This window comes from Muscardinus avellanarius, assembly GCF_963383645.1.
Source record: "Muscardinus avellanarius genome assembly, chromosome: 10".
Lineage (NCBI taxonomy): Eukaryota > Metazoa > Chordata > Mammalia > Rodentia > Gliridae > Muscardinus > Muscardinus avellanarius.
The window spans coordinates 97526169-97597501 of NC_137796.1; the positions used below are offsets into that span (position 1 = coordinate 97526169).

Consider the following 71333-nt stretch of genomic DNA (forward strand, 5'->3'; position numbering starts at 1 on the left):
AATAAACAATAAAAAATAGGGCAAGGGGTGTAGCTCAGAGGTAGAATGCCCCTGGGTTCCATCCCAGACCCGCAAAAAACAAAAACAAAAAAGATAGGGCTGGGGGTATAGGTCTGGAGGTAGAATATCCCTGGGTTCCATCCCCAATACTGAGGGAAAAAAAGGAAATAAAAAAAACTACCCTGAGAAGATTTCACCTGACTCCAACTAGAATGGCCATCATTCAAATCACAAACAACAACAAATGCTGGTGAGGATGTGGAAAAGTAGAAACTCTAATACATTGTTGGTGGGATTGCAGATTAGTGCAACCATTTTGGAAAACAGTATGGAGGATCCTCAGAAGAATGGGAATAAACTTACCATATGATCCAGCAATACCACTTCTGGGTATCTACCCAAAAGAAAAGAAACCAAACTACCAAACTAATGTATGTGTGTCTATGTTCATAGCTGCACAGTTCACCATAGCCAAACTATGGAACCAGCCAAGATGTCCATCCACAGATGAATGGATTACAAAACTGTGGGATATGGACACAATTTACATTTACAGGGAAACGGATGGAACTGGAGGACATTATGCTAAGTGAGATTAGTCAGTCATGAAAAATAAGAAATAGGATGCTTTCCCTAATATGCGAAAGCTAAGGAGAAAGGGGTCATAGGAGGAACTCTAGACAAAGTAGATACTACAGATGAGCACATAAGGCACCTAACTGAGGGAATGGGAGGGGAAGAGGGAAACTTTCTAATGCACATGATCTACTTTAACAAACATATCAGTGTCAACCACTAAGCCAAACTTGAGAAGGAGGGAGGGCGAGGGAGGGGGTGGGAATTGGGGAAGGGCTAACTGGGTGATGTGTGCGTGTACGCCTCCACCATCTTCTACCCCATTAAGATGTGTGACTACAATGCACTAATAAAATTTTTTAAAAATAAATAATAAATAAAAACAGTTGTGATCTTGCAGACACCCCAGGAGGTTCCCTAGGCCACACTTTGAGAACCGCCTGGTATACCGAGGAAAGGGGGAGAGTGGAGTCAAAGAGGCATCTTTTCGTGTTTTTACCCAATTCATTTTACGTTCAATCAAAGGAATAATGAGGAAATCCTTTCGAGTCAAAGCAGCAGCAAAGGCTCTGCTCAGGCCCTCAGCCCTTGCCGTATGGCCCCACCCTTACCTGCTCTTCAGGAGCCGCTGCTCTGAGGTCAGGTGGCCATCGGGTCGGATCCTACAACTGCTGCCGTCTCTCCCACTCAGCTCAGCAACCGTCTGAGACAGATTCCCCCTGATTCTACATTAACTGGTTCAGAAAAAAACAGATGAACACACTGCACACACACACACACACACACACACACTTTTTTTACTTTGTACTGGAGATTGAACCCAGGAGCATTCTACCTACGAGCTACACCCCCAGCCCTTTTTGTTTTTTGTTTTGAAGCAGTATCTTACTAGATCACTGAGAGTCTTGCTAAGTTGAGGCTGGCCTCAAACCTGCACTCCTTCTACCTCAGCCTCCAATTCTTGGGATTACAAGACACAGGGCACCAGGCCAGGAACACACCCTTCTGTAAAATGATTTCTGGGTTTTGTTTGGTTGGTTGGTTGGTTGGTTGGTTGGTTGGTTTTGTTTTTTCTGCAGCAGCCACAATTAAGAACAACTAGTCTTCTACCTTGCTAGTAAAAGTAGAGGCCCCGGGACCAGCAACCACCTGGAAGCTCAAATAAATGCAGAAATCTCCCTACCACCCCCCACCATCCCTCTGCACCAGAATCTGCATTTTGGCCTGAGCTCCAGGTGACCGGAATGCAGACCACGGGGAAGACACCTGTACTAAAGATAAAGAATGTTTCTGCTAATAATAGGATTTCAGCCCTGGGTCTGATGGCAGGGTGGGGCAGTGGTGAGCACCTGGGCTCAACCTCCAGCTTCTCCCTTGGCCTCAGAGCCCACACCACTCTGAGCTTGATAACCAAGTACATACAGGTGACCCGAGGTCCCTGCTATCTCCACTGGGAAGGTTCTTAGAGGCCTGGAAATAAGCTAGGACTGCAACAGTTCAGCAGTCTTGTTTATACAGAGGTGGAGACTTGACGTTGCCCTTTCTGGATCGGCACCTTGTGACCATGAGGTGCCGATCCAGAAAGGCAAAGCAGAAAGCCAGCAAGCCGCTGGGCCCCTGTTGACCTTGTTGAACAACAAACCAATTGGAAGATCATCTATGTCCAAATTTGTGGTGTGATAACAAAAATCCCTATTGTTCAGGCCATCACAATTGTCCTGTTATCTGACTGATTCCTAGTGACTGATTTGTGGACATCTCTGGAGGTGTCCTGCTGGGGACTCCCAAAGATAACTGCAAGAAGAACAGCCCTGTGCGAGAGTGACTAAAGTTTCAAGCATATAATGTAGTCACAGCCGACTGAGCACATTGAAAGCAATAAGAAAATGGAGCAATCGATTGGTGATGTCTGTCTTGGGCACACAAACAAAAAAAATAGTGGAGTGGTAGCAATGATGGGTCCCACATTTTTTACTGTGTTCCTGGATGCTCACCCCAGAGATGCACCCGGAGATGGAACAGCTTGGAGAGTGTCCAGTTCCCACTCCAGAGGGAGAATTGAATGCTGGAGTCACTGGGGAACCTGCATTCCCCTGCGCCTCAGTGAGCAAGCAAGGGCTCCCAGGACTGCAGCCGGGGGGACTGCCACAAGTCAGCCTCCCCACCGACCTAGAGCAGGACCTCATCCCCCACCAGGGAGCCTCCCACAGGACGCAGCACAGACGTTGGCCCTTAGCAGACAACCCCGGGGCCCATGTTCAGGGGATCACCTCCCGAGACAATCGATGGCACTGTAAAGATCCCACCAGGTATCTGAATCCCCTCCTTCAAGCTAGACATTTCCAGAAATGTTACCTGCGAGGCGGTGGAGGGATAATGAAAGATGTAAATAGCTCAGAGTCCTGCCTCTATCACCTAACCAGCCCAGAGACCTCCTTTCCAAGTCTGTTTTGTTTTGTCACAAGCAAGATTGAGACTCATACAGCTATGCACACACACACACACACACACACACACACACACACACACACACACACGTCAGTCATGTCCCCAACCCTGGCCTTTATCTATGAATATCAAAGTTAGCTGGGTGGAGACTGAGACAGGAGGATTGCAGTTTCGGGGACAGCCTCAGCAAATAGTGAGGCTCTCAGCAAGAGACCTACCAAGACACTGTCTCAAAATAAAAATAAAAATGGGGCTCAGGATGTAGCTCAGAGGAAAAATGTCCTGGGTTCAATCCCCAGTACCACAAAAATAAGTTGATAATTAAGTCAACCCACAGCCTTGCTGTCAGTCCCTTGATGGAAGATCTTGAGTCCCTGTACCCCTCTGTCTGTCTGTCTGTCTGTCTGTCCCTGCATGGCCATGAGGATTAAATAAGGCTCCATTCCTGTCTGCCACTGCTTGTCTCTGGTGTGTGTGTGTGTGTGTGTGTGTGTGTGTGTGTGTGTGTGTGTATGTGTGTTACTGAACCCATGGGTGTTCTACCTTTGAGCTCTACCCCCAGCCTTATGTTATTTTTTTTTTTGAAATGAGGTCTTGCTAAATTGCGGAGGACCTCACTAAGCGGCTGAAGCAGGCCTCCTGGGATCCTCCTGTCTCAGCCTTCAAGTACTGGGATTACAGGTGCACACCAGCCATGTGTCTCTTTGATTGGCATATCGGGACAGGTAGTCAAGACTGGGCTCTTGGGACCCTGGAGCTGAGGCCTTTTCCCTAGGACTTGGGTAATGCACACACGAACCAGAGATGAGTTTTATCCTCACTGCACTTAGAGAGGTGTTATGCATACGGTAGCCAAGTGTAGCCATTTAAATCCCAATTAGCTAAATGGAAATCAAACGGGAAGTTCAATTCTACAGTCATACTGATCACATGCGGTATGCTCAGGGCCCACATGTGGTGATCAGCTACCATATTGAACACAGGAGATTGCTAGAATGAAGTCTGGTGGGGGAGAGAGACCCCACCCCGAGGCCTCATAGATACCGGATTACAAACCACGGCAGCCGTCAGGAGAAGGGCACCATTTTTCAGGTGAGGAGTAGAGCCCAAGAAGCCATGAATTTTCATTTAGCCCAAAGTGGACTGAGTATCTGAGAGCCCAGCACTGCTCTCAGTACCCTCTAGAGCCATTCTCCCAAGTAGAGACCCAACAGGCCGTCCAGGGACATGAGGCCTGGACCATGTCTGACCTGGCGGCAAGTGACACCTGTTTAGCCACCAAAGCAGGTGCCTGGGCAGAATTCTGACTCTGCCAGCTAATGATCCCTAGGCCAGTCCTGAACCCCTCCCTCGGGCTTCAATGTCTTTATCTGTTGAAATGGTTAGATATGGAGTCCCCTGCAGAGCTCGTGTATTAATGTTCAGGGTTGGTGTGATTAAGTCATGGGGGGTGTAATCTCATCAGTAGATAACCACTATAATGGATTCACTGGGCGGTGACCTAGGCAGGTGGCCCCTGGAGAAGGTGGGTGCCAGGGGTGTGGCCTTAGGAACAATGCTTTTGTCTTTGAGTTCTCTCTCTTCTCTCTCTCTCTCTCTCTCTCTCTCTCTCTCTCTCTCTCTCTCTCGTTTCCCACCTCCATAAGCTCTTTCCCTTTCTCTGCTTCCAGTCACCATGCCCTGAGCGTCACAGACTGACCTGACACAGACTAAACACTGTGAGCAAATAGACCTTCCTCTAGGTGCCGTGTTCAGGTTTACTGAGACACAGCAGTGAGACGCGGATGAGCTATCTTGTAACAGGGGCAAATAATAGGATCTGACCAAAAGGATGGGGTCGATTAAATAAGTTAAGGAATATAAAATACTTAGAACAGCCGGATGTGGTGGCGCATGCTTGTAATCCCCGCGCTTGGGAGGCTGAGACAGGAGGATTGCACAGGTTCGAAGCCAGCCTCAGCTACTTAGTGAGGCTCTCAGTAACTTAGTGAGACCCTGTTTCCAAATAAAATATTTTTTTAAAAAATAGGCCTGGGAGTATAGCCCAGAGGTAAAAAGCCTCTGGGTTCCACCCCCAGTACCACACAAAAAAAGTACTTAGAACAGCTCCTTGCACAAGCATGCCCTCTGTATATGTCGGCTGCCCTCAGCATCAGCATCACCATCCATGAGTCTGTGAGCTTGTTTGGGGGAGGGGAGGGATGCACCTGCCACTCAGTATACTCCTTTATTACCCTCCCCAGCATCACCACCCAAAGCTATACTGACCATCACGGTTAGGATCCCTCTGTAAAATAAGCCAGAAAAAAATATATAACCAAAACTGTGCCAGTATGGGGAATGACCTAGGAAGATTTGGGAAAGCTCTGATTATTAATATATTTCAAAAGAAAATAATTGGTATTTTTCAAAATAGTTGTGTCAAAATGGAGGCAGACATGGATAAAGAAAGGACTTGGTTTCGGCCTAACAACAGGCAGCTATTCAAGTGTAAATCAACCTAGCTCAAAGTACTTAACAAGTCAATAGAGGAGAGCTAGGGCTTCCTCTTTCTAAAGACAGATCTACATGATCTAGGGGGGATGGGGCAGGGTTTGACCTTCCCTTTATGAAAGGAGATACCTTACCACACCTTGCTAGGGGAGGTACCTTACTGGGACTTCATGTCAGAGTCACGCAAACAAGATGGAGGTCATGGATATAAAAAGGCCAAGTCCACGTGTAAGCCCTTTGGTGTACTCATTCGAGCCATCCCCTCATGCCATCTCGGCATGGGGCTGTATTTCTATTTTCTGTATTTCTATCTTTCTAATAAACTTCTTTAAATCTTCAGCAGCTGTCCAAGGATGAATACTTATTCTTAGCTTAGGACAAGAATCCACGGTTTTTCTGTTTGTCTGTGTGTGTGGTGGTGGGGGGGGAATTACTTCTCCACACACACGCACACACCACGCACCTTTCTCCCCCCGCAACAAAAACTATAACATTTATCAACTTTTTAAAATCCCAGCCCTATTTTTTTTTTTTTTTTTTTTTTTTGGTGGTACTAGGGTGGAACCCAGAGGCTTTCTACCCCCGGGGCTATGCTCCCAGACCTATTTTTTATATTTTATTTGGAAACAGGGTGTCACTAAGTTGCTGAGAGCCTCACTAAGTAGCTGAGGCTGGCTTCGAACCCGTGCGATCCTCCTGTCTCAGCCTCCCAAATGCTGGGATTACAAGCGTGTACCACCACGCCCAGCTCATTTATCAACTTTTGCTAAGAGCTTTCCATATGCTAGAACATAAACAAAGCACTTTACATGTATCATGCGTTTACCCCAATAGGCCTGAACTATTAAACTAATATGGTTTGGTTGGTTGGTAATGGGATTTGAACCCAGGGGCATTCCACCCCTCTGAGCTACATCTATTTTATTTTTAATTTTGAAACAAGGTCTCACTAAGTTGCTGGGACTGGTCTCAAACCTGAGATCCTCTGTCTCAGCCTCCCAAGACTTACAGGCCACTGGGTCCGCCCTCTATCTTATTTGTTCGTTTGCTTTTTCGATTTCGTTTTTGTTTTTAACAGAGGGAGAGAGGAGGCTCAAATCTCGATGCCAGTTACACCGAATATCACCAGGGGGCAGTGTGCACCCACTTTCCAATCCTGCAGTCTGGCGGGAGCGCATAGGCAAAACTGCGGTCCTGTGTGTGTTTAATGAGCGCCGACTGTGTGCGGGGAGCCGTTCCCGCCGCCTACCTCCACAAATTGGCCGGCGGGGGAGGTTCCGCCCTGCGAATTCTTCCCCTCTGTCTTTTAAAATAAAACGTATGCATAGAGCTGCGTGCTCAGAAGGGAACTAATTGACCTAACCAGAGAAAAACATTTTGGCGAGAGGTTTATGTGGCTGGAACCTAGGGATGGTCTCATGCTGAGAAATCAGAGTGGGGGGAAGGGTGGCCCCCACAGGGTCGTTTTCTATCCCCAGGAGGCATGTCCTGAGATGGGCCCCCAGCTTGCTGATTTGAAGGTCACCCAATGAACCAGCCTGGAGTGCTAGGGCGCAACCCTTCGACCCCAAAGCCTGGTCGGGACACTGCGACTTTGGACATCCGGGTGGACTCGGGGCACTAAGCGTGGAGGTTGGGGACTGCTCTGAACCCCCCTTCACGCAGGTCCCGCAGTCCCGTGGGCAGGAGTCCTGGCCGTGACTGCGACCTCGGCTCTGTGTGCCCGCGCGCGGCGGACGTGTGCGAAGGCGGGATGTGTGCGGCGGTGCCCTTGGTGACCATCCCGGGTCCTGACCCAGGCGAGGGCTGCACCGTGTGGACGTGCGAGGGTTTGGGGTGGCCAAGAATACAGCTGTTGGGCTCGGTGTGCCCAAAGGGGCCGGGCCTGCGGGAGGCGGCCAGCGGGGAGCGGGCTCCGTAGGAACCGTCTGGAGGAGCCTCGGTGGACGGCGGGGACTTGGGATGCACGCGGCAAGGTCCCCTCGGCTCCTGGACCCGGTGCCAGTGTGTGCAGCGGGGAACCCACGCCGGAATGTGTCCTGGGCTGGAGGAGGCCCCTGCCCCAAAGTCTCCACGGGAGCCTTCCTCAGGGCGTGTGAGCGCGTGTGCACGGGCGCGCGTGTGCACGAGTCCCGGCTAAGGGATGTTTGTGCAAATGAACCAACCTGAGGAATTGTGGGCTTGTGCTGGTAATGGGCGCACTGTGGGTGTAGGGAAACGTCTTCCTATCGGGTACACCGGAGGTTTGGGGAATTCGTCCCAGCGCTCGGGGGAAGGAGCGAAGGGCCGGCCGTCTGGGGTGCTCGCTGACCGCTCCAGGCCCTCCCGGGGCTGGGGGCGGGGCCTGGCCTGGAGGGCGGGGCCTGGCTCGCGGGGCGGGGCCTGGCGCTGCAGCAGCGAGGGCCTGGCCAGGGGGCGCCCAGCGCGGCGGCGGCTCGGAGGGCGGCGCAGTGAGGCTGCACCGGCGGGCGGGCGGGCGGCGCGGAGCGGTGGCCGCGGCGGCGCTGCAGAGATGTGACTGGGGCCGAGGGCCAGCAGGAGCGTCGGCGCTGCGGGGCCGCGGGGGTCGGTGAGTGCCGAGGAGGGCGCCGCGGGGACCCCGGAAACTTTTCCCGCCGTAGGCTTGGGGGTCTGCTTCTTGGGCTTTTCTAACTCCGTCCCGGGGTTAGTCTGGGGGGGGGGGCGGTGATGCGGGGTTGGGAGGGGAGCCACGGTGCCGCGGGAGAGGAGCCGCAGAGGGCGGGGCGGGGAGGGGCGCTGGGGACCGTTCTTGGCGGGACGGGGGCACTGTGTCCCCCGACCAAGTGGAGATCCAACTCCCTGCGGAGGGCCTGGGGGTGGCCACAGGTGAAGGGCAGCTGGGAGCATAAGGGCGTCCAGCCCAACCCGAGTGACCCGTGTGAGCGGAGCCGCGGGCGTCCGGGACTCGGGGCCGTGGGGGCGAGTGGGGTTGACCGTGGAGCGGGGTGCTCTGGGGCTGGACTTCGGGGTCCAGCCGCGGCACCTGCCGCAGGGCCTGGGGCCAAGCTCGCAGCCAGAGGTGACCGCACATTGCTGGACAAGGGCGGAGGGGCGAGGGAGAAGGGCAGAACTGAGATTTGAGGCTGGGGGACAAATGGGGGCGGGAAGTGGGGTCGACCGCATAATATGGGGAGAGGGGTAGTTTCTGTGCCAGACGTGGAGCACTTGGGCCTCAGAGAGAGGCGGCCAGGCTGCGGTAAGGACTGACGCTGTGCTCTTGTGGGGTGCACGGCTTCCAGCCTTTGGAGAACCCCACGCATGCCAGGGTCCCGGGCTTGGGTGGGTGGGCGAGCGCACAGGAGGAACCCGCAGCCGCGCCCGGGGGGAGTAGCTCCTGCCGCCCGGGAGCGGCGCACCGACCTTGCCCGGAGGACATCCCCTGCCCGGGCTGTCACACCCAGGCCTGGCCAAACCCCCTCCTCGTCCCCGGATCGCAAAGGAGGCGGCTCCTTGGAGCGCGGACAAAGGCCCCCGGAGTGTGGCGGGCGCGTCGTCCCCGCCTGGGGCCCCAGCACACGCGCCACTCTGGCTGCCTCCCTGCGCCAGGATGGGGGGCACCTGAGCAGAGCCCGGGAGCTCCGGGGGTCCCTGCAGAGACAGGGGAGGCGGAGGAGGGGCCTGGCACGCGATCCCCGGCGCTTCAGCCAAGGAACGCTATTGCAGAAGTTTCTTCGGTGGGTCCAACTAGGGGGCTTTTCAGAGTAGCCAGGCTTGGAGTTAAACTGCATGCAAATGTATGTAAATAGGATGCAAATAGGCATCTGCGGTTTGGGAGCCCTCCCAGCTTTCTATCTAGACAGGAGTGAACATTGTTTCCCTATGGGACGGTGCTCTAAGTAAAAAGGGGTCAGCCCAGTCGGAGGGGAGGAGGAGGAAGGAGTCGCCATTTGGGGCCCGAGCAGCAAGAATGGGAGTGGGGGAGGGAGGTGGATGGTTGGAAAGATAAATTCAAAATTGCTATTGGTTATTTTTTTTTTTCTTCCAATAAATGTGCCAGCCACGGAACTGATTGCACTGCTTTGCATAGAAGCTCCCCCCTACACACACACACACACACACACACACACACACACACACACACACACCACTCGCCACTTTGGGAGGGGGCAGAGAGGTGGGTAGACAACAGCAAAGCAAATAAACAGCAAATAGATACCGACATCTGATTGCAATGGAACTGGGAACTGCAGGGAAAATAAGACCGGGTGATGGAAAAGAAAGTGACATGGGTGTATGTAAGAAGATGTGAGCCCGCAAGATGGGGGCCGCTGGGGAGGTCTGGGGGGAGGGGAGACAGCCTGGCCCAGGGCACTGCAAAGGCTTGGCGTCCGGCGGGCTTAGAGGAACTGAACAAAGGCCATTGTGGCCCGAGCTGGTAGGCAGATTTGGAGGTGGGGGTGGGGGTGGCAGGCTCCAGCTGGATCACTATCTTTGGGGCCTTGGAAGGGAGTTTAGGACTTACTCTGTTTGGGCCGGTGACCCCTTGGAGGGTTTTGGGCAGGAAGCCACGGGATCTTGTTTTGCAAAGCTCCCTTGACCTCCACAAGAAGACAACAGCCAGCCAACAGCCCCCTCTCGGCTCCATCCAGCCCGCGGGGACTGCTCTGAGCCTGGCCGGCCCCGTGAGCCAACTGGGGGAGCGACTTGGCTTTTAAGACCCACTCCCCACTTTCAAACGGTTCCTATCCACCCAGCCAGAGCTCCGCGGCCCCATCGTGCCTCCTGCACAGAGATTCCCCGGGGTCGAGTCAGTCACATTTTCTTCCCTGAATTACAGCCCAAGAGGAGCCATCCACCCTGGAACGGGCAGGCAGAGATGCAATTTGCATTTAAATGATTGCTTTTATTTACAGGATTGGAGCTGCTTTGCATATTCATGGTCCCTAGAGCCCCGCCGTTCCTGCAACTCTGTTTACTAACCTATGAGGGGGTTAGTGTGAGAACCCACCACCACCCCCAAAATCCAAATAGGCCCATGTCTAGTCAGCACTGGGAAATTAAGATGATGATATCCTGTAACTTGGAAAAGATATCAGAGACGAGGAGGCTCGGGTCTGGGAAAGAGCTTAAAGTCAGGGAACCTCGTGACAGATTAATCTCGGCGAGCAGGAAATGCACCGGGCTGGGATGCCTGGGGAGACCGGCTGCCCTGCAGCTCCTTCCTGGGCATCCGCCAGATGTGAAGGGGTCAGGACCGAGCAGAACAGTGCAGTAGAAAGGCCCTGGGTGGCCTGTAATTCCAGAAGAATCTGACCAGATCGCTCTCCCTCTCTGCAGACAGTGGGACTCATGAGTCTTTTGAGCTTCATGAAGGCCTCACAGATGAAGAGACCGTCACATAGTTCTTCTCCCTCCCCACCCCACCCCCTTGCCCCACTGACTCCGCTCCCGGGGAGTCAGACGGGAGTGGAAACTGTGCCGGTACAGAGCTAATAAGCAAGCCCAGGGCTAGGAAAGCTCGCCCCACACACACCTGCTCACTGCTTCTCCCCTCCCTCTTCAGCGCCTCCCCCATCTCTAGAGAGGGTGGGGTTTAGACGGCTCAGACCTGCAGACTACTGGGATGGGACCCTGGATGGGGGAATAAAGGTCCTTGGAGCCCCCCTGGTAGCGGCTGGCCGAGGGCACGCCAGTCAGAATGGAGTGTTCTAGAGCAGCTTTGTACATTTTGTTTCTCCTTTCCCATGGGAAGCGGGAAGGAGGGGATCCTGGTTCCCAGGGGAAGGCTGGTAGCTGGTCTCCGGGAGGCCTGGCTCTGGCTCCATGAAAGAGGCGCTCAGTTTCAGGCACCCCGGCTGCCTCAGGTCCTTCGTGGCCTGGGGTCTGCCACTGCAGCAAAGCTCCCTCCCGAGGCATCGGCTGGGGGCAGCAGAAGCACTAGGGTGCCCAGGGTGGACCCTCAGAGGTGTCTCCCCTGCACACCACCTTGGGGACCTCTTGGCTTAGTGTGCAGAGGGGAGGGTGGGAACCAGCGGTGGACCAACACCTGGGTGAGCCCCCTTCCAACCGTATCTCCATGGCAACTGTCCCTCCTAGGAAATGGAATTCAGAAGGCTTCAGTGCTTCTGACAAGGAAGCGTTCTCGGTCTTTCATTTACGTAGCAGGCACTTTATACATAAGTGCTTACCCCGGGTCCCAAATCCCAGTTAATTCTCTTAAACCGTACCACAGCCCCCATGAGGGTGGGCACTACTATCATCTCCATTTTGTAGGTGAGGAAACTGAGGCAGGAAACGCGATATAAGTGGACTAGCGTCACAGGGTGCTTAGCAAGCAACCCGGGGCCGGCGTGTGTGCGGGTGCAGGTACTGGGTACCGTGGGTCGGTGCATGTAGGCGAGTGCCCCCACTGAGGGACACCCCCCAGCCCCTGGGGCAGGATTTGAAGCTGGGAGGTCCAGCAGAGGTTGACACAGCCTGGGCAAGCAGTGCCAAGGACCCCAGTGGCCTCCAGTGACTTTCGCTGTACGCTGTACGCAACAACTCACAGGAGGATACCTGCCCTCCTTCTTTTCAGCTTCTCCAGGGCCCCAGTGCGTGCAGAAACGGAGGAAGCTATTCCTCCACCTGCCCGCGGCTCTGGCCCCTCTGCAGATGTGCACACGTGTGTGTGCATGTGACTGTGTGTGTGCAGGGTATTTAAGAACCTCTGGATGAGTCACATTTCTGGAAGCCCAGCTGGCAGCAGAGGTAATTAGTATGTGAGCCGGGCCTTGCGCTTTCCCTTGCTCCTATTCATTACTCCTTTTGAGGAGCCGCCCGCCCCCCCACATCCCATGGGTCTCCTGCCACGCATTCAGCCCGGCCCAGCCAGCCCCCCTGCAGCCCGCCTGGAAACGTCTGATCTGATATTGTTCCGTTCTGGACTTCTGGAGAGCGGCCCAGTTCTTGCAGGTGGGAGACCCAGGCGGCCCATTGAACGGGATGCAGGCTCACCTGGCCGCCAGCACGCTGGTCTATCAGGGAGGCACCACCGCTTAGTCTGGGGCAGGGGGTGGAAGCGGAAGGAGCAGGGCTTCTCCCCCACGTGTGTGCTGGGCCATCAGCCTCAGCATGCCCAGGCATCGCCTGCAGGGCTTGTGGAAACAGGTGGCTGTGCCCTCCCCCTGAGAGCACACTTTCCTAACGAGCTCCAGGCAAAGCTGCAGTTGACAATCAATGATCCAACTTCAAGTTAAGCCGCTCAGGTGCTTGGTGTCCTCTAGGAACAGGGATGAGAACACCGGCCCTCCCAGGGTGGACCGGAGGGTTAGAGACGAGAGACTGTATTTTACTTACTGATGCGCTCACTCAGCCACTGAGTGCCGCGACAATACAGACCCAGAGTCGAGTGGGGAGGAATTGATCAAAAGAGTAGTAAAATAAAGGAAAATCCTCACCAGGGCTACAGAGACAGTGATCAAAAGAACTGGAATAGCCACCCATGGCGGTACACACCTCTGATCTGCTACTTGGGAGGGTGAGACGGGAGGTTCGAGGGCAGCCTCAGCAACTTGGCAAAGCCCTCAGAAATTTAGCGAAAGCCCGTTTCAAAATTAAAAGGCACAAAAACAGTAAGCCAGACATGGTGGTGCATACCCATAATCCTGGGACTTGGGAATCTGAGACAGGAGGATCACAGGTTCACATCCAGCCTCAGCACCTTAGTGAGACCCTCTGCAACTTAGTGAGAGTCTGTTCCAAAATAAAAAATAAAATGGGGCTGGGGTGTGGCTCAGAGGTAAAATGCCCCTGGATTAAGTCCCCAATATGACCCTCCACCCCCAAAAAATGCTGGCATAGATCATAGTGGAGACAAGGACAAACCAGTTGAAATAAACTGGCCAGCAAAAGTCTCACCAAGTAACACTTCCAGGATCCTGGCCCTTGGAAAGAGCCCAGAAACAATAGTACCATTGTTTGCCTCCCCCCTCCTGCCTCCACCTCTGTCCAGAGATGACCTTGGACAAGCCCACTAGCTGACCTCTCCATCCTACAGTGTTACCACCTGCAAAATGGAGACAGGAAGGCCGGGCGGGGTGACGCACGCTTGTCATCCCAGCATTCAGGAGGCTGAGTCAGGAGGATCGCTGTTCATGGACAGCCTCAGCTACTTAGTGAGGCCCTCTGCAACTTAATGGGACCCGTTTCAAAACAAAGAATAAAAAATAGGGCTGGGGGTGTAGCTCGGAGGTAGAATGCCCCTGCGTTCCATCCCCAGTATTGCAAAAAACAACAACTAAAATTGGAGACAGTGACAAGACTCACCACAGAGAACCATTCTGCAGATTCTTAGGTGTTAATAAATATAGAGTGCCCGGACCATCGTAAAGAGCTATTGTAGGTGACACTGTGACAGCCATAGGGGAATGCAGGGCATTCGGAATCCCCGGAAGTCCTCGGTGAGCCAGCGGCCTGGGCTCAGTGTCACGTCGTCCGTACGTTGTTCGATGGAGTGGGGTGGCTGTCACCTTGGGAATGGTAACCATGCACTGGTGACAAATGGACCCCTTCTGCAGTGCTGGCAGCCATGGGCCACGTTGACATGTAATCCCAGCATTCGGGAGGCTGAGACAGGAAGATCACGGTTCACGGACAGCCTCAGCTACTTGGTGAGGTCCTCTGCAACTCAGTGAGGCCCTGTTTCAAAATAAAGAATATTTTAAAAAATAGATCTGGGGGTATAGTTCAGAGGTAGAATGCCCCTGAGTTCCATCCCCACTACCAAAAAAAAAAAAACAAAACTCAAAAGATGGAACAGGACATAGTGCATGCCTGTAATCCCAGTACTTGGGAGGCTGAGACAAGAGAATCACAGGTTTGAATCCAGCCTCAGCAACGGAAGGAGACCCTATTTCAAAATTTAAAAAAAAAAAAAAAATTGGGCTGGGTGTGTAGCTCAGAGTTAAAAAGATAAAACATCCCTGGGGTTAATCCCCAGTGTAAGAGAAAGAAAGCAATCTCTCTTTTGGTTATGCTAACGAAAATCCCAGAGCTGGTTCTTGCAGGTCTGATTCATACCCTGTGCCTGTCCATGAACCAATCGGTGCAACCCAGCGGTAGGCTCAGTGGCCTGATTGGCCAGGCCGTGAGCTCGGGCTGAAGGCAGCTCTCCAGGGGGAAATCGGGAGCCCTTTCCAGAAGGCTGTGCAACAAAACCAACCGCTGTCCCGGGGAGGATAGAGGCTTCGGCCCACAGGGAATGAACACAGAGATCAAGAGCGTTCCCACTTCCTGTGTCAGCGAGGAGGCGGGAACTAGAGTCCTGGCCAGAGCCGTGAGGGCGTTTCAGAAGCTGGGGCACCATCTTGCTGTCCACATCATCTCCTGGATTTCCTGCTGTGGTTGGCAGGTCACGCAGGGTGGGGAAACCAAGTCCCAAACTGCAGCCAGGCCTGGAGAGAAGAGCTCTGCCTAAGAGTGGGGGACACAGATAAAGAAGACCACGTTCTTTTCCCATGGAGGGGACGTGGGGCACGGGTCTCTTGTCTACATTGATTTCCCCAGCCTTGACTCTGCTAACTTACTGTTCTAGATATTTCTGTATATGCAGCCTGTTCTTTGCTTTGTAGGATATGAAGCCTCGTGCCTAGTCTACCCAGCGGAGGCCACTTGCATCCGTCTTCCCAATTATCACAACCAAAAATGTCCCTGAATATTATCAATTCTCCCCATAGGTAGGGAGGGCTGGCCCCAGGTTGAGGACTACTGCTCCAGGGCTGCAGGGGTGGGAGGTGTTGAAAGGGGGTGGAGGTCTAGACTCCACACGCCCTTCCTACCTGGGATGGATGGGAGGGCCTGCCTGGCGTGTTTCTGCCGAGACTGGCCGAGGACTCACTCTTCACGGAGTCTGCCTGTGATGAACCACAAGGGAAATACACTGCAGGGCTCCTTCCCTGTGGCGGGGCTGATGGCATTTTGGTCTGACGCAACCAGTTCTTAAGTTTTTGGCTCCCAGCGTGCGCCCAGGCCCTCATGACAAGCGGTTCTAGGAGGCTGTTTCTGCAGAGGGTGGTCCCTTGGGGTATGCCCAGCCAGTGTGCAGCAGGATGGACATCGCTGGGCAGTTTTGAGACGTCAAGAAAGCAGAATTTTAACGTGTTGGGGTTTTAAGCAGGTCAATTGGTGACTTAGTGAGTGGGTTAAGTCAATAATTGCACGCGCGGTTTGTGGACAAGCATACGTGGCTGTAGTGACCCTCCTGCGACTATTGCAGGCCGATTGTCCACACCTGGGCTGCAACCTCGCCCCTGCGTTTGCCTGGGCGGGACACTGGGGTGCCTGCCTTCAGAGCCCCTCCACCAGCCGCCTTCTCTAGGCTGCACGCAGAGGAGATGGTCCTCGCCAAACAAGGCACTTTCTTCTTCAGCAGCATCTATAATTTATGCCACTCGATGGCCTCACGACCAAGGCAGGATCTGAGACACTCTCGGGATCCCTATAGAGGAGCAGAGAGCGAGGTGGTCGATAGTGCATTTACTTACAGAGGCCCCAGGGGCGCACAGGTGCTGCTGGGAGCTATTCCAGCCCCCCTGCAGCTGAGCTACAGCTTAGGTCCGGCTTGAGATGGCCGGAACCGAGTGTGGGTCACAGTAAGGAGCTGGTGGCAGTGGGCTGGAGGACAGTCCCCATGAACAAGGCTTGTTCCTTCAGGAGTAACTAAGCATCTATTTTTGTGCCAGGCACTGTGCTTGCATCTTTGACAATGATTTTGCCCCCCTCCTCCTCCCCTGGACATTTGGTAGCGTCTAGAGCTCTGGGATGGATGATCACGATGGAGAGAGGTAACGGCTCCTGCCATGGAGTGCATAGAGGTGGGGATGCTGCCAAACACCCCACAGTGCACAGGACAGGCCCACGCCGCAAAGGACGCAGCCCAGGAGCAGCTACTCTCTTGCTCATCCATAGAAAGACAGTACCGGCCTGCCGCGGCTTTCAGTGGGGAAAGATAGGAAGGGAGGAGAGGAGGCAGGGAGGAGAGGAGGAAGGGAAGGAAAAAGAAACAAAGTAAGTAAGGGGGGAGCTGAGAAAGAAGAGAGGCTGGTGTGGAGGGCTGACCTTGGCCAAGGGCTGAGTTGATGGCTCCGGAGCCCCAGCCTGGGGCCGTGGGAGGAGCAGCTTTCAGTGCCAGGATGAAGCAGGCAAGCAGAGGGAGACAGGGGTTGAGCCAGCACCGAGGCTACTGTGAGCCCAGCTGCCCGGGGCCAGAGGCAGCGCTGGGAACCTGCAGCCTCCCAGGGAGAGGCTTGGGGCTAGTGAGGCAGTGGTTCCTCAGAGACGCCTTTGGAGGAGGGAGAGGGGAGCCTGGAACCGAGGCAGCTTTTGGCTGTCCAGTCATCCCTCAGTGCACGCATGAGACCGTCACTGCAGTACCAGAATCCAGAGGAGGCTCAAGTCCTTTGTACAAACTGACACGGTAATTGCGTAGAACCTATGCACATCCTCCTATGTATACTTTATATCACACACATGATATACATATATACATATGTATGTTTATCATATCTGTGTGTTTTGCTGGGGATTAAACCCAGAGGCATTCCATCTCTAAGCAACACCCCTAGCTCTGTGTATGTGTGTGTGTGTGTGTGTATATATATATATATATATATATATATATTTTTTTTTTTTGGTGGTACTGGGGTTCCTGGAAACCCTTCTACCTCCGGGCTACACTCCCAGACCTATTTTTATACTTTTTTTAAAATTTGGAAACAGGGTCTCTTAAGCCAGCGCGGCTGGCTTTGAATCTGCGCGATCCTCCTGTCTCCACTTCCCAAGCGCGGGGATTACAAGCGTGCGCCACCTCGCCGGGCTTAATTTTTTATTTTGAAACGGGGTCTCACTCAGTTACTGAAGGCCTCACTAAGTTGTTAAGGCTAACCTTGAACCTGCGATCCTTCGGTCTCAGCCTCCCAAACACTGGGATTACAGGCATGTGCCACCACATGTCTCTCTATACATTAAATCATCTCTGGATTACGTATAATACCTAATATGATATAAATGAAATGTTAATTGTGGTAGTGTATAGTACTGAGAATAATGACAGACGCAAGTTCAGGACACAGTTGTCCCCCCTTCCCAGGATACTCTATCTGAAGCTGGCAGAACCCTTCGACACAGAGGGGCCGGGTGTACTGTTTGAAATGCTGGGAAATAAGAAGGTCTGCTTCTAGAAGTTGAGTTGTGTGACCGAGGACGGGCACCACCCCCTGGAAACCCTGTTTTGCCTCCTATAAAACGGAGGTCACAATAGGACCTGCCTTGTAGGTCACTCTGAGGACCAAATGGGCCAGTCCTTGTCCTGGAGCGAGTGGTCAGTAGCGGCAGCTGTTGGCGTGAGCCTGTAACGCACGCCGTTCTCCCAGCGTCGCGGCTGGCCCACGGCCATCTCTTCAAAGTGTTGTTCTATTCCCTTATTTTCAAAGAAGTTAGATGTGGCACCGAGTGTCAGATGAAGGAGGGTGTCCCTGGCCCCGGCCCTCGGGGACGCCAGCGACGGTGACTCGTGACTGTCGGATGGAAGTGGGCTTTCTTGAGACCTCAGGAGGAGTCTTACGATGAACTCATCTCTCTCCCCCTCCACCCACTTTTTCTAGACCATTCCTGGCGTGGAGAGAAAGATGAGACCCCACCAGGTGCTCGCCTTCCTCCTGCTCCTAGTGATCGCCTCTGTGGCCTCTGAAAACGCCAGCACGTCCCGGGGCTGCGGGCTGGACCTCCTCCCTCAGTACGTGTCCCTGTGCGACCTGGACGCCATCTGGGGCATCGTGGTGGAGGCGGTGGCCGGGGCGGGCGCCCTGATCACGCTGCTCCTGATGCTCATCCTCCTGGTGCGGCTGCCCTTCATCAAGGACAAGGAGAAGAAGAGGCCCGTGTGCCTCCACTTCCTCTTCCTCCTGGGGACCCTGGGCCTCTTCGGGCTGACGTTTGCCTTCATCATCCGGATGGACGAGACGATCTGCTCGGTCCGCCGCTTCCTCTGGGGCGTCCTCTTCGCCCTCTGCTTCTCTTGCCTCCTGAGCCAGGCGTGGCGCGTGCGGAGGCTGGTGCGCCAGGGCACGAGCCCCGCGGGCTGGCAGCTGGTGGGCCTGGCGCTCTGCCTGATGCTGGTGCAAGCCATCATTGCGACAGAGTGGCTGGTGCTGACGGTGCTGCGGGACACGAAGCCGGCCTGCGCCTACGAGCCCATGGACTTCGTACTGGCCCTCATCTACGACATGGTGCTACTGGTCGTGACCCTGGGCCAGGCCTTCTTCACGCTGTGCGGCAAGTTCAAGAGGTGGAAGCTGAACGGGGCCTTCATCCTGGTCACCGCCTTCCTGTCCCTGCTCATCTGGGTGGCCTGGGTGACCATGTACCTCTTCGGCAACACCATGATGAAGCAGGGGGACGCCTGGAGCGACGCCACCCTGGCCATCACGCTGGCGGCCAGTGGCTGGGTCTTCGTCCTCTTCCACGCCATCCCTGAGATCCACTGCACCCTCCTCCCGCCCCTTCAGGAAAACCCGCCCAACTACTTTGACACCTCGCAGCCCAGGATGCGGGAGACGGCCTTCGAGGAGGACCTGCACCTGCCGCGGACCTACATGGAGAACAAGGCCTTCTCCATGGACGAGCACAACGCAGGTGAGGAGGGGCCGCTCGGCGCAGGAGGACGCCCCCTCCGCTGGGGACGGGTGGTTCCAGTCCTCGCTGTTGGCCCCTGTGCCGAAACCAGCTCGGAGGTGGATTTTTATTTAGTTTGCTTTCCCTGCCAAGTGCCAACTTGTTTTTTTGTAAGCATCCGGTTTTCTGGTTTCTTTTGAAAAACTGGGGCCGTGGGGGCGGGGGTAGCATGCGTGAGGCCCTGGGCTCGATCCCCAGCACAACAAAGAGAGAAGGCCGACCTTCCTGCCCGGCTGTTCACTCGGGTAGGCCCCACCACGCCCTACTGCTCGCTGACCTGGCCGCTGTAACACAATAACACTAATCCCCTGGTACCCACGAGTGGCGCGGTTTGCAACCCCAGGGCTAGGTAGATGCAGGACCCCATGACAGACAGTGCTCCTGTCCCCTCCCCTACCTCAGTCACCGGGGGCAGACCCAATGTCTAGGTTCAAATCCTGCCTCCGATGCTTGCTGTGTGGCTTTGAGTGAGTGTCACCACCTCTCTGAGCCTCCGTTGGTGGAACAGAAATAGCAGGAGTGTTTTCCTCAAGGGGCAGTTGTGGGAAGTCCCGCTGCATCCGAGTCCTCGGTGGCATCTGGTGTGCGGTGTGTGCGCCGTAGTTGGGTTTCTCTGAAAGCAGACTGTGAGGTGCGGGCGGGTTATGTGGGGGGGACCGCGCGAGGGTGGAGTATGGAGACATCAACGCAAGTGTGTTACCGTTGTGGGTGACTGCACCTCCATCTTGTATGGAGTGGGCCCCAGAACTGGCCCCGGGAGGCCAGGAGGCTGGGATATCCGCCACAGCTCAATCCCATCTACTGCCATAATGGTCAGCCACCGTGTCTCTGGTGAATGAGCTGGATGAGTTCAACTGGGTTCCAAGAAAAGATGGATTTGGCAGGGACATGAGGCGACCCTGTCTAGGTCCCCACGTCTCTTCGTCTCTGCTGTGGCCAGATTCAGAGGCGAAGTCATAATAGGACCCGGTCCCCCGGGGACACAGGATGGGCACCCATGGCGCCCGGCTATAGAGGCTGGAGAAACGTCCCTTAGGAGCTTTAATTGAAGGGTGTCAGTTGGGCCCCAGCTTTGGAAATGAAATAAAATATCCTCGGTTATTGCATCAGGGACTATGGCAATAAATAATAATAATAATAATAATAATAATAATAATAATTAATAATGCAATAATAAGGGTCCCAGCATTTGAAATGAAATAAAATGTCCTCATCTCAGTTATTGAAGGTGCACCAGGGGCTATGGCAATAATAATAATAATAATAATACCAGGGGCTATGGCAATAATAATAATAATAACAACAACAACAACAACAACAGTCAGGGCTAGTGGCAGCAATAGTATTATCGGAATAGCGCTCACCTGCTGAGCCCTGACTGCCAGCCACGGCCCTAAGCTGTTGGCCTGCCTGGTCTCCTCAATCCTCAGCCTGACCCCATGAGCCAGGCCGTTATTATCCCCATCAGGAATCAATGGAGGCTCTCAGAAATTAAGTGATTTGTCCAAAGACACGCAGCCAGGAGGCGGCCCGTTCCAGATTGTCCCGAGTCCCTCATTAGTGGCCTCCATCCGAGTGCCTGGTGCGTGGGCCGTGCTCAGAGGCTGCTCGTGCTACACGGTCAGCCAAGGGTTGAACGTCAAAGCCTGGAGCACAGCCTGCGTGTCCAGGGGGAGCACGGTGAGCCAACAGTTACTCCGAGGCCACCCACATCCCTCCTTCCCACCTGGAGGTACCAGCATCCCCCACACGCCTCGCCCCCGGCCAGACCCACAGAAGGGGACACCAGTGGCCCCACCTCTGCGACAGGCTCCAAGCCCCGGTGTGGCCTTCATCCAGACTTCTTATCAGAAAGTTCTAGGCCAAGAAGCCTGTGTCTGTGGAGAGATTTGGCAGGGTGGCAGTGGCAGCCCAAGTCAGGGGCTACTCCCGGGGTGCCAGAAAAGGATACGGGTGATGACCTCCTGGAAGCCCCGAGGGCCCACCAGGGAGTGTGGAGGCTCTGTGTGGGTCCTGGTAGAGCCACCTCTTTGCTGGCTCCTCCTGGAAGGGATCCTCTTTATCTGGGACCCCCGTGGATCTGAAGGCAGCAAGAACTGCCACTTTTCTTGGGGTGCTGGCCTGTCGCCTTATTAGATTCCAAAGCCACCTGTGACCCCCCCCCCATCAATGTTGTCAAATGGGATGATGTGATTTCGTGGCAGCAAAGCTGGGGTGCCAGCACTACCCAAGTGTTTATAACAATAGCTAGCTGGGCCTGGTGGTGCACACCTCTTATCCCAGTACTTGGGAGGCCGAGGCAGGGACGGGGCCACAGGCCAAAGCTAGCCTCAGCAAGTTATCGAGGCTCTTGGCAAGTTAGTGAGACTCTTTCAAAAATAAAAAGGGCTGGTGTTGTAGTTCAGAGGCTGAATACCCCTGGGCTCAACCTCCTGTAACACACACACACACACACACACACACACACACACACACACACACAGAGTTAAGGATAGCTACTCTGTACTGTGTGTATGGATTATACTCTACCAGAGATTGTACACTAGCTAGTGGTTAATCTCGTCTAATTTCTACAGTAACACCATAAGGTCTGTTTTGCAGATAGGAAACGGAGGCACTTCGAGACCTAGTGACTTGTCCAAGAGGCAGAGCCAGGGTTTGAACTCAGGCAGGCTGGCGCCAGAGCCCACACACTTGACCACTCTGCCACAGAAGGACCTTCCTCTTAGAGCACCTCTGCATCCCTCATCTCACTGACATGTTAGGGCAACTCTGTTTATTTGGAAAGATGAGAATTATCAGGGCCATTTTACAGAGTAGGAAACTAAGGCCCAGAAATGTCAGGCAATGTGTTCAAGCTCATGTAGTAAGAATACAGCAGCGTAGGGAGGGCAAAAGTTAAGTTTCTGAATCCCATTGCATGCACCCTTTCTTGTAAAAATGTAGCCAGTACTTCATTATCCACGTAGCACCCTAAGATCCAGGGCTCCTGGGGCCCAGGCTGGTAGCAGCAGCGTCTGGGCTGGCACCCGGGTGACGGAGGGCCTGGGAGGGGCCAGCACACACCCATCTGTTTCACAGTCTGACCTGGTCCAAAGCCAAATAAGTTGTCTTTCCATCCTTCTCTTTTCCAAAACAAAAATGCCCTGATGCTTTTCTGATGCTACATAAAAGGTTAGCAAAGCTCATGAAAACCAGAAAGCAAGGATCCCAGTAGGTTCAGCAAGTAGAAACGAGAAAAGTTGCTAAAATCCCACTGCTTAAAGCACTTCCTTCCGACTGTTCCCATCTTGCCAGACACCTCTCAGTGTGCACACCCCTCCACACACACACTGAGTCTCGCACGTACACGCTCACACGCACAAACAACGTTAACCCAAAGCGATTGTTAAGGCGGTACACGCCAGCAATCCCAGCAACCCTGGAGGCTGACTCAGGGGGATTGCAAGTTTGAGGCCAGCCCTGGCAATTGATCTAGATCCTGTTTCAAAGTAAAAAAAAAAAAAAAAAAAAGGATAGTGATGTAACTCAGTAGTAAAATGCCCCTGGGTTCAATTTCCAACACCAGGAAAAATAAAAGGCAAGAAAGACAAGTGGTTCTTCCCTGGCCATTCCTTAGAATCCCTTGGTCTTCTTACAAAAATTACCAGAGCCTGCACTGGGCTCTAAGTCTGAGTGTGGGATTCGGTGTTTTTTAAGCTCTCCACGTGACTCTCCAGTGGAACGAGGTTGAAAGCGCTGGTCCAAGTGCGGCTCTGCCGTGGACTTGCTTGAGTCCCTGCAGCGGAGGCTTTCCAAGGTCAGTAGCGGCAGAGTCAGACGTCCTTTGGATGCGGCAAACTTTTCCACTGGGCACCGTGATTTATTTTTTCTGATCTTCATCTGGGGACTGTTCTGCTCGTCTGCCGCTTGCCATAGTAAACAATGCTGCGGTGAACACTTTTATCTATTCATCTTTCCTTCCTGCTGTTGATCAATTAACTCCTTGCAAAAAAAAAAAAGCTTAGGTATGAATTAAAGAGATTGCAGTGTGTGTGTGTGTGTGTGTGTGTGTGTGTGTGAGAGAGAGAGAGAGAGAGAGAGAGAGATACTGAGAATTGAATCCAGAAGCACTCTATCTCCGAGCTATACCCCTCAGCCCTATTTTATATTTTTATTTGGAAACAGGGTTTCACTGAGCTGCTGAGAGCCTCACTAAGCTGCCGAGGCTGGCTCTGAACCTGCGATCCTCCTGTCTCAGCCTCCAAAGTGCTGGGATTATAAGCCTGTGCCACCACGCCCAGCTTGAGACTGCGTTATCTTGATATGCAATGCCAAATGGCACCCCAGAAAGAGGGTCTGATTTCCTCCATAGTTGCATGAGAGCTCCCCTTCCCCCCCCCTCCTCAGCAGCCTTAGGTACTGGCATCCTTTTTTTTCAAGGATCCCTCTTGGATCATCCTAAATGCGTATCTACCAAAATTCACAGGAGACCAGGCAGGACAGGCCTCAGATGAAGACAGCTCCCTCAGGAAGCTCACACAGAGAGGCCAAGTTGGAGTCCTGGCTAGAGTGGTCTTCATTCCAGAAACCCTTGCTTCGCTGGCAGGGGACCATCTGGGCACGCGCTCTTGCCACAGTAGGAGCAGCTGCTGGCATCTTCGGTGCTGACTCTGGCCAGTTTGTATTTTAGGAACCAGCTCCATCAGGGCCTTCGCCTGGGCCCTCGGTCCTCATAGAAGAGCCTGGCTCACCAGCTACGGTTCATCCTGTGTCTCCGTTTGGAACTTCCTGCCAGCCTTTCGGGCTCCTTTCCCTTGAGAGTCGGGTCTGGCAAGCCAGGAGATGGGGCAGGGGCATCCTCTGGGCCCTACTGCAAGCCACGGCAGCCCCACCCTCACCTTTCCTCTCCACTGAGACCCCACTGAGTGAGACCCCGGGTATATACAACGTTACCAGCCCATTAGTACGTGTTAACGAGGGATGAGGTATGCGAGAAAGATTAAAATACACCCCAGATCACATCTTAGAAAGTGTTAACAAGGCATATTAAATGTGTGCCTTTCAAAGGAGTATGAAAGAAATAAGTGTTCTTTCTTCTGTGAGAGGACTTTGGGCTGTAGGATCTTATTGGGGCCAAGGGCTACTTAAACTGACCCTTTGGACTGGGGATTTAGCTCAGAGGTTGAGTACTTGGTCTAGCATGTATGAGGCCCTGGGTTTGATCCCAAGAACTGCAAAAGTAAATTAATCAACAAACATACAAACGGACCCTGTTCATCCTTCTGGTAGACCCCGAGTTGACTTTGGAGGCAGGGTCTATACCAAAAGGGCTGGCATCTGGTCTGTGAGCCTTGATTCCCTGGGGGCCCCTGATGGGCGGGCACTGCTTGCCCTTCAGATATGGCCCAGGTTGAGTAGGGGGTTAGTCAGGCCTCTTGAAATTAGTTGCAAATAATAACAATTAGAAATTCAACTTGCATTGCTGGGCGTGGTGGTGCACCCTTGTAATCCCCCCCACCCCGGCACTCTTGGGAGGCTGAGACAGGAGGTTTGCGCAGGTTTGAAGCCAGCTTCAGCTGGCTTAAGAGACCCTCTTTCCAAATAAAATATAAAAAAATAGGTCTGAGAGTGTAGCCCAGAGGTAGAAGGCCCTTGGGTTCCTACCACCAAAAAAAAAAAAAAAAAAAAAAATTCAAATTGCATAGACTAATAAAACATTTAAAAAAAAAAAAAAAAGCAGGCTTCAGGAATGGTTAGAGTGGAAAAGAGGGACATCCACCAGGATCCTTGAGCGAAAATCCCAACGTTGATTCTGATTGGACCTGAATGCATTTCCCAGAACCAATCAGCATGTCCAGGGAGATGGGATGCCGTGATTGGCCAGGCTTAAGTCACATGCCCATCTCAGGCCAAGGAGAAGTCAGTCACTGGGGTCTAACCACAAATAGCCATCACATAAAGGGACACAGGGCCAGAACACCCCACAGATGAGCAGCAGAGGCCAGCCTTTGTTTCTGTGAGGAGGCCGACCTCCCCTCAACTAGTGCTGGGCTCTCTACATTACAAAGAAAATTATATTGGTCTTTCTGTTCCTGGGTAGGTCTAGGCTAGGAATTGACAATAGAAGAGCCCCTGCTGCTCCCCAGAAACCCCTCCCACACTTGGCTAGGAGGACAGCTCAGCACTGTGCATTAGGAGCTGCCCGAAGGCCTGGAGATCCCCAAGCAAGAAAAGTTTTCTCCGGCTTGTCTGGGGCATCTGCCTCTGTTTCTGAAGTCCGGTCTGAGTGCACTCAATTGTTGCTTCTGAGTTCTGATGGTGAACACAGCATCTGGAACCAGCATGGTGTGAGGGTTAAGAACATGGATTCTCTGGGGTTCGAAGGTTGAATCTGCCCCTTACTGACTGTGTGGCCTCAGACAAGTCACTTAACTTCTGCACCCCATGTAATGTGGAAATAATGAAAATGCCTATCATGTTAAGAAAAATGAACGACGAGGTGTGTGTATGACCATGTGGCTCCTGGATAGTCCTCTGTGGTACCTGTCCCAGGTAATTTGTGAAAAACCCAAGATGTCTTGCTAATTTTAACCAGAAAAGTACCTCCACTCAGGGAAAAAAACTTTAAATAAAGTGGGCATTTTTTTTTCTTCTTCGGTGCCTGAGATGGAGCCCAGGAACATGCCGGGCGAGTGCTGCAGCGCTGAGCGGCACCCCAGGCCTAAGCGGGCCTTGTAGCCAAGAAAGATTAGCACTTCAGTGAGAGCGGGGATGATGAAGGCGCCATCTTGAAATTGAGGAGATTGTCTTGATATTTTGTTTATTTACTTATTTTGTAGTACTAGGGGTGGAACCCAGGGACCTTCTGCATCCAGGTTACACCATCAGCCTTACTTTTTTATTTGGAAACAAGGGTCTCCCTAAATTGCTGAAAGCCTCACTGAATTGCTGAGGCTGACTTCAAACCTGTAACCCTCCTGTCTTAGCCCCTCTGGTACTGGGACTGTAGGCATGCGGCTCTACCCTGGCTGCCCCTCGCTGTCTTGACATTTTAAGTACTGTTTTTCTGTTTTGTCTTCTTTGATGGCAGTGCTGATAAACCCAGGGGCTCAGGCATGCTAGGGAAGCGCTCTGTCAATGAACCTCGTCCCTATACTAGAGAAGTTTTACATTTAAAAAATAAATTAACCCCAGCAGTTTGGTAGTGGGTTTGGAACCCAGGGGTATTCTGGCTTCGAGCTCTACCTCCAGCCCTATTTGATGTTTTAAAATTTGAAACAGGGCCTCACTACGTTCCTGAGATTGGCCTCAAACCTACAATCCTCTTGTCTCAGCCTCTAGAGTGCTGGAATTGCAGGCGTGTACCACCACTCCTGGCTGGCTTGCTCTGTTATTAACAGCTTGCACTTCTCATGTATCTATTACAGTCGATGAATCAACATTAACACATTATTAACAACTTTTTTTCCATCCCTGGAGGTGGAACCCAGGGCCTTGCACACGCTAGGCAAGCACCCTAACACTGAGCTGCATCCTCAGCCCTAAAACCCGTGTTTTAATTACAGCTCATGTAGTGGCATACGGAGTGTTTTCACTGCCCAAAGATGCCCCGCGCACCACCCCTACACCCCTCACCCACTGCAACCCGACAGCCTCTAATCTTTCACTGTCTCTCAAGTTTCGCCTTTGCCAGAAGATTATACGGTTAGAATCATGCAGTCTAGTTTCCAGACCGCCTTCTTCCACTTAGCGATAGACATTTAACATGCGCAGGGAGGTCGCTGTCCAGGGATGACGCCCCGTGGTGGACTCGAAGTCCACGTTCTCAGCAGTTCCCACCTCTGCCTGGATCCTGAACTGTGGCCCTGCAGGAGGAGGGCGCAGAGGGACTTGTCACCCACGGCCCGCAGGGCTGTGTGTGGGGAGGGTCAAGGGTCAAGCCGGGGCGCCCCTGCCCCCAGAGCCCGCACCGTGGACTCTACCAACCTCCCAGCCCCACCGCGAGAAGGGTCAGGCTTAGAGAGCCCGAGGACAACACTTCTTTGTGACTTGTTTTGAATCAGGCTTGTGACAAAGGGGAGGAGCCACTGTGGTGGGTAAGGGGTGGGGGGGAGCCAGGGGCCAAAGTGCCTTGTTGATGCAGGGAAGAAAACAAAACTGTGTGTCTTTTTTCTTTCTTTTTGTGGTGTTGTCGGGCTGCCAACGGCGCGCTCCCTCCCTCCCTCAGCCCTCCGCTCTGCAGGGTTCTCCAACGGCAGCCTGGGGAAGCGATCCAGCGGCAGCTTGGGGAAGAAGCCAGGCGGTTTAGGAAGCCGGCCCAGCGCGCCGTTCCGAAGCAACGTGTATCAGCCCACCGAGATGGCCGTCGTGCTCAACGGTGGGACTGTAAGTATCCGGACGTGAGGTCCGGGCAGGAGGCCCCAGAGCGTGCGCCTGCGGAGCGGGCCGCGGCTTGCACCGGGCAGGTGTCTCCAGCTCCAGCCCGCGTCCCTGGCAGCTGAATGCATGCGGTGCTTCTGTCTCTCTTCTCCACCTCGACCCCCTCTCTCCACGTACGGAAAACGCACCTGCTCCTAGTTGAGCAGCTGTAGGTTCTTCTCCAAGAGGACCGATTTCTTGGGGCTCTTGTATTTCACGCATTCTTTGGCTTTCACGAATACCTGGTCCCAACCCTCCCCCTCCCCAGGTAACTTTAAGAAAAAGCTCCCGGCGGCGAGACCCCGCCGCATCTTTTGCCGATGTCCGGCCTAGTTGAAGTCCCCGGCTGCTTCCTCAGTCCTGGTGCCCAGCGAGGTACTGGGTCTCCCCCACCCGGACTCCCTAAGAGACGCCTGCAGAAATGGAAGTGGTCGCTGTGTGTCTCCCACAAACTCAAAAGCAGGTTTAAACTTTCTGAAGCCAAACAGACCCGCAGCAGAATCGTCATTCTCCCCATTTTGCCTCCATGCGATTCCATTATGTTTCTCCCGCAATCCGAAGGCACGCCCTCATTCCCACGTTTTAATTTCCAAGCCCGCCACGCTTCCTCCTAAACAACGCATGAGCCGGTTTCCATGTGCGGATTGGATTGCCATTCTTTATGTCGTGTGCCAATTCCATAACTCAACCCAAACACATTTTGGTCTTTTTGTTGTTGTTGGTTTTTGTTTTTGTTTATTAATGGAAGTCAGGGGTGGTCTTTGATCTCTTGAGGGAACCTGGGCTGTTCTGGCCTTTGGTCTGCTAGGCCTTGGTGTGCATTGGTGCGGAACAGGCTCAAAGACGAGTAGAATCAGATCTGCTTTCTTGAAACTCCCTGCCATCCACTGGACTGTTTCGTTGTCCCATGTGAGGAAAAGCCTGTATAGATATGGTGAGAAAAGTCACTCTTCAGCCGGGCGTGGTGGCGCACGCGTGTAATCCCAGCATTCGGGAGGGAGGCTGAGACAGGAGGATCACGGTTCGTGGTCACCCTCAGCTGCTACTTAGTGAGGCCCTCTGCAACTCAGTGAGACCCCGCTTCAAAATGAAGAATAAAAAATAGGGCTGGGGGTGTAGCTCGGAGGTAGAACGCTCCTGGGTTCCATCCCCAGTACCGCAAATAAATAAATAAATAAATTAATTAATTAATTAATAGAAAGTCACTCTTCTTTTTGTTGTTGTTTTGGGGTTTGTATCCAGGGGCATTCAACCTCCAAGCTACAGTCCAACCCCCCTTTTTCATTTTTACTTTTTTTTTTTTTTTTTTTGAAAAAAGATCTTACCAGGTCATTGAGAGTCTCGCTATGTTGCTGAGGCTGTCCTCAAACCTGCGATCCTCCTGTCTCAGCCTCCCAAGTTTTGGGATTACAGGCATGCACCTCCATGCCTGGCTCCTAGCAGTCATTTAAAGCCCTTCTGGTTCATTCAGAGCCAGTGTGTGTACAAACACTCGGGACTTAGAGAAGTGGGTTTCAGATTAAGGAAACGTGCTTTTAGTAGTGGCCTAGAGCAACAGAAAAAGAGAGAGAGAGAGAGAGAGAGAGAGAGAGAGAGGGAGGGAGAGAGGGCTAGGTGGCTTCCCCAGGACCCGGGAAGCATAGCTCAGAGGTCCCTGCTCTCCTTGGGGATCACCCAGCCCCTCTGGGGAAAGCAAAATGACTTGCCTGTGGTGTTTCTGACGCTGCCTTTGCACAGCACAGCATTCTCAGTGTGTTACCCTTATGTAATTCCAGATCCCAACCGCTCCGCCAACTCACACGGGAAGACACCTCTGGTGAACGGCTTTTAAGTTCCAGAGAATCAGAATCTCTCTTACCAATTTCATTCCCTGGCCGAGTCTTTCTTGAGGGAGAAATCAGTAAGAGTAGCCGCAGCCCGAGGCCGCCTCACAGCCAGGAGATCTGGAAAGCCCGGCCACGGGGGTTCCCGTGTACATGTGAACCCTGACGAACCGAACAGCTAACACCGACTGCCCTGCCCTCCCCCGCCACACACAGACACGTAATGCCAAACCGGCCTCGGTCCCCGCAAACTAAAGCCAAGCTAATTGCAAATAGTATTAGAGGCTCACTTGAAAATGTGGCTGGGAAGACTGTTTCATTCTTTGGGGGTAGAACAGAACTAAACTGTCAGCTGGGGGGGCCGGGCTGATGTTGGTCGAAGGGGGAGGGGGTCTCACCTGATCAACCCTCCCCAGCAAGCGCTGGACTCTGGGTGGCCTTTTGAAGGTGACCGTGTTGTTAAGGGCAACTGACGGAGGCTTTTCGCTGGCCTGCTTGATGGCCCCCACGTTTCAGGAGAGTTAGGGAGGCTGTGGGGCTGATTCCAAGGTGAGGCCTGACCCAGTCGTGGGGGGCGCTTCATGGCCAGTAGTGGTAGAAGGACCCTGGCATGTGCCAAAGAAGGGGATGCTCTCTGGACCTGGAAGTGGCCATCCCATTTGGAAAGGGATCACTAGCCACTTTTCCCTTTATGGACCTCTTGCTCCAGCACCTGTGGTAGAGATCAAAACCCCGCCTCTCCCTGGTAGAGACCCCCAGGTAGCAGTCCCTTCCACCCCAACCATTCCTCCCTCTTCGGGACATCAGCCTAAAGCCCCACCACCCCAGGCATGGAGGGAGGCTGAGGCAGGCCACCAGGGTTTCTGCAGAGATGCCGCACGGCAGGCGGGGCTTCCCTTGAGCTAGACAGGGGCGTCCGGCTGCTGCCGGCCCCGGCAAGACCTGACCTTTGGGTCTTTACTGTTGACGTGGGGAAGGTCCCGGGGTGGAATGACCCCCACGAGGGTTTCTTGCTGCTTTTGCAGTGTGTGGGGGACATTTTTACCTCGGTTTTCAGCAGGTTCTTCGAAGCCCATCGTTTCTGTCATGATTTCCATCTGTCTGAGCAAGTCATTCTTGGTTATTTGGCATTTCCAACATCCCCGGTCATTCAAAGCCCCGTGTTCTCTGCACTGTTTGGCCAGCGTAATTGCTAGCAAGGGTTCTGAGCGAAGAGTTCTAACCTGACGGCATGGAATGGACACCTGAGAGTGGGTCCGCCTCTACTCTAATCACTACATTGCTTTTCCTCTAAAACTACCCATAAGCCTTTAACCTTTTACGAAAACGAAAACAGGTTAGTGTCGGGGGGGGAAGGCAGGGGAACTGACCTCTTTTAAGCCAGCACATCTGAGCGGAGTGTGATCTAATAAACCTGATTTTCCTTGAGGCCCTAGTCTCTGCTGTGTCCCCTCCCCGTCCCCGTCCCCGTCCTTGCAGAGGGCTGGGGAGCTAAGGCCCATGTGGCCATCTCTGTGGCCCTCCTGCGAGTGTTCCGACTGCAATCCCTCGTGTACCGTGCATGGGGCGAGAAAGCATGGTCTGCCACCAGCCCCGCCCGACCCGGGAGCCCCCACCCAGAGCACGCGCTTGCTTCTAGAGAGGCCGATGCCAGACCTCTGTGCTGCAGGACCGCCATTGGGTGGGCTGAAGAAGTCGGGAGTCTTGGGGAAGAGCCGGAGGGAAAGAAGCTAGAGGCTGGGGTGCCGCTGGGGGTGGCTGCATGCAGACCCGCGCCCTGCAGATAAATCTCTTGAACACCTTGGTCCAGCCTGGTGAAAAACGACAGTTGTTCCGCGTTCTCGTGCCAGGAAATGGTTGCTCACCCCCGCTCTCTGGAGTCCTTTGGAGCTTTCTGATACCGTCCATGACTGGGTCTGCAAGAGCCCCCCTTGCAGAAGGGAGGAATTGACACCATGATGTTTTCTAAGCTCTTTACTGTCCACGCGTATAAGGTGAGCACAGTGTAAATGGCTACCAGTAAGACATAGCGCTTCCACACCATCAAAGCACCATCTTGGAGCCACGGGAAACATCACTTAATGAGACCTTTTTTCTTTTTTCTTTTTCTTTTTAAATCTCTGGTAGATTATTGCGCTTTGGGGTTTTATTTTAGCTCTAAGGTTCAGGCGGGCTGAGCACTCTCACGATGGGGGTAGAGGCAGGAGCGAGGCCAGAGAGAAGGGAAGGGGGAAAGAGATCTAACAAGTTCACCTGAAGAGTACCAAGAGGCAGCTTCCCCCAAGGAAGGCGGCTTCAATCCAGAATCCAATGGCACCTCTGTCGAAGAGCGGTTTAGGTAAACATGACTTGGTTGGGGGCTGGGGGGGGGGCGGCTGGGCAGGATAACATCTGTGAATAATCCCTAATTGTAAGCACAAGCCTTCTCGTGTCCAGTTAGCAGCCCCGCGTGGGGATATAACAGCCACGCTTGTCCTTCATTTAATAGGAAATTCTCTCCTGGACCGCTCCACTGGAGAGGGAGGGTGGGTGCGAGGGAGGCTCTGAGAATTACAAACTGGAGAGTCCTGTGTGGCCTGAGTGTTTCCAGGATTAAGATCCGGCTGTGGGGAGCTGCTGTCCAGTGGTTTTTAGCACAGGTGCGGGCAGGCATTGAACAGCACACACTGTGGTGGTCTTGTGGGCTGGCCGAGGCTGAGTCCGGTGCCTCAGGCCAAAGCCCAAACTAAAGGGGGCATTGTACTGTGGCTTTTATAATTAATGCAAGGATGCAATGACGATACCAGCTTATGGGAGTTCTCAGCAGGTGCTTTTTATTAATTGATAAAGAGCTAAGGCTCATTTTTGATAGATTATATATATTTATTAAATGTATTAATGTGTGTTTTATAATGTACCTTTATCTTCCCCTGGCTGGCCTGCATACTTATTAAAAGAAAAATCATTCAAGAAATTTTAAGACAATCAATGTGTACCATACATGACTGTATATAAATATTACGAATTGAAAAGGTTGTTAAGCATGGGCAGATAGGTTTTATTTTCAAAATGCTGTTCTTAACACAAAAATAAAGGCTTTACTATTTACTTAAGACGTGTGGTAGCTTGTCAAAACAACCCAATACCACCACTAGGCTATCGGCTGAGTCTGTGGCATTTTGAATGAGAGTCCTGTTTAACAGCAAACCGCGAAACAAATAAGGGTAATAAGTTAACTTACCCATAACAGCATGAGCTTTCTAAGTCGCTTTGGAATGTAGACGACAAAAATCTTCGGTGGTTGTTGCCTGGGTTCAAATGTCTCTTCTTGGGGAACCCTGTAGCAGACCGCTCACCTGGCATGCAAGACCCTGGGTTGGAGCCCTAGTGCTGGGGGAGGGGAGACGCTCTGCGATCAAGACCTAGATACGGATCTTTGCAAAAGTGGTAAGGACGTTTCAGCTTTCCATCATGTGTTTTAGCAGCAGTTGGCATAGAAGGCTACTTCTGAAGCACTGAAGAAATAATCTAAGTGAAAAGACAAAATTTGGGGCTAATACAGAAAGTGAAGACTGGTACTTTTGTGTTCTAAACTATTTGCACTCCAGCATGTTTGCGATAAATCCTATCTTGTGCAGAAAAAAAAAAAAAGATTCTGTTTTCACATGTACCAAGTCTTGTCATTAAAGAAATCACGACAGAAAACACAACTTGGACTTTTTCCTTGAGCGGATGGGAATGGGGTTGTCATGGGTGCTCAAAGGGGAAAAGACAGATTAAGACGACTGAATCTTGGCTTCGGGCTCCTGCGATTCCTCCATCTTGCATTTCACTGCAAAGAGATGAAAGAGAAAGTTAGGATTGGTTTACATATCTGTCATTTGGAAACCAGAAACTTTGATGTGTGGACAAGGGCAGCAGCAGCAGGCTGAGCCCACAAAGCACCCGGGATGGATCTGGCCCCGCATATCCACGGGAAGAACACAGGGCCATTGTTCTCCGCGGGCTGCACCTGAAGGGTCAGGGCCGCTCCCTGCAGTTCAGGGCTCAGCTCAGAAAGAGGTCGAAAGTGTGCTTTGCAGGTTGGGAAACTAAAGGAAGTTTTGCTAAAGAAGATGACAGATTCCAGACTCTCACTCAACCCCATCTATCACCACGCTCCCTGTTCCCCTCCACCGACCCAAACGGAAAACCCTGGGGCTAGCTGGGGTCAGGGACAAGGTCAGAGTCCGTCAGTCTGGACCAGAAAAGTGATCCTGGTGCTTCCCCGAGCCCGCCAAACAGGAAAATTAGCTGGACATGGAGCAGGGCACTTTCTGTTAAGGGATTGTTGTTTTTGTGATACTGGGGATAAACTCGGAGGCAATCTACCTATATACCCAGACTTATTTATTTATTTATTTATTTATTTATTTATTTAATTTGTTTTTGGTGGTACTGGGGTTCCTGGAAACCCTTCTACCTCTGGGCTACACTCCCAGACACCTATTTTTTATATTTTTATTTGGAAACAGGCTCTCTTAGGCCAGTGATGCTGGCTTCGAACCTGTGCGACCCTCCTGTCTCCGCCTCCCAAGCACAGGGATTACAAGCGCCACCACGCCCAGCTTATTTTTATTTTGAAACAGAGTCTCACTAGGTTGCTGAGGACTTTACTAAGTTGCTGAGGCTGTCTTTGAACCTGCAAACCTCCTGTCTCAGCCTCCCAAGTACTGGGATTACGGGTGTGTGCCACCACACACTGTTCTGTAAGGGATGTTAATCCCCAAAAATATGAGCCTACCCCCAAATAAATATGGATGTCCACTGGGAGGGTGGGGACACAAAGACTTCCTGAAGGCTTCTGACTGGGGTTCACTCCAAGGAGCTCAGCCCCCTGGTCTTCACTCCTGTGCGTGGATTGCCGTGGCAGTGTCTGCCAGGCCTCTCTTCCTGCCTGTCCCCATCTTGGTCCAGGACACAAACAAGACTCAGGTGCTGACCAAGAGGCATTCTGAAATGCTGAATGCCTCTGGACTCAACCTTCTACATTTAACCACTATCAAAACACATAATGTGTTTACTTGGTTTTTTGCACTACTGATAATTATATAGGTTAAGCTTGCCTAATCTAAAAACCCCAAATCCACCAAAATCCAAGCCTTTTTGAGCACCAACATGATGCCACAGTGAAAAATCCCACACTATCAAATTCCATTAGCACCCCGGAATTATTCAGAATAGTGTATAAAGTTCCTTCCAGGCCAAGTACATAAAAGTGTCTAAGAAACATAAATGAATTCAGTGTTTGGACCTGGGTCCCATCCTCAAGCTAGCTCATGCAAATATTCCAAAATCTGGAATCCAAAATACTCTGGTCCTTTTTAGCTCCGGGATACTCAACCTGTGTTAACTGAGACCAGAATAACATTTTTCATCCTCGGAGCCTGTGATTACAGGAATTTCTTCAAAATACAATACACTTTTTGTTCCCCGTATATATGGAGGCTCTAAGGCACCACAATGAAGGCCTGATGTGCATCTCGCCTGCGGGTGATACTGACCCTTGCCGTGCCACACCTGGCTGAGCGTTCTCCCAGCATCCTGCACTGATCCGCCATGGGCGGGTTGAGCATATCGTGGCTGGCTGGGGGCGGGGCAAGTGCTGATTTGTGGCATTTACCATTTCCTTGACCTGTTTCAAGCTTCCAGTCTGACTGTACAACATCCAGTTGTGAAGAGGCGGGCACGATCGGATAAAGCTGGGCTGTCCTAGAGCCTCAGGGGAGGTGCACAGGTGACCCACACGATGGTCCTCAAGTGTGTTTGGGGGACATGGGAAATTGTGAGGAATGCAAATCAAGGCCCGATTCCAGATACACAGACTCAGAAAGGAGGGGGTGTGGCCCAGCAGTCAGCAAGTAGGGGGGACCGCGGATGGAGGGCTCCGGGTGAGGTTTGAGGCCCCTGACCACAGGTCAGATAAGAACTATGTGCTCAGCTGGGAGGACTTCCTGTGTCTCACCCTGAGATGCTGCCGTCGCTGGCCTGGCATCGGTACTTGTAGTCAAAGCTCCTGCCTGTGGCTCAAGTGCAGCGAGAACCCGACTGGCTGGAATCCCTTTAAAGAAATGCGAGTCTAGGAATCCCCTCGGCTTCTATGCATCCTGCTGGCTGACCGTGAGTCTCAAAGCATAAAATGTTTCAAAGACTTTTCTTGGGCCTGTACGTGGCAGCCGGGTGCTGGAAGGCTTGGCTCCGGGAGGAATTCCCAGCCCGCAGGTTTGCTTTAGGGAAGAATTCTCCTGTGCTCTGCTTCCCACTGTCTTAACCGATTCCTGTCCACACCTTGACAGCTTCTCTTGCCACCCCCTCCACTCCCACCTGGCCTGAGCAAAGGGCCCTGTTATCTCTGTCTGGTGTCGGACGGCAATCTTGAGTGGGCACAGGGGACAGGGTGGGGTAAGGATGCTCCTTCAAAGTGGGGAACGGAGAGGCCGTGTCTAGGACTGAAGGGTGGGAAACAGAGGTGGGATGTGGAGCCTCTAGGAATTCCCCAGCCGGCGCAGGTCAATCCCCATGCCCAGCCTCTGGAGGGACGACACATGGGGAAAGGCGGGGGAAGGCGTTGTCGAGAGAAATTGAATCTGAAGGTGCACACAGGCCGCTCCACACCGCATTTCCTGCAGAAGCCCCTGCACTCCCGTTCTGGGAGACAGGAATGAGGGTGCTCACGACAGCAGAACACAGGAAACAACTTGACTGTCTCTCCGCAGCCCACTGTGGCCTGTCTACACCGTGATTACACAGCAGACAACTGGCTGAACCACAGCTACCTGCCCCAGCTTGGGTGAGCTTAGCAACACCGAAGGAAAGGCCCAGGGCACACATGGCACAGGCCGTCGAGTCTAGGGACAGCAGGGCTAACTGTCGAGGGGTCACGCCGAGGTAAAAAGGACCCAAGAGAAAGGCCAAGAGTCAGGGCAGGGGCCTCCTGGGGTGGGGAGGGCAGCGAGCCAGGCGCGGTGCCGCACTTTTGCCATCCCGGTGCTCGGGAGGCTGAGACGGGAGGATGGCAGGTTCACAGCCAGCCTCAGCAACTTAGCGAGGCCCTCAGCACCTCACAGAGACCCTGCTTCGAAAAATAAAAGTAGGCTGGAGGTGTAGCTCGGAGGTAGAACACCCCTGGGTTCAATTCTTGGTACCAAATAAATTAAATAAATAAATAAATATGTGGTCAGTGTTCCATTTCATGGGTGGCGGCTACACAGGTATTTGCCTTTTAAGTTGTATGTCTTTTACGGTCACTATTGTATGCATGTTTCACTCCCCAAAAAATATTATAAAAAGATACCAGTGTACTCCCTGAGATTACAAAGCTAACGAATAAACGGAGAGAAAGGAGAGCTTTGACTGCGGAGGGCAGGGATGGGGTGGAAGGGTCTGATTGGCTCTTGCCTGCGTGGCAAGAATCAGTAGATAACAACTGAGATCTTGCTCACTGTTCAAGGGACACCGAGTAGCACTGAAGACACAGCTGAGCGTCCAAGGTGTGTGGCCCTGGGATGCAGGTGAGTGACGAGGGCTCAGGATGCCCATAGCGGCCTTTGTTTTTGCCTGTGTGCCAGGACTTTGTTAAAAACCTAAGAAGCAGGTACTGGCTCACATCAGGAGCCCCAGGGCTGAGGCTGAGGCCGAGGCAGAGGGAGGAGGAGCTATTGAGCCTAGGAGTTTGAGACCAGTCTGCCACATAGTGAGACCCTGGCAGAAGAAGGAAGAGGAGAGAGAAAACCATCCCTGCTTGGGGTTCTGCTCCTGGTCTGCACAGAACGCAGCCTGGCACAGATAGGGACCCGATAAAAGGAGGGGAGAGAGCAGGAGGGGAGCGCAGGCAGGGCTGCTGCCAGAACCAGCCCTCACCTTCACTTAGGGACATCATCATGCTTGGTTCCCAACTCCAAGAGACAGATGCCACGGTGCCTGTGCCGTCCTTGGCCTTGGCAGGCTGGTGCCCGGCCAGCTCCGGAAGGGTTAGGAGAGTGGAAAATCCCAGAGAGATGCACCAGCCCTTCAGCTCCAATTAAAGGCAATGTGACGAGAAGGGCCTTGCATACTAATGCTCCTCTTGGGCGCCCTCACACTCCTGCCCAGCCGGTGACAGGGCTGAGAGCTCCAGTCACAGACCAGAGACAAACCTCCCAGCTCGCAGCACAGGACAGATGAGAAGATGCCTGATGCTCCAGTGCGGGAAGCTGTGGACCACGGGGTCATGCGGCTCAGTGTCAGCCAGACTGGGCCTCACCTCAAAGGATCGCCCAGGGCCTGAATGCAGATTCCCAGGCCCTGCCCCAGACCTTGAGTGAGGCCCCTCCTTACACCGGTGTCCTAGGTGACCCTTTGATCTGGCAAGTTGGGGGAGGGGTGCTGTATCACTCGGGCGTGCTGAGCCCACGGTGGGAGCAGGTCTGAGAATTTCACCGGCCAGATGGGTTTTGCATCAAGTCTGATCAGAGTTAAGCACTCGCTAAACATCTGAAACTAGTCCTAGGGCAGTCTTTGCCCTCAAGGAACTGGCAGTCTACAGGGGAAGGCGGCAAAGTGTAAGAACCAGGAGATGGTCACACACTGCAGAGGGAGGTTACCTCTGTAAATGTTCCTCTTGAAATAGGACAGGGAGAAAGGAGTCATGAGAGACAGATCAAGAAAGGCCATGACTGGAGGTCCAAAGTCCACCTTCATGTTGACCGAAAGTCCAAATCTGTGTTTTCATCACTGTGACCAAAATACCTTTCAGGAATGACCTAGAGGAGGAAAGGTTTATTCTGGCCCATAGCTCCAGAGGCTCGGGCCATGGCTGGCTGACTCCAAGGCAGAAACACCATGGCGGCAGGGTGTGGCAGGGGAGAGCTGCTCAGCTCATGACAGCCAGGAAGAGGAGCAGAGAGAGGAGGGGACCAGGATAGACACAGTCCTCACGGCCATGCCCCCAGCACCCCACCTTTCCATCCACACCCCACCTGCCTACAGTCTCCACTCAGGGAATCCATGCAAATTGTTACCCTATGAAATGGATTTATCCCCTGATGAGGTCAGAGCCCCCGTGATCCGACAATTTCACCTCTGAATGCTGCTGTCTCACCAACACAGGAGGCTTTCTGGAGGCCAGTTCAGATTCAGACTACAGAAGGCTTGAATTCTACTCTCACATACTGTGATCACAAATGGCACTACTAAGTCAGTTACTGGACCTAAACCATAGGTCGTCTGATCACTTCAACTGTGTGTCATACCTACAGTCAAACTCCAATGCTGTATCCATGTGGCACTGTTCAAGTTCACAGAGCAGAGCAACAAAAACCCCTGGTGGGGAAATAGTAGAGATTTACCATCGAGAACAAAGAGGGAAATAACTCCAGTAGGTAATAACTAATATATCCACATCAGCACAAAGGAAACTAAAAATGCCCTCTTAGATCATGTCCCTAAACTATAGATTTTACATGTATAAATATACCCAGCTAAAGTATCACCAGCCGGGTTCTCTCCAACACCACACCCCACCTTGTCTCTAGGAGTGAGTACATCTTTCCTTCTCCCGATAAAGCCAATCTGCGCCTCGCTGTGACCCATCCCGAAGTTCTTTCCTGTGATGACATCGAGGGCCCTCACGTCCTGAGTCGAGGCTCACTTTCCTTTTGGGGCGCTCCCCTGGAGCACTCTGTGACACTCTGACACACAGCCGTGGGCCAGGCCAGCTGGGGCCTGAAGTTATAAAGAGGAGACCAGGCGACACACTGGACAGCAAACCGTAAGGTCTTCATCTCACCAGGTGCCCTCCCACTGTGTCTTGTGGGTGCTCCGGGCATATTAAGTCAGAGTGAGGTAAGCACGGTCCTTTTCCCAATTTTACAGACAGGGATACTAAGCCACACAGGTTATGCTGCTTGCTCGAGATCACACTGCTTCCTATGTTTATGCTTTTCATTTATTTCGTCTTTTCTCGTGGTACTGGGGATTGAGCCCAGCCATATTATATTTTTATTTTGAAAAGGGGTCTCACTAGGTTGATGAGAGTCGCACTTCTTGCTGAAGCTGTACTCAAAGCTGCGATCCTCCCGTCTCAGCCGCCCACGTTCTGGGATGACAGGAATGTGACACCATGCCCAGCTACTTAGTTTTTGTTCTTGTTGTTGGTTTTTGTTTTATTGATTTTTTTTTTTCAGTACTAGGGATTGAGCCCAGGGGCATTCTACCTCTGAGCTATACCCACAGCCCTAGTTTTTATTCTTTATTTTTTAATTTTTATTTATTTATTTATTTTTGGTGGTACTGGGGTTCCTGGAAACCCTTCTACCAACAGGGTCTCACTAAGTTGCAGAGACCTCACTAAGTAGCTGAGGCTGTCTGTGGACCTGTCTCAGCCTCCCAAGTACTGGGATTACAAGCGTGCACCACCATGCCTGGCTAGTTATGGCTATGCCTCCCAGGCTGGCCTTGGGCCATCCTCCTGCCTCAGCCTCCTGAGTGTCTGGGACCACAGCCTGGTTTATTTCCTTGCTCTTAGCCTGTACAGGGTCATGGTCTAACAACTGCCTCCCACTAGGGTGGCAAAGGTTTCTGGAACCAAAGATGTGACATCGATGGACAGGATCAGGGGGTTCACTACTCTGCCATCTGCCACGGACACAGTCTGGGAACAACCTAAACGCATAGCAATCAGGGAATGATACGGTATCTGATTATTTATAAACTTGCTGAAATTGGATGAAGCCATTTAAAATGTGATGCTTTGGGAACATTTAAAGACGAAGAAGAGATGGTACAAGCCGGGATGGTGGCGCACGCTTGTCATCCCAACACTTGGGAGGCTGAGACAGGAGGACCCCGGTTCGTGGACAGCCTCAGCTACTTAGTGAGGCCCTGCACAAGTCAGTGAGACCGTATTTCAAAATGAAGAATAAAAAATAGGGCTGGGGCTATAGCTCAGAGGTAGAATGCCCCTGGTTCCATCACCAGTACCACACACACACAGAAGAAGAAGGAGGAGGAGAAGGAGAAGGAGGAGGAGGAGGAGGAGGGGAAATGTCCAAAGGAAACATGGAAACATCATGGGTACATTTCCTATAGATTTTGAAGATGCAAATTTGAAATTGCTCACTGCCGAGTTAACATTGTCCCCAAGGAGCCAAGGCTGGCTGGGGTCGCGGCCCTGTCTGTTGGGGTTGAAAGCCCACCCCAAGGATGTTTCTAGAGCTGAGGTGGAAGCAGACTCTTCTGTTTAGTCATCCTGATCTTTTTTTTTCTTTCCCCTTTCCCTTCTGGCCTTTCTAAAGGGAGAAGTTATTTTCTTCTTTTAGAACAAGTGACTCCCATTTTACATTAATTCCCGGGTGAGGGCTTCCACAATACCTCCTTTAAATGTGACTGCCTGGGGCAAAATTACATTCATTACCTCCAAGATTACATCCGCTGACTCAACTAAGTTATAGCCCCACAGCTCAACTACATTTAAAAAAGAAGAGGAAGAAACTGAACATAGATAAAACAAATGGGTGAATTTTTTGTTTTCCCAAATGTTCTACAATATATGTAGTATATGTATTCCTATATAATTGGTGAGGACTGTCTTTTCAAAGGAATCATTAGAAAATATACCAGGAAGCCAGAAGTGATGGCTCATGCCTGTACCTGTAATCCCAGTATTTGGGAGGCTAAACCAGGAGGATCACAGATTCAAGGACAGTCTTAACAAGTAGTGAGACTAATTCATCAACCTAATGACCCTGTTTCAAAAAATAAAATAAAATAGGGCTGGAGTGTAGCTTGAAGGCAGAATAACAACCCTGGGTTCAATCCCCAGTACAAGAAAGAAAGAAAGAAAGAAAGAAAGAAAGAAAGAAAGAAAGGGAGGGAAGGAGGAAGGAAGGAAGGAAGGAAGGAAGGAAGGAAGGAAGGAAGGAAGGAAGAAGGAAGGAAGGAAGCTGGGCGTGGTGGTGCACACTTGTAATCCCAGCTCTTGGGAGGCTGAGACAGGAGGATCGCGCAGGTTTAAAGCCAGCCTCAGTTGGTTTAAGAGACCCTGTTTCCAAATAAAATATAAAATAGGTCTGAGAGTGTATCCGGAGGTAGAAGGCCCCTGGGTTCCATTCCCAGTACCACCAAAAAAAAGAAAGAAAGAAAGAAAGAAAGAAAGAAAGAAAGAAAGAAAGAAAGAAAGAAAGAAAGAAAGAAAGAAAGGGAGAGAGAGAAAGGGAGAGAGGGAGAGAGGAAAGGAAGGAAGGAAAGAAAGAGAGAAGGGAGGGAGGGAAGGGAGAGAGAGAAGCAGAAGGAGGAAGAGGAGGAGAAAGAAAGGAAGGAAGGAAGGAAGGAAGGAAGGAAGGAAGGAGAGAAGGAAAGAAGGATGGAAGGAAGAAAGGAAAATGTACCAGACAAAGAAGAAGGACTCACACAGGCGTCAACGCCTGAGCAGTCTCACTGCCCTTGGCAACAGTGCAGACGGGGCAGGCAGGTAAGAGCTGGGTCCTGGGCTGCGCAGAAGCTGCGAGGCACCTGCCCCGCGGTGTCACCATACCCAGCGCTGGGAGGCCCTGAAGGAGCCTCCTTGTGACGCTGCCTAAGTAGAGGTGACCATTCAGAGAAATAATAATGAAATGTTTGCCAGGAAACGTTTCTGATTAGCGAGTTGCTCAGTTTCCTTGCCAATAGAAGCATTAACTTGTGCCCAAGTTAACTTAGGGGTCAAGCAGACTGCGTGTTCAAGTCCTGGCTCTGCCTCTTAATAACTGGCGATGCTCCACCTGGGCCCCCAGCCTCAGCTGATTTACTTGAAGTATAGGTATAAAACCTCGACCTCACGAAGATTCCGCCTTATAAAGATTGATGGAGATGGTGGTTTGTTTTTGTTTTTTGGTTTTTTTTTTGTGTGTGATACTGGGGTGGAACCCAGAGGCTTTCTACCTCCGGGCTATACTCCCAGACCCATTTTATACTTTATTTGGAAACAGGGTCTCACTAAGTTGCTGAGAGCCTCACTAAGTAGCTGAGGCTGGCTTCAAGCCCGTGCGATCCTCCTGTCTCAGCCTCCCAAGCGCGGGGATTACAAGTGTGCGCCACCACGCCCGGCCTGAGATGGTGTTTTTAAAATGCCAGGCATAAGCTGGGCGTGGTGGCGCACGCTTGTAATCCCCGCGCTTGGGAGGTGGAGACAGGAGGATCGCGCAGGTTCGAAGCCAGCCGTGCTGGCCTAAGAGACCCTGTTTCCAAATATAAAAGTATAAAATAGGTCTGGGAGTGTAGCCCTAAGGTAGAAGGGCTTCCAGGAACCCCAGTACCACCAAAATAAATAAATAAATAAATAAATAAATAAATAAATAAATAAAATAAAATGCCAGGCATGCCGGGCATGGTGGCGCACGCTTGTAATTCCCGCACTTGGCAGGCGGAGACAGGAGGATCGCGCAGGTTTGAAGCCAGCAAGGCTGGTTTAAGAGACCCTGTTTCCAAATAAAAACATAAAAAAATAGGTCTGGGAGTGTAGCCCAGAGGTAGATGGACTTCCAGGAACCCCAGTACCACCAAAAATAAAAAATAAAGTGCGAGGCACAGCCAGGCATGGTGTCACAGTCCTCTAATTCCAGTACTTGGGAGATTGAAACAGGAGAGTCACAGGTTCGGGGCCAGCCTCAGCAATGTGGTGAGATTCTCGACAAACTAGTGAGACCCTGTTTCAAAATAAAATAGGGCTGCTGGGCGTGGTGGCGCACGCTTGTAATCCCCGCGCTTGGGAGGCGGAGACAGGAGGATCGCGCAGGTTCGAAGCCAGCCGTGCGCGCTGGCTTAGGAGACCCTGTTTCCAAATGAAAATGTAAAAATAGGTCTGGGAGTGTAGCCCGGAGGTAGAAGGGCTTCCAGGAACCCCAGTACCACCAAAAAAATAAATAAATAAAAAAAATAAAAAAATAAAAAAATAAAATAGGGCTGGGGTGTAGCTCAGAGGTAGAATGCCTCTAGTTCAATCCCCAGTACCACAAAATACATACACGCATACATACATACATACATGGATGTATGTATGCATACATGTGCTGCACCCAGTGCCTAGCATATGTACTGAGAGTTCAACCCGCGTGGCTTCCTTCCCCCAAAGTGGACTGTAGAAATATAATCTGGATTGCTGCTAAAGAGTTCACTCAGGAGCAGCTGAACCCAGGGACATTCTCTCTCTGAGCTAGCTACATCCCAGCACTATCTTATTTTTTTTTTATTTATTTTGAAACAGGGTCTTGCTAGGTTGATGAGAGTCTCACTACTTGCTGAGGTTGTCCTCAAACCTGCGATCCTCCTGTCTTAGTCTCCCACGCACTGGGATTACAAGTGTGTGCGATCACACCTGGCCACTTAGCAGCTTTTAAAGTTCAGAAGACGTCACTCATCTGAAAGTTATCTTGCAAGCTCAGCTATCGGACACAGCCAGGAACTTGAAATGGGCAGAAGAGGCGGATGTGGATGTCTGGAGCGTGTTCTCCAGCCTTGGAGCCCCCTGAGCACACGTGCTCCCTCCTTAAACATCATTCAGCCGCGTTAGGCTGTCAGGTGACCCAACAGTCTACCTGACTTTAAGGATGAAATGATGTCCCCGTGGCTGACAAGCACATCGGGAAGGTGTGCGGCATCGCTGGGCGCAGCCACTGCACACCCAGCAGGAGGGTTCAAGTGAGCAGGCTCAGCACACTTAGTTAGAGCTGACAACGGCGGGGAGCAACGGGGGCCCCGAAGTAACCGATGGGAATGTGTACTACCGCTTCCCAGAAGGACGTGGGAGGGTCTGCTAAAGGTAGACAGGCGTCCCCAGCCATACCTGCCACCAAGGGGAGTGTCTACGTCCACCAGACAGCATCCTGCAGCAGCATCTCATAATGATCCACACTGGATACTACAAGCCAAGTGTCCATCCGTCACTGAACACATATACATCCTGGGATGATAACCTCATGTAGGGATGCTTACACAGCAACGAAAAAGCAACCAGGCGTAATGTTCAGCAAAGCAGCCAGACACGATGGAGTTCATGCGATGCTTTCCAGTTACAAGAAGAATAAATGAAATGATTCTGTTGTGTGATAGAAGTCAGGCTAGCGCTTTCCTTGAGGGAAGGAGAGGGCCAAGGGAGCCCACAAGAATTCTGGACACGGTCTCTACCCTAAGCCAGGTGGCAGTTACTGGACATACGCAGGTGCTCACCGAGCTCTACTCGATCACCCTGCTGTGCCCAAGTTGGCCTTCCACCACAAAAGGCAAAATAAAATGAAATTGGAAACATGGGGGAAGAGAAGCCAGGCACAAAAATCTGAGGACCTTTGAGTTCAGATTCCAGGCAAAGAGTGGCATCCCTCGCAGGGCCTGAGGGCACCACACACTTTTGACAGAATACAATGTCATAATTGAACAATATATGCAATGTCAATTATCTGGATGTGGTGGTGCATACCTCCAGCTTGGGTACTAGGGAGGCAGGGAGGCTGAGACAGGAAGATCGTGAGTCTGATGTCGCCTGGATGACATACTGAGTCCCTGCTGCAAAAACAATAGTACAAGCTGGGTGTGGTGGTGCACGTGTACAATCCCACTACTGGGGAGGCCGAGACAGGAGGATGGCGGATCGCGGACAGCCTCAGCTACATAGTGAGGCCCTTTTCAAAATAAAGAATAAAAAGCCGGGCGTGGTGGCGCACGCTTGTAATCCCAGCATTCGGGAGGCTGAGACCGGAGGATCGCGGTTCGCCAACAGCCTCAGCTTCTTAGTGAGGCCCTCTACAACTCAGTGAGACCCTGTTTCAAAATAAAGAATAAAAAAAAATAGGGCAGGGGGTGTAGCTCGGAGGCCAAATGCCCCTGGGTTCCATCCCCAGACCCGCAAAAAACAAACAAAAAATAAATAAATACAGAATAAAAAATAGGGCCAGGGCTGGAGCTCAGAGATAGAATGCCCCTGTGTTCCATCCCTGGCCTGTCTGTCTGTCTGTCTTTCTCTCTCTCTCTCTCTCTCTCTCTCTCTCTCTCTCTCTCTCTCACACACACACACACACACACACACACACACACACACAGAGCAATATATAAAAATTTGAGTACTACAGAAAATAATAAAAAAAATAAACACGTTCTTTCACCTGTGTGCTGGAAGAACAAATTGTGGGCGCTTCCCCTTCTACAGAGGGATAAATGCTGCCATTAGGGGTGGATGTCAGCAGCCTGGTAAACACGCCTTCGTCTCTTGACAGGGCCAGGTGTTGGGCGGCATTATTTTTAGGCGAGTTGAGCCAACCCCAAAGCCACGAGGCTTTCGGGGAGAATCTGACAGTTTCGAGGGCGCAGTAATTGCCGCTTTCTGTTCTTGAGTTCTAAAAACGGTTACTGCAGTTAACGCCGAGCAAGGGCCTCCTTGAAGACAGCGTTTTAGACGGGAACAGGGGCTGCAAGTAGCAAGCTTGTCCATCCTGGGACAGAACCACGAGCTCGTCAGGCATGCGCCCCGGAGAGGAACCTGATTTCTGGATAGGGGGCATTATTTAATAAAGGGCTTGTTTTTGAAGGCAAGGAAAACCACAGCGAAAGGAAAACACAGAGGCGAAACCAGCCACAGGCCGTCCACGCACTGCTTGGTTGCTAAGCACACACCTCCTGCAGGAAAAGAGGCCTGGCTTGGAATCCCACCGCCATGCACCACCGAGGTGGCCTGATCAGTCTCTCGGCCTGTAGAGGCCTCAGGGCCATCGTGCATAAGCTGGGGCTATGCTATCGTTTGGATAAGTATTCCCCCAACGTCCATGTGTTGAAGGCTTGGCCCCAGCCCATGGCTCTGCTGGGAGGTCATGGAAGCCCCCGTGGGAGGGCACTGGAGACATCCCTTGACTGGGACGTTGGGGCCCATCCCTGCAACACGCGCTTGAATGGGATACTGGGGCCCGGCCCCATCTTTTTCTTTCTCTTTCACACCTAACCATGAGGTGAACAGTTTGCTCTACCATGAGTTCCCTGCAGTGCTGCGCTCCTCCCCACAAAGCAACCAGACCAACCTTAACCTCTAAAATCGCGAACCAGAACAAACCTTTTGTCTTTATGACTGTCTGAGGTATTTGTTACAGTAATAGAAAGCTGACGAACACCGAATAGGATAGTAAGATCCTCCTCTCAACAGAGTCCAAGGATGAAATATAACGGTACACACTGCCCAGCCCATGGTATATGTTCAATAAAATTATTTCCTAATTACTCAAGGAATGCAGTTACTATGGAAAATAATAGTATGTATGTGTGCGTGTGCATGTGCGTGTGCGTGTGCGTGTGCGTGCGTGTGTGTGTGTGTGATACTGGGGATGGGATCCAGGCACCTTCAACCTCTGAACTATACTGCCATCCCTAATTTTTATTTTTTTATTCAGAAATAGGGTCTCATCAAGTTGTTGAGGGCCTCACTAAGTTGCTGAGGCTGGCTTCAAACCTGTGACCCTCCTGTCTCAGCCTCCCAAGTACTGGGATTGCAAGCCTGCGCCACCACGCCCGGATGAATAATAGTATTTTCAAACACTACTGAAATAAATTTTCTTTAAATCATTAAGTAAGTTTCATGTGTCATTCACATGCATTTATATCTCTACATATCAGTACGTTCTTTCTACATCTCCCTTTACAAGGGTAGCTCCATTTCACAATTAGATAAACTGTGTGGAGATTGGAGTTTCAGCACAGAAGTTAAAATAGCCACTCGCCAGGCGTGGCGGCGCACGCTTGTCATCCCCGCGCTTGGGAGGCGGAGACAGGAGGATCGCGCAGGTTCGAAGCCAGCCACGCGCGCTGGCTTAGGAGACCCTGTTTCCAAATAAAAATGTAAAAATAGGTCTAGGAGTGTAGCCCGGAGGTAGAGGGCTTCCAGGAACCCCAGTACCACCAAAAAAAAAAAAAATGTAAAAATAGGTCTGGGAGTGTAGCCCAGAAGTAGAAGGGCTTCCAGGAACCCCAGTACCACAAAAAATAAAAAATAAAAATAAATAAAATAAAATAAAATAGCCACCATCTACTGGGTGGATCTTCGAAATTCTGAGTCTTCAAAAGCCTAGTGAGTCGCGGGTGTAAATGAACACAGACAAACCCTGTCAGCCGTGCCTTGGGACTTTTTAATTTCTCTCTGCATTCTCAGCTGCTGTTGCCAAGGCAGAGCCTTCAGAAACATCTCAGGCATTCTGGATGGGCTGAGGGTATAAACAGTTCTCATCCCCACTCTGACTGGCAGCAGCTCTGTGTATTAAATGTTGCCTTTAAGAGGAAGGGAAACGAATACTCCGTTTATTTTTAAACAGCTCCTCTGCAAGGATTACAAGCTAGTCAGTAATTGAGAAATTATTTCAATCTCTTCTCAGGGGTGCTCAGGCAGTGTCCGCTCATCTCGATGGCTGATTTGGAACCTAGGCAGATAGGGCTCAAGTCAGGAAACTCCAGGGACGAAGAAACCAGCATTTCAAACCTTAAAAGAAAGGGGATGAGTACTACGTTCTGACCACAGCTATTCATCATAGGCAGCCCCGGTTCCCCCGAAAGACAGGTGGATGTTCTCTACCTCTTACTAAGGTGAGAAACACATCTGTCTCTGTAAGAACCTACGTTTTTAGAGAGATGACTCATCTCCCCTGTGTCTTCTGTCCATTTTCCCTGCCACCAGGTCATCTGATGCCCTCTCACCCGCAGACACATGGATCTCTCTACAAACCCTTGCTGATGCCAGTGGGGCCTCTCCACTCTCCTGCTGTACCACAAGGGCCTTCTTGCATTCCACCCAGAGAGAGGCGAGGCCGGTCCCTCCTCCTGGAAAGCCCTTCAGCCTAGAGGCACAGATCACACACACACACACACACACACACACACACACACACACACACCTCTCCTAGCATCCTGAACCCCAAAGCCCTCCTCCCAGCGTGCGATCCTGCATTCATGAGGTGACCTGATTGGCACCCACCTCCTCCACTAGACTTTTTCCAGACTGGGAGGAGCTGGCATAGGTTTCCCATTGTACCCTCAGCACACGCTCAGCCAAATCTTATTGGATCAATGAACAAAAGTGGCTTCTTGAGCTCGCCCAAGCCCCTCGCAGCCTCCAGGCCGTCAAAAGGACACACATTCCTTCCAGAAGTATCAAGAATAGTCCCGAACTGGGAACCTCAGAGTGTAGTATGAGAGAGACTGTTTGCATCCTGGTTACACACACTCTTGGCCCAGTGCTAAAGCCTCTCAGAGCTCGGAGCTTCCAATTTTTCACCTATAAAACTGATTTCCCCATGGATCGTATTATATAGGGAAATACTGATCACTTAATTACATAAACTGAGCTGGGTGTGGTGGCACACACTTGTAATCCCAGCACTTGGGAGGCTGAGACAGGGGGATCGCAGGCTCTTGGCCAGCCTCAGAAACTTGGTGAGGTTATCTGCAACTTAGTGAGACCCTGTTTCAAAATAAAGAATAAAAATTAGGGCCAGGGGTGTAGCTCAGAAGTAGAATGCCCCTGGCTTCAATCCCCAGTTTCGTTAAAAAAAAAAAAACTAAATAAATAAATAAGTCCATGGACTGAGATCACATATAACAGTTCACCAGGAGAGTGCCTGGCACATAGGAGATATGTGATGTTGTGTAAAAATAAGAAACAGATATTTTGGGTTTTATCCCTGTTTCCTAGCATGAAGTTCTCAAAACCCTGAGAATAGGGTAGCAGTGTCTCTTTTGTATGCTAATGAGATGACTGACAGCTGGCAGCCCATGGATAGCCTTAGGAACTGGGCTGGTTGCCAGGGGAACCTAATTAAAGAGTTGAAACCTTCAGCTCCCCCCTGACCTCTGGAGAGCGGAGTGGATCACCAGCGCCATGATATAATCAATCATGCCTGCCTAATGAAGCCTTCGCTGAAACCCCAAGGGACAAGCTTCAGAGGGCTGCTGGCTTGGGGCATACACGGGGATGCTGGGAGGGCGCACAGCCGAGTGGACGCGGAGGCTCCCCGCCTTCCCGTGGGCCCTGTGGCCCCGGACTTGAATCCTTTGCAATGAGCTGGGAGCCTAGGCATTTGGGGGGGGTCGGGGGCTGGGCACCTCTCTTGTGGTTTAGATCCTAGGTGTGCCCTCAAGGCTCATGTGTTGAGGTTGGATTGCCAGCCTGTGGCACCGTTGAGAGGCGGTAGAATCTTTAGGAAGCGGGACCGAGTTAGAAGTTGGATCACTGGGGACCTGCCATGAAGAAGATATTGGGACCCTTTCCTCTCTCTCCTTCCTGGCCACCATGAGGGCAGCATGCACCCTCCCTCACCTGCTCCTGGCTTGATCTCCTGCCTTGCCATTTAGTGCCACTGAACACAGCAATCGCTCTGCATCAGGCAGCAGGACAGACGCCGTGAGGCATCAGGGAGAGGCCAGGTCCCGCTCGCGGCCAAAAGACACTGTGAGGCACCTCAGGGAGAAGCCGGGTCCCGCTCGCAGCCTCTCAAGCCGGTCTCCACAGCAGTGAAAGAGGACATGCCTCGAGGGTTAGGGGGAGCTGGAAACGTGTCCATCAGACTGAAGAGCCACCAACATTCTCGGGATGAAATTTGGGGGAAGGAAAGCATAAATTTATATTGTCTGTGGATGGGAGGGACAAGCCCATATGGTGAAGAGCTTTTTGCTTCTGACTGGACAGGGTCAGCGGCCCAGGAAGGGCACACAGAAGCGGGGCCAGAGGCACCTGGGCGTCGGCCTCCTTGGATTTCAAGTCAAGTCTTAACAAACTCAGGAATGCGTGGTGGGCTTTCTTTGGTTTCGGCCAGTACCTGTTAAAGTTAACTGAATAATTTCCTTTATGTCTTCCTCCATCCATCCTCTGGCCTTTGTAATTAGATTTAGGACATCTCAGAATTTTTTTTTAATCAATGAAATGAAAACCATCACTATCAGTACTTATTGCATTCCAGATATGCTAGGCCATTTCATCTTCAAAACAACTCTGTAATGATATTACAGTCTCCATTTTTTCAGATGAGAAAACGAAGGCTTAGAAAGATTAGTGATTTTTCTAAGTTGCAAAAGTGAAGTTTGATTTATTTGTCTGACTACTACGCTACTTTTAGAGAAAACTATGTCAAAGTTTGAATTAAAACATGAGTGTTTTGAACATGTAAAAATGTCTTCAATAGCTGCCTGAATGAAATTAAACTCGCTTAAAGCTGCTTTTAGGAAATTCATCCTAAAATACCAATCTGAAGTACATATAAAGATTTAGAAATTAAGTCAGCCACAGAAGCAATATACGTACAATGGGGAAATGTCGAAAGAAGTATCTAGTAGGCAAATAACCAAATTATGTAGCCAATCAGAAAAGAAGTTGATAAAACAAACAAATTATGTAGCCAATCAGAAAAGAAGTTGATAAAACAACCAAATTATGTAGCCAATCAGATAGAAAAGAGGTTGATAAGATAGAGGTAGATGTTTATAATTCAGAGTTAAATGATAACAGGAACACATGGAAATAATTGTATGCGGTATGATCTCACAGATGGAAAATTAAAGATAGGGATATATTTTTAAAAAACTCACAAGAAAGAGGACAACTGGAAATCTGAGAGACTCACAATAGCTAAAGCAATCTCAAAAGACAAGAGCACAGAGTAGGAGACCTCACACTTCTCGATTTTAAAATGTGTGTAATACTGCACAAAGAAAGACAAGCGCATCAGGGGAACAGAACTGAAAGTCCGAAAGTAAGCGCTTACATTTATGGTCAACTGATTTTCAACAATTTTGGGATGAATGCCAAGAACATTCAGAGGAGAAAAACAGCCTCGTCAACATACGTCACTGGTCAGCCACATGCAAAAGAATGAAGTTGGATCCTACCCTCCACACAAACAAAAATTAGCCCCAAAATGGGCCAAAAACCTAAATTAAAGTGCTAAAACCTTAGAACATGGGAAACATAGGTAAGTTTTGTGACCTTAGATTAGGATGATATATTAGCTATGACACCAACCTGAATTTAATAGAAATTAAAAGCTTTTGTACCTCAAACAACACCATAAAAAAGACAACTCACAGAACGATAAGGAACTTGAATAACTATATATATATTTTGGGGGGAGTGATACTGGGGATTGAACCCAGGGGCAATTTACCTCCAAGCTACACCATTAGCCCTATTTTTATTCCTTTTTTTTTTTTTTTTTTTTTGAAACAGGGTCTCACTAAATTGCAGAATACCTCACTAAGCAGCTGAGGCTGTTGAATGAAAAATATATATATAAAGAACTCTTGCTACACAAAAATTTAAAGAATCTGTTTTAGTTAGCCCTTTCATCCTATGACCCAAACACCTGACAATCACAACTTAGAGGAAGAAAGAATGATTTTAGGGCTCACAATTTCAGACATTTTAGTCTATGGTTGGCCAGTCCAAGGCAGAGACTACTTTGGCAGGGCTTTAGGGGGTGATAGAGTAGGGAAAACCACACTCAGAGAGTTTGGGAAGTGGGAGGAGAGGGGGGGGAGGGAGAGGGAGAGGGAGAGGGAGAGGGAGAGGGAGAGAGAGAGAGAGAGAGAGAGAGAAACAGACAGATAGACAGATGGAATGACCGAGACCAGAGATGGAGATGGAGTTATAGTCCTGGCTAACAAGATAGGACTCAACTTAATTCTTTTGCACGTCAATATCTATCTATCCAATGGCATGTGTTGAAGAGACTATTTTTCCCTCCTTAAATAGTCTTGGCACCCTTGTTGAATGGATCCACCCCAGGAATCTGCTCCCCGCAGGTATGTCCTACCTCTGAACATGGCTGCAATGTCAACACAGAGATTTTGGTGGACATATAAAATCCAAACAATGACACGACCTAACTAAAAAGGGCAAAGAAGCTGGGTGCAGTGACTCGTACCTGTAACCCCAGTACTTGGGAGGCTTGAGATAGAAGGATTGCAGGCCAAAGGCCTGTCCCAACAATTTAGTGAGACTCTGTTTCAAAAATAAAAAGTGTTAGCCTGGTGTAGAGGCAGTGACAGGAGAATTGCATATTTGAAACCAGCCTCAACAACTTAGTGAGGTCTTGTTTCAAAATAAAAACAAAAGCTGAAATAAAAATAAAAGCTGGGTGTGATGGCCCATGTTTATAATCCCAGTATTTGGGAGGCTGAGACAGGAGCATCACAGGTTTAAGCCAGCTTCAGCAGCTTACTAAGGCCCTCTGCAAATTAATGAGACCCTATTTCAAAATTTAAAGAAAAAGTACTGGGGGCGTAGCTCAGCGATAGAATGACCCTGAGTTCAAGTCCCAGTACCACAAAAATAAATAAATAAATAAATAAATAAATAAATAGTAAATAAATAAAAAATAGGGCTGGGGTGTAGCTCAGAGGTAGAATGCCCTGGTTTCAATTCCCAGTACCAAAACGGGGAGGGGGCAGCCGGAGGACCTGAACTGATAATTTCTCCAAGGAAGATAGATACACCAAAGGCCAAGAAGCACAGAGAAGACACTCAACAACTTTAGCCATCAGGAGAATATATATCAAGCCGCAGTGAGATGCCACCTCACATCCACTAGGATGGCTACGAGCCAACAGGCAGAGAATAACAAGTCGGCAAGACCGTGCGGAACCCGGACCCTCAACACACTGCTGGTGGGAACGCACGAGGGTTCCGCCACTGGAAAACCGCCCGCCGGTCCCTCTTACGCTTAGCATTAGCTTAATCACAGAGCCGGCGATTCCCCTGTCAGTACGCCCCCAAGAGAGACGAGGATTTGTGTGTGCAAAACCTTGCCCATGAATGTTCAGAGCAGCATTGTTCGTGATAGCCTCAAAGTGGAGACAACCCAAACCCAGGTCGCAAGCGTCATCTCCTTTGAGTCTCCGCACGATTCACTGAGGGGACACACCGTCATTTCCACTCTGTCGAGGAAGAAACTCAAGTGCTGAGAAGTTAAGTGGCCTTGTTTAAGGCCACACAGCCAGTCAGAGTATGCAGGTGAGTAACAGCTCAAGGGCTGTTTGTGTCTCGGTTTGCTGCACGCACCGCCATGCCCAGCTGATACTTTTCTATATTTTTAGTAGAATGTATTACTTTGCTCAGGGGACAGGTTTTAAACTGTAGTAAAAGGAACCAGGCTGTCCTTTTTAATGTCTCCACAGCTCTCTACCTTTAATTTTTTTTCATGTCCTGGGCCAATGACAGCTGAATCTGCACATGGGCAAGATGCTTTAGCCATTCAGGCCCTAAATTTAGATCCTAAGAGTGAGTGAGTGCTGGCCACTCCGTGGCTTTCTTCTCTCCACGTATGAGAGAACGCATATGACCCCTGACTTTCCAGGCCCAACTTATTTCACTCAACATAATATTCTCCAGTTCCATCCATTTTCCTACCAATGACATAATTTCATTCCTCGGGGCTGAATCCAAATCCACGGAGTATATATACATCACCATTTCTTTACCCATCCACCTGCTGATGGGCACCTCGGCTGCTTCCGTAACAGAGCCATTGTGAGCTGCGCAGTGTTTCCAGGAGTGTGCGCGTATCGCTACAGCATGCTGACTTTAATTCTTTTGGGTAAATACCGAGGAGTGGTCCAGCTGGGTCATATGCTGGTTCCATTTCCTCGGCTTGTGAGGAGCCTCCATAGTGATTTTCCTTGGTGGTTGTACTAATTTACAAACCTACCACCAGCTCTGCAGATTCCCCACATCCTCACCAGTACGTAAAGATCATGTTTGCGTGCAGCGTGGTGGAGCAGGGAAGAGGGAGGCCTCTGGAGTCGCCGCTCGCCTGCTACAGACTTGCTGTGTGGCCCCGGGTATACCGTTCAACCCCTCTGTGTCTCAGCTCCTTCACCCACAAAAGGGAGACCACAGTGGTGCCTACCTCAAAGGGTTGTGGTGGAGACGAGTTGATTGATTTACCACCAGTAAAGCGCCTGGGGAAAACGCTGGCCTTGTGGAAAGCCAACGAGGAATATGAACATCCCTTGTTAGTGCTGCAGAGAGTATGCAGAAAAATAGGAAAAACATTCACCTGCTTTTCTGTTTTAGAAATAAACAGGCAGCCGGGCGGGGTAGTGCACACCTGGAATCCCAGTTCTTGGGAGGCTGAGGCGGGAGGATGGCGGGTCTGAGGCAGCCTCAGTCACTTAGTGAGACCCTGTTTTGAAATCAAAAGGGCTGAGGCTGTAGCTCTGAGTTAGAATGCCCCTAGGTTCAATCCCCAGTATCAAGGAAGGAAGGAAGGAAGGAAGGAAGAGAAGGAAAAAGGTAAGAATCAACCCATCTAACACCCGCGACACTACCATGTAGATAACTGCCAGTATTCTGGGGTTGTATTCCAGTGGACTTTCTATCTCTATTCGTACACATTGGAGGAGCAATCGCCCTTGGGGAAGCGGGTTGCTTAACACAGACCATTCACTCAGCCAGCAAACACTTCCTGAGCACCTTCTGTGTGCTGCGCCCTGTCCTAGGTGTTGAGCGTGGAGGCAAACAGGAAGAGGAGGAGGAAGGAAAAAGAAGGCTCCCGCTGTCAGAGAACGTACCTCCTAGTGCAGATCCCAAGACAAAAAAGGAAATAAGCCCTTAAAGTCCTGGGTGACTGCACAGAACCGAACATTTCAAAAATCTGAATCAGAGAATTTGTAAAGGACGCAGCGCAGTTACTTCCACAGCCAGCAGGTGCTTGGTACGCAGCCCCAGGTGGCAGGGACGGGCGCCGTGGCTCCCAGCCATCCTGGCTTCACTTTCTCCGCGTCCCTCGTCACAGCCAAGGCGGAAGGGCAGCTGGGGCATCTTGCTTCACCCGAGGCTGCCAAGAGGAGGCCGCACCAGCTCCAAGTTCCTGACCGACACCCACACGCCAGAAGAGGCATGGCGTAACACAAGTTTGAAAGTGCTCGGCTCTTTCTGAATCTCCCGGTGGAAAAGATGTTAGGCGGGGACCATCAGGGTAGAGGGACTGGAGCCGGGGCAGCCAGGGAGGACTCGCAGGGCCTCGGGGCGGAGGCTGGGCTGTTGCTTTACGGCCTTAGACATGACTCACATGCCGCACAACGCACTCCGTCGGAGGGAACATTCCAGCGCCTTTTAGTGTATCCACAACTGTGCAACCATTAACACTACCAATTTGACACCATTTTACCACCAGGAGAATCCTCGTACCTTTCGCTATTACCCCAGTCCTGCAGCCCCCCGGGCCCTACGGCAACTCCTGACCTCCTTCCCACATCTGGAGACTTGCCTGCTTTGGACAACTGATAGAAATGGAGCCACACGGCAGGTGCCCGGCTGTCTGCCCCCAGCACACTGTCTTCAAGGTCCATCCATGCTGTAGCAGGCCCCAGTCTTTAATTTCATTTTTCTACTGCACCCCTGTAGCACTTTTTTATTCCTGGTACTGGGGATTGAACCCAAGGGCATTCTTCCTCTGAGCTATATTATCAGACCTATTTTTATTTATTTATTTATTTTTTGCAGGTCTGGGATTGGAACCGAGGGGCATTCGACCTCCAAGCTACACCCCTGCCCTGTTTTTTATTCCTTATTTGAAACCGGGTCTCACTGAGTTGCAGAGGGCCTCACTAAGAAGCTGAGGCTGTCCGCAAACCGCGATCCTCCGGTCACAGCCTCCCAAATGCTGGGATTACAAGCGGGCGCCACCACGCCCGGCTTGTTTTTTTTTTTTTTTTTTTTTTTTGAAACAGGGTCTCACTAGGTTTCTGAGAGTCTTAAATAAGCTGCCGAGGTTGACCTCAAACCTGCGATCCTCCTCTCTCAGCCTCCCAAGTACTGCAGCCCTCTGTCTCTCTGTCCACAATCTGACAGACAGAAGACCGTGAATCCACAGTATGAGGTGGAAAGTTCTAGATCTCGGCCACACCACCTCGCAGCTGTGTGACCCGTGGCAAACAGTTAACTCTGACACATCATTCCCACCCCTGAAAGGCGGGAACAATATCAGTCTCTACTTCCTCAGTTTGCTCTGATGATTATAAAGAACACATAGAAAGCGCCTGGCGTGTAGGAGGCCTCAGTAAGTTAGAGCTGCTCTGACCACCAAGGGTCTTGGCAGGCCATGGTGTTCTGTGGCCAAGGGTGTAGAGCCACGTCTGTGGGCCAAAGGCTCAAGTGCGGTGACGAGGCGCTCATGGCAGAATATAAGCTTCCCACCTTCTCCATTATATGACTGACTTCACGAAAATCTCCTTCAAATAGCCCTATCCTTTCCTCAGGCTTCCTCCCCTTCCGTGCTGGGCACCAAACCCGGGGCCTTGTGCGTGCCAGGCAAGTGCTCTGCCGCTGAGCCACATCCCCCGCACGCCCCCAAACTCTGCTAAATTGCCAAGCACCCAATCCACACTTCTTCGTCCGCCTCAGCCTCTGAGCCTCTGGAATTACTCTATGGCCCTGAACTCTCAGCAGACTCCCCACCTTAGCAGAACATTTCTACAGTTCTTGCCTTCAAGCTTGAGAGCAAAGTCCCCACGTCAACAGAGCCACAGGGAGACAAGGGCAAAAGGCCCTTGGAGGCGGGCGCTGCCTGCGGTAGGCCTCTTGCTGGGAGGCTGAAGGTGCCACGGTCAGCACCCAGGAGACCTCCCGTTCTGCTGTGATGATGAGTCTCCTGACTCATCCCTTCCAAGTGCCAAAGCAGAAGGCAAGGCCCATCTGGCTGGGCCAGGGACTCAGATTCCCTGAACTTTAATTCAAAGGAAGTTGCACTAGTGAGAAGGCCTTGCGAAGGAAGATGATTTCGAATCCAAGCTATTACTGGGATCTTGCGGCTGATCCATGGTATTAGGGCTTTGCTGATGCAGTTACGACATATCCCCGACTGAGAATGAACCCATGAAATCGCTTTCTCTGGCCTCGGGCCTGACAAGGCCTTGTAAATTCCCCCAGGAGATTCTCCTTTGTGGTCAGCCTTGAGAACCACGCTACAGGTAAATTACCTGGAATGATAAACTTTCTTTTTGCTGACATGTTGAAAATATCACTGAGACGAGATCCTAGTCATGTGACCAGGCAGTCACTCGGTGCCAGCCATCTGTTTAACACCACGCATGGCTATCTCAGGAGCCCTCTGTGACAGGTCCTAACTGTCCCCGTGGAGCCGAGGAGAGCACTCGGGGTAGGAGCTCCTCCTCCAGGAGTCCTCTGGCGTAGGAGCGAGCTGCCCGTGCCACACTGCGGGTGAGAGGCAGGGCCCGGTTCTGTCGGAGCCCCGAGGCCCATGTGCTCAATCAACAGCAATACATGTGGCCATAAGTTGAGCACTTGATTAATAATAATAGTTTCCTTTCTTGAGCACTTACGATGAGCCAGATACTTCTTGAGTTTATTTAATACTCATGGAGGCCCTACAAGGGACCAAGGGCGTGGCTCAGTGGTACAGCGTCTGCCTAACGAGAGTGAGGTCCTGGGTTCCATTTCCAGCATCACAAAACAAAACACAAAGCCCCCGTAGGGAGGTTGCTAATACCACTATTGCCATTTGGGGGCCGTACAGTCAAGAGTCACAGAAAGTTTAAGCCACTGGCACAAGATTGTTGAGGCACGGAAAATGAGTCCAACCTGGCCACGAGTCTTCCAGAGCCGTGTAGATTTATCCAGATCTTACCAAAGCCTCTGGCATCTGCATACCTGCAAAGAAGACGATGTTGCTGAATAACCCAGTGGGAGAGTGAAGCTCCTGAGCTCGGAAGTCCTCATCTGCAGAAACTTGAATTCAGGATATGGGAGCAAACGATTAAGAAAGGAAATTGTCTTTTATTCCACATTTATTTATTTGTTTGTTTATTTATTTGTTTATTTATTTATTATTGGTGGTACTGGGGTTCCTGGAAACCCTTCTACCTCCAGGCTATACTCCCAGTACCTATTTTTATACTTTTTTATTTATTTGGAAACAGGGTCTCTTAAGCCAGCGCGGCTGGCTTCAAACCTGCGCGATCCTCCTGTCTCCACCTCCCAAGTGCGGGGATTACAAGCGTGCGCCACCACGCCCGGCTTTCACATTTATTTTTAAAAGATGGGGTCTCCCTATGTGGCCCAGGATGGCTTGAACTCCCGGGCTGAAGTTTGTAATCCCAGCATTTGGGGGGCTGAGACAGGAGGATCCCAGTTTGCGGACAGTCTCAGCTACTTAGGCCCTTTGCAACTCAGTGAGACCCTGTTTCAAAATAAAGAATAAACAATAGGGCTGGAGGTGTAGCTCAGAGATAGAATGCCCCTGGGTTCCATCCCCAGTAAGATGAAGAAAAAAAAAAAAAAAGGTTATTTGTAGCCAGCCATAATGACACATTCCTGTCATTCCAGCTACTCCGGAGGCTGAGGCAGGAGGATCACAAGTTTAAGGCCAGCCTGAATAACTGAGGGAGACCCCATCTCAAAACCAATAAAAAGAGCTGGGTAGAACACCCTAGGGTTCATTGCCCACTACTGAAAAGAAAATTATGTGTGTGTTTATACATATATGTGTGTATATATTACATCATGGGATCATGAGAAATATGTCTGACGAGCATATGTATAATATCATCTGATGTTGTGGAAACAGTTTCTGTGGCTTCTTTGGCCCTGCTTATTACTAGATCCCCAAATAATATATGGATATTCAATTACAAAGCACATTCGAAAACAACTACTGGCTATTTGAAGCTAAAAATGTGCTATTCATCAAGACAGGATTTTTTTTTTTTACTACATCTCAAAAAAAAAAAAAAAAAAAAACTTAGGCATCTTCTTTTGAGTTGCACTGGCTGGAATTCTTGACCTACATTTAAAAAAAAAAAATCCCTGCATCTGTCCCGATGGATAGAGACTGGAGGGTAATTTCACCCCGCTCTGTCCCGGGATGGCGGCCTCGGCGTAACCTGAGCGGGATCTACTCGACCAAGACTCCACCCTGGCAGCTGAGGCTCTTCTCCCTCAGACCTCCCGTCTGCACTGAGGTTGCGCCAAGAAACGAACTTGGCCAAATGTATCCATGTTGTAAATACCACCCAGACATGGGGGTACGCGGCTGCCATTCCAGCTCTTGGGAGGCTGAGACAAGAGGATCGCAGGTTGGAGGCCGACCTCAGCAATTTAGCGAGGCCCGCAGTAACTTAGTGAGATCAGGACATGAGATAAAAATAAAATAAAAAGGGCTGGGGGAATGCCCCTGAGTATGCTCCCCAGTACCAACTCCCCTTCCCCCCCCCAAAAAAAAATACCGTAAATACCAGAGGACGATATATGGATACAAACTAACAGCTCGGAATGATTTTTGTTTTCTGGATTGGTGCGCAAATGAGGTTTTTTGTTTTTTAAATGAATTTGAGTCAGGCATGCGCTTGTAATCCCAGCATGTGGGAGGCTGAGACAGAAGGATCACGGTTCAAGGCCAGCCTCAGCTACTTAGTGAGGCCCTATGAGACCCTGTTTCAAAATAAAGAATAAAAAAATAGGGCTGGGGTGTCACTTGGAGGTAGAATGCCCCATTCTTTATTTTGAAACAGGGTCTCACTGAGTTGCAAAGGGCCTCACTAAGTAGCTGAGGCCGGCCTTGACCCGTGATCCTCCTGTCTCAGCCTCCAAATGCTGGGATTACCAGCGTGCGCCACCATGCCCAGCTACACTCCATTCTTCTTATTGCAAGTCTAGAGAAGAACCAGCTGAGCCTGCATCCACTCCACCCTGCTGCACTGGCCGTCTTGGGGTGTAATTGCAGTGTCACCGTGGCCAGGTAAATATATTTTCTGGCCCTCCGCGCCACCAGATTCCACAGGCTGGAAACAGGAAGTCGCTCTAGCACATGAACTTCACAAAATACCAGCTCGGTGCCCCCCCCCCCCACCCCGCAAGTTCTCCTTTACTAGGTGAGTTCCGGGTTATACCAGCTCCTTAGAATGCAGCCCCAGAGACGCCTCGGTCAACGCGAACACCTGCAGCAAGAATCCGAGGCCAGATAGTAACCAACCGGGCAAGAAGATTCCTGGGAAGTTTGGTCTGATGGTGGAATCTCGGAGAGTGGCTGGTGCGGCTGGGCGGGGCTCAGCGCTAGGGCCCCGCCCGGCATTCCTGAGGCCCCAGCACTGCCGAGCAAGCAGAAGTAAACCAGAGAGCGCAGGTCTCCAGAGAGCACCCGCCTCGGCTGGCGTTTCTCCTCGGGATGGGTCCGGGCCCCAGGCCTCCACAGCTGCGTGACCCTGGCGCTGTCCCTCATCCCCCTCGGCTCTCTCTTTCTCTGTAAAATGAAACCCAGAGCTTCGTCCTCCAAATACACGTGTATAGACAGACCACCTGCTCTGGCTAGGCTGGCGAAGCAGACAAGCGGGATCCCTGTGGGGGCCCCTGCCCGGAGGCTACAGAGGAAACCAACACAAAATGGTTCAAAATCACAGATATCTTCTGTTCTGTTTTGTTTTTATGGTACTCAGGATTGAACCCAAGGGCATTCTACCTCTAAGCTACTGCCCCCCCAGCCCTATTTTACTTATTGTTTATTTGTTCATTTATTTATTTTTGGTGGTACTGGGGACGGAACCCTTCTACCTCTGGGCTACACTCCCAGACCTATTTTATATTTTATTTGGAAACAGGGTCTCTTAAGCCAGTGAGGCTGGCTTGGAACCTGTGTGATCCTCCTGTCTCAGCCTCCCAAGCGCGGGGATTACAGCCCTATTTTATTTTTTGATTTTGACACAGGGTCACACGAAGTTGCTGAGGGCCTCGCTAAGTTGCTGAGGTTGGTCTCGAACCTACAACCCTCCTGTCTCAGCCTCTCAAGTACTGGAATTACAGGCGGGCATCACCACGCCTGGCTACTGATATCTTAATACGAACATGACAAAAACTAACATTTGTGAGAACCTTGTGCCAGGACTCATGAAGTTCACCTCTTGGCATCTTTAGCAGTTCTACGAGGCAAGGATTAATGTTAGAGCCACCTTCTATGTAGGAAAACGGAGGCTTATCGAAGTCGACTAGGTCCGGGACGCCTGGGAAGAAGTGGTGTTAGCATTTCAAGGACAGGGCTGGCCACCTCCGATGCCTGGTCTCTCACCTGTTTATGGTGTGTGTGTGTGTGTGTGTGTGTGTGTGTGTGTGTGTGTGTGTGTGTGTACGCACGTGTGTGTGTGTGTGTGTGTGTGTGTGTGTGTGGTGCTGGGGATGGAACCCAGGCCCCTGCCCTTGCTAGCACTGAGCTACAACCCGGCCCCCTCTTCCTCCCAGCTGACCCCAGGCGGGGGACAGTCTTTAGAACTGGCTTCTTTCTGGCCCAAAGGCCACTTTGGGTGCAAACAGGATTGTACCCACCGGTCCACACTGGGGTGCTTCCTGAAATCCCTGTATTTAGAGAGCAGGGCTCTGGGGCCGGGGCGAGGACAGGTGGCCGGCACACAGCTTCACGCCAGCCCTGGCTGCTGGCCCAGAGCCAGTTCTGAGCTCTCTCCTCTCCCCGCTCCAGAGCAAGCCCAACGATCAATCACCAGGCAGCAAATCAACTGCAAAGCATGGGCAGCCACAGCAATAAACCGGCGCGCTGCACTTCCCTTGACCTTTAAGCTGATTACGGCCCTGATGGTCTTTCAATTTTGAAGCAATTTTTGAAGCGGCAGTTGTGCGGGGAAGAGAGGCCAGGGCTGAGCCAGGCAAATAGCCGCAGCCGCTCAAGCCGCCGCGTGCGAGGACAGGGCGGCCAGCGTGGCGCGCGGGCTCCTGCCCTGCAGCCGGCGCTGGGGCGTGCGTTTACCCATCCATGCACCCCGAATGTACTTGGTGCCACTTTGTGCCCGCACCGTTCTAGGGGCGGAGCCAGGCAACCAGGTCTTTGGCCTCATGGTGAAGCCAAGTAAATAAAGAACAGGCACACGACCACGCGTCCCTGGGGCCTGCTGCTCAGACCTGAGGACCTGGAGGCCTCCAGGACTCCGTGTTTTAAAGAGCGCACAAAGCTGGGTGTGATGATGGTGTACACCTGTAACCCTGGTACTTGGGAGACTGAGGTAGCAGGATCGCAGGTTCAAAGCCAGCCTCAGCAACTTAGCAAAACACTCAGCAACTTAGCGAAATAAAAAATAAAATAGGGCTAGGGGTATAGTCGAGAGGTAGAAAGCCTCTGGGTTCAACCCCAACATCCTAAGGAAGGGAAGGAAGGGAGGGAGGGAGGGGGTCCTGCACCTCCCTAGGGTTCTACCCTAGCTGAGCACCAGAACCTGGGAAGCTTAACATTAACGTTGATGTCAGAGCGTTCCACCTCCCAGCGACACCCCAGACCTTTTTATTTTTTATTTTCAAACGGGGCCTCATAAAGTTGCTAAAAGGGTCTGGCTAAATTGCTGAGGCTGGCCTCGAACCTGTAATCTCCTATCTCAGCCTCTCAAATACTGGAATTATAGGCCTATAGCACCATGCCTGGCTATTTTTTGTACTGGAAAGACTATACAGCAGAGCGGAAATGGAAATATTCCGGAAAGAACCAAAATATTAATCATGGTAGAATTTCTGGGTTTTAACCCCTTTGGACTACCATTTTTCTAATTTTCTTCCCATGAATATGAAGTAACTTAAAGCTTAAAAAAAAAGAAAAAAGTAAATAAGATGACAGTGATACTTGTGTATGACAGATGAGAGGCACTTATATTATTCTTTATGCTCCGCATGTATATATTTTCAATTTCTTAGGGGTAAAAAAGTGCATTAGAGTTCTCCAGAGAAACAGAACCATTAGGAAACTGTAAAAAGGAAGACAGGGATTGAAAGGATCTTAGAATAAGGAGGTGATTTGCCACAGGTATTGACTGGCTCACAGAATCATGGGGACTGGAAAGTCCCACCATCTGCCACCCTCGAGCCGGGGAGCTGGGACACGTGGGGTGATGCTGAGGTTTGAGGCCCGGAAAGCCAGGGGCATCGACTCTGGCTCGGGTCTGAGAGCCAGGAGTGTGGGGACAGGAGGGGGCCAATGTCCCAGCTCAAGCGGGCAGAGCTCACTCCCCTCCCCGCCTGCTGTCCTGCTCGGGCCCTCACCAGGTTGGATGCGGCCCACCCACGCCGGGGAATGAAGCCATCTGCTTGATTCGGCCTCCTAATTCCAATTCCAATAGAAATTTTGAAGACATCTTCATACACATGTTGAGAATGTTCAGCAGCCATCGGGGCATCCCCTGGCTCAGTTAAGTGAACCATCAGAAAAGATGAGCATAAGATACCATTTAACACGCAGGCAACGACTTAGGAGAATAACGCAGTTGCCAGCCACCATCTTTACAAAACAATCGGTTATGTTCTCTGTCTTGTAGCTTAAAAAATAAATGAGTGATGTGTGCACGTACGCCTCTACCATCTTGTACTCCATTAAGATGTATGACTACAATGCACCAATAAAAAAAAGTAAATAAATAAAAATAAAAATGTGCCAATGCCAGGTGACCCTGGAGTTGCTCCTGAGGAGGGAAAGGGTCATGTGAATTCTGCAGAGCAGAACCTTCCCCACACACCCATGGAGCTCTGTGCAGACGCCGCCTCCTAAGGCTTCCTTCTTGGGCCTGAAATAAGAACCGGGCTTCTCCCCATAAAGCCAGGGCTCGGGTCAAGCAACTCACCTTTATGCTCTTGTTTGGCCCAGAATATCTTGACTCGCTGGCGAATGTGCTTGTCCTCTCTCAGCTTCTTCTGCCACTGCCGCAGCTCTTGAATCTCGGGGTCACAGCGAACCTAAAAAAACACACCTAGCTTGAGCCTCTCTAGGCACCGCCACACGTTAGCTTACTCGCCGCCTGGAGGGCTGCCAGCCATCCGTGGCTTTGTCGCTGTTGTTTGCAGCGCTGGGGACGGGACCTGGGCTTTGTGCTTGCCGGGTAAGTAACCCACCAGTGAGCCCCGTCCCCAGCTCCAATCGGATGTACTTTCTTCTTTTCTTTGTACTAGGGATTGCACCTAGGGCGCGTGACCACTGAACCACATCCCCAGCCCTTTTTATTTTTTTATTTTTTGGTGGTACTGGGGTTCCTGGAAGCCCTTCTACCTCCGGGCTACACTCCCAGACCTGTTTTTACATTTTTTTTTATTTGGAAACAGGGTCTCCTAAGCCAACGCGCGCAGCTGGCTTCGAACCTGCGCGATCCTCCTGTCTCTGCCTCCCAAGCGCGGGGATTACAAGCGTGCGCCACCACGCCCGGCCCTTTTTATTTTTTATTTTGAGATCGAGTCTCTTTAAGTTGCCAAGGCTAGCCTTGAACTTGCAACTCCCCTGCCTCACCCTCTGGGGTAGCTGGATTACCGCAGCACCACCAGGCTCAGCCGGATATACTTTTTTTTTTTTTTGAGTGTGTGTGGTATTGGGATGGAACACAGAGGCATTGTACTTCCGAGCTCCACCCCAGCCCTATTTTTCAGTTCTGTTTTTATTTTGAAACAAGGTCTCACTGAGTTGCGAAGGTTCCTCGCTAAGTAGCTGAGGCTGTACGCGAACCGAGATCCTCCTGTCTCAGCCTCCCAAATGCTGGGGTTACAAGCGTGTGCCACCATGTCCAGCCAAGAGAGAATTTTTAAGAATGCATTATATTTAACGTAAAATATCCAAAAGCTTGTCATTTCGGTATGAAATCAACATAAAATTACTTATGGGATGTCTCTGTTTTCCGTGCTTCAACGCTGGGTGTGATGTGCACTTACTGCAGATCTCGGTTTGGACTAGCTGTGTTTCACCAGCTGGCTCGAGAGCCGTGTGTGGTGGGTGGAGACGGTACTGGGCAGCACAGTTCTACATGAATCTCAGTGGACAGATTAACCACGGCTCCACTTGATACCAACTATTTAGTCTTTTCTGATGGTACTGGGGATTGAGCCCAGCTCTGTTATATTTTTATTTTGAAAAAGGGTCTCACTAGGTTGATGAGAGTCTCCCTTCTTGCTGAGGCTGTACTCAATCAAAGCTGCGATCCTCCCGTCCCAGCCTCCCAAGTACCGGGATTCTCGGCATGCGCCAGTACTCCCAGCTTAGCTTGGAGATTTCATTTGAACAGAATCAATCACTAACGTGGCTTGGGATCTGTGTTCTTCCACGGACGCTGTGCCTTAAGGTTTATCATTGCAGCGTGCACCAGTACTTTGTTCCTGAGTATATTCCGTGGTGTATTGATACCACATTGCTTTTAGCCCTTCCTGGACATTTGAGTTGTCATCTATTGGCTATTGTGCATACAGCTTCTATGAGCACTCTGTAAAGTCTGTAGAAATGCCGATTTGCCTGCAGTCATTTGACTCTGTTACCATTTAACAAATCAAAACACTGGTTCCCGATTCTGCACGGCCGTGGTGTTGAAGGGGCTCCGTGTACAGGTCTCGTGTGATCTTCCTCTGCTGGACCAAAGACCTTCCATCCTCCCCTGGGCTCCCTTCCTTTTGCACCAAGGACTGCTACTTATCGTGGGGAACACAGCAGCCTTGTTGGTTAACCTTCCATTGCCAGGAGACCCTGGATCTCTACAGAAGGCTTTTGTCAACCCCGGTCCCCCGCGCACCCATTGAACTGGCCTAATCCCAGGCTTTATTATTGTAATCAGGGAATCAATTCAAATGGCAGTGGTTGTACCAATCAGCAAATACCAGAGTGCAGTACCCTGTCGAGCACATGGACAATGAGAACAATGTCACTGCAAATCCAAGGCTCCCTTACCAGCAGCTTTCTATCTACTCTGTGTGTGAGTGTGAGTGAGTGTGTGTGTGTGCGCGCGCGCGTTTCTGGGGATTGAATCCAGGGGCACTGTACCCCTCAGGTACATCCCCCCAATTTTTTGTGTGTGTGTGTGTGTGGTACTGAGGACTGAACCTAGGGGCATTCTACTTTTGAGCTACAACCCCAGCCCTCTTTTACCTTTTATTTGAAAACAGGATCTCACGAAATTGCTGAGATTAGCCTCAAATCTGCAGTCCGCCTGTGTCAGCCTCTAAAGTACTAGCATTAAAAGCGCGCGCCACCACACCAGCGATCCCCAGCCCTTTTTATTTGTTGACTCATGTTCTCCCTAAGTTGCCCAGGCTGGCCTTGAACTTGCGATCCTCCTGCCTCAGCCTCCGGAGTCTTGAGTCTCCCTGCCTCAGCCTTCACGGACGCCACCGTGCCCAGCTTTCTGCTTTTAATTGACAGTGTGGGGTCTATTTGCTCTTTCTTTCTTTCTTTCTTTCTTTCTTTCTTTCTTTCTTTCTTTTTTTTGCAGGTCTGGGGATGGAACCCAGGGGCATTCAACCTCCGAACTACACCCCCTGCCCTATTTTTTAGTCTTTTTATTCTTGAAACAGGGTCTCACTAAGTTGCAGAGGGCCTCACTAAGTAGCTGAGGCTGTCCGCGAACCGCGATCCTCCGGTCTCAGCCTCTCAAATGCTGGGATTCCAAGCGTGCGCCACCAGGCCCGGCTTATTTGCACTTTCAAGTATGCACATGCAGTGTGACATACATTATTACGCACTTGACTTTGGGTTAAGACAAAAACAGAACAAAAACTCCTTTATGTGGATGTCAATTTTTCACAACACGCCCATGAAACCATCACATTCCGCTAGTTACATCATAACGATGATGAAAATCAATGCTGGAGGATAATAAGTTTAAAATATCAACTCCACACCAGGCCCTCTGAGGTTGAACTCAGTTCTGCAAATTACAAATAGGAATCTTTTTTACTTTCTTTTTTTTTTGCGGGTCTAGGGATGGAACCCAGGAGCATTCGACCTTTGAGCTACACCCCCCCCCCCCAGCCCTATTTCTTATTCTTTATTTTGAAATAGAGCCTCACTGAGTGGCAGAGGGCCTCACTAAGTAGCTGAGGCTGGCCGCAAGCTGCAGTCTTCTGGGGTCAGCCTCGAATGCCGGGATGACAAGCGTGCCCACCACGCCTGGCGTGGTATAAACAGGAATCTCGAGCAAGTTGCTTAAATCCACTGGGCTTCAGTTTCCTCGACCGCGAAATGGGAATAATAAAAATACTTAGTGCATTGGGTGGGCATGAAAACAAGCTGAGGTAATACATCCAAAATGCTAAAAGAGTGTCTGACGCACGGTCAGTTCTCAATGTGTTAGTAACTCCTTCAGTCAATTAATAAAGCCATGAGAAAAATTCAGATTCGGCTCTGGGGTTGAGTCCTATGATTGCTGTTAGCACATAGAGCCAAGTGTAAGAGGAGCCAATGAGTCATAAAGTTGAAAGCAGGGTTTCCTTCCCAGAGTTACAAAGTATTGAATACATAGGTGATTCTGTAATTTCCTAAGTTTAAGCCTTAGCCAGCTGGTTGAGGGGTCTCAGGGCTCTGTGGTATGACTGTAGGCTGGGAAGAAGACAGAGGTAGCTGCTGGGACGCTGAAATTACCCCGCATAAGAGTTCCACTTCTGAATTCCTCTCCGCATAGCTGTTTCCCCTGCTTCTTGGCAAAACAGACAAAAACATAGCAACAGCCTCGCTCTCTGGATGGTTCCCTGGAGCTTTCCTAATTGCCCTGGAGGACAGCACTTAATATAGTATGGTCGCTGGCTGGCGAGATGCTGGAGAAGCAGCATCTGGATGGCCCCTTCAGCGACGCTCAACGACCGCGGCATGGGATGCCTCGGGGAGGCCTCGGGGCAGCATCTCTGCGGTGACCTGATGACGATGCTGATGGGCTTTATGCTCAGGAACGAGCAGACTTCAACACACAGGCAATACGTGTTTGCAAATCGCTTCCAATTCCCTAGCAAAATACTCAGGGATTATAGCGCACTAACTCGACTTTCTCCTCTTAAGGAAGCTTTGGGGTTCCTTCTAGGATCTTTGGCGAGACAAAACCAAAGATGTGTTCTCGTTCTGGCAGTCCCTGGTGTCTGTTGACTCAGGGAACCAATTTCCGAAGCCCGTGGCTATCAGCCAGTTCCCGGTACTGTGGAGGTGTGGCTGGTGGGCATCCGCACCAGGACAGAAGGCCTTCTGAGAGTTGCCTGGGGCTTCCAGAGAAGCGTAGAAGCGTGTTCCAGCACAGCATTTGTTTCAACAGTGAGCGATGGCATATTAGTAAGTAAATTAAATTACGTGGGTGTGAACGGCAATAAAAATTGAACTGGACAGAAAATCGGCTATTCCCTTATCATGAAACAAGGACCCTTTTTATTCTTAATTGTTACCGACTGGCTCAGTCCTGTGGGGGCAAGTCCACTCGCGACCGGGAGCCTCAGAAAGATGGGGCAAAAGGCAGGTGGTGTCCTGCAGAAACTTATCTGCAGCGATTCCTTTCCCTCTATGAATTCCCTAAGTTTTTGGGTATGACGCTTGGGAAAGAAATCTGAGGTGGACAAAGGCTTCTTGAGCCAATGACAATTTATTACAGGAACCCAGAGAAATTTATACCCTTCACCAGTGAGATTAATAATAGGAGAAAAAAGAAAGGGGGGCAATCACAGCAAAACAATAGTAAATTACATATAAACAAAGTAAATGACTAGTCCAGCATTTAGGAGATAAGCTCCGGATCTTTCTTCCGATATTGCAGCAGGGCAGGTCCAAAGGTAAATTCCAAAGGCAATACAGGCACGCCCAAGGCCCAGGGCTTGGAGAATACGCCTTCTCATGGAATCTTCTTTTTCTTTCTTTTTTGAAGTTTCCATCTATATCCATATGACAAGCATGGGGGGCTGTGGCGGTCCAGGGAGATGCGATGGGAGTCTCTCAGATCTCATCCGCTTTGCCTTCTGAAGTCTGAAAGCTTACAAAAACTCACAACACAGCTTGGCAAATAAGACACCACAAATAACACTGTGAAGTTCTTGGATTTAGTTGTCAGATGTATTTCCTTGACTGCTGAACACTCTTTTTTAGACAAAAAGCCTATTAAAGGCCTATTGGTCTCTAATAATCCATTTCCTTATCACAAACCCTCTGCAACCTGCTTCTAACTTTCTAATTCCTTTCTTTCCCAGTCGGGACGTTCTTATGATAAGCTCTTCTTCATGAAAAAGTGCTTTCTTACTCTTACGGTATTTCCTTTCCTTCATACATATATATTTAGAATATCTGTCCTTTATTTTGTCATTTTCATTTCTAGCCATGCGGCATTCTCCCTGTTTCGGGGAACGCTCACACTGGGCGTGAAGGTCAACAATCTTTTCTTGGCTCTATTGTATTTTGGCAACTAAGTTGTTCATCAACTAAATTGCTTCAAAGTCACACACAAAATTTTATCTTCTCTGTCTCTAGGCAGGATCTCAAGGGTAAACAAAGTTTCCTTAAACTGAGCTATCGGTTACCGGAGTTAATAGCTTAACCTAGTGATAGGAGTGAGGGTCGGGAGACCCTTTGTGATTGCTGCAGCTGGAATGCTTATCACAGCATCTGAGTTCTGGCCAGTTTTTTCCTTACTATTGAGCAAAGCCAAGGACGTTTATTTCCACGGACTCAATTTCTGATCTCACATCATCAGAGCAATTCGTGTAGAGAGTTAAAAGAATACCAAGAGAATAATAGTTATGAAGGATATCTAAAGTGGGGGATATTTTTTGCCAGAGACGATACCTCTTTCTCGGGGCTTTTTGCCGATTTTTACTATGTGGAGTGGGGTCTTCAACACATAGATGCCGAGGCAGCAGGATGTCTTGGCACTTAATAATGCATTTTTCCTTCAAGTCTATTTTATCTGATATAATAATTGTTAGGTTGAAAATAGAGTTAAGGGGATGGGGAGGGAATGGGGTGGGGATCGGGTGGGGGCTGACTGGGCGATGTGTGCATGTATGTCTACAAAAGTTTTTTTGTATCCCACTATGATGTATGAATACAGTGCACCAATAAAAAATAAAAAATAAAAAAATAAGAGTTAGGGCCGGGCATGGTGGCGCACGCTTGTAATCCCAGCATTTGGGAGGCTGAGACCGGAGGATCGCGGTTCGCGGACAGCCTCAGCTACTTAGTGAGGCCCTCTGCAACTCAGTGAGACCCGGTTTCAAAATAAAGAATTAAAAAATTGGGCAGGGGGTGTAGCTCGGAGGTCAAATGCCTCCGGGTTCTATCCCCAGACCTGCAAAAAAAAAAAAAAAAAAAAAGAAAAAGAAAAAGAAAAGAAAAAGAAAAGAAAAGAGAGTTAGAGGGATTAGGAGGGAGGTAAAAACACCAACCGGGTTATCAGACCGCTGTTTCGGACCGGCCCCAACCCCTAATGCTGACAGTGTTGCTGAGTTGCCGGCCTGGGGAAAGGGACCGACGGGCCACACGTCTGGGAAGTTGCTCATAGTCCTGACCCGCCGGCTGAGCCAGGTGGAGGATCGGAGGCTCCGATGTTTTATAGGCATGCCGATTCTCTCGTGACATCCTGAATCTCCCGATGTTTGGAGTCTGGAGGCACCTGGAGTCTCGCGATATCTCCACTTCTGGCTTCCGGGTTCCGCTGCGAGATCACGCGGGGGAGGGACCCAACTCATCAAGAATGCTAGATCACCTTTCTTCTGGTTAGGATTTGGGCTGTGTCTTTACTTTTCAAACACTGTGGGCCATTTACTGTTGTCTGGAGCTCTGGCACACAGGCAGATTTCTTTTGTAGCCCAGCCTGAAAATCAGAGCTGAGCTTGTTTTATTTGCATTTATTATTCTTAGTGATATACTTACCTTAATTTGCTTTTTATTTATCATGCTCTCGTGGCTATTCTTCCTGCCTTCTCACACACGGTGTCTTCTATGTACCACATGTTTCCTTCTACAGATTGGTTAGTTCATATTCTGTTTTCTTTCACTACTATGTTGTTCTAATAACTTAAGGTTTAAAAAAAACTGGTATAATCACAATGCACTAATACATTTTATTTTATTTTTTTAGTGCTAGGGACTGAGCCAAGCTACCCCTTCCCCCTGCCAGACTTTATTTCTTATTTGAAAACAGGGTCTCACTAGGTTGCTGAGAGCCTTT

At 50.7% G+C, this 71333-nt stretch overlaps 2 protein-coding genes across 2 annotated transcripts in view; one reads left to right on the forward strand and one right to left on the reverse strand.

Moving 5' to 3' along the window:
- Positions 1-12191: 12191 nt before the first annotated feature.
- GPRC5B (G protein-coupled receptor class C group 5 member B) lies at positions 12192-31309 on the forward strand (the record flags this gene model as incomplete). The annotated part of the gene is given in 4 exon segments (XM_080702295.1): positions 12192-12233; positions 18141-19149; positions 27398-27555; positions 31262-31309. Coding segments are annotated over 4 exon segments (1257 nt in total).
- A 26211-nt stretch (positions 31310-57520) lies between these two features.
- Positions 57521-71333, reverse strand: part of IQCK (IQ motif containing K) — a gene marked incomplete at both ends in the record, with an annotated part of 104235 nt that continues 90422 nt past the window's right edge. The window contains 3 exons of the mRNA XM_080703937.1: positions 57521-57612; positions 58069-58146; positions 64017-64128. Of these exons, the coding sequence (XP_080560063.1) occupies positions 57521-57612; positions 58069-58146; positions 64017-64128 (282 nt within the window). The remainder of the gene's footprint in view (positions 57613-58068; positions 58147-64016; positions 64129-71333) is intronic.